This window comes from Sapajus apella, unplaced genomic scaffold (assembly GCF_009761245.1).
Source record: "Sapajus apella isolate SASKATOON/1434 unplaced genomic scaffold, GSC_monkey_1.0 scaffold31, whole genome shotgun sequence".
NCBI classification, from domain to species: Eukaryota; Metazoa; Chordata; class Mammalia; order Primates; family Cebidae; genus Sapajus; species Sapajus apella.
Genome location: NW_022436971.1, coordinates 6,964,675 through 7,036,763, shown reverse-complemented (window position 1 = coordinate 7,036,763; position 72,089 = coordinate 6,964,675).

Genomic DNA, 72,089 nt, shown 5'->3' with positions numbered 1-72,089 from the left:
TGAAATCCCCAAGCTGGAATATCTTCACCATAGCAGGCATTGGCATGGAGCTTATGTATTCCAGCAGTAGAATACAAGCTTAATGCATTCAGTCCCAAAACCCTGATTACTCAAGCACAGAGTTTGACTCCTGTGTACCCATTTGTTAAGTTAACCTGTCTGATTTCATGCAACTTACTTTTATCACAGCCATATTTGTCTTAACCCAATATTTCTTTTGAGATATTCATCTTTTCCTAAGCACAACTTGGTAAACTTCTAATCATATTTGTTTGTTTTAATTGAACAAATATGTTCTGTGCCTTGGGTCCAAGTGATGGCTCCTAATTGGTTGCATGCTAGCTCAGCTTGTAGGTTCAGAGGATGGAGTTTCTCTGGTTCTGGTTGGGCATGTGGAAGGAGAGATAACTTTAAAGCTTGATTAAAGCAAGTTTCTCTAATGTCAGAGTTCCTTCTAAAGAAACAAGCATAATCCTGGAGGAACAATGGAGGTTCACTTGAGTTAAGAAAGTTAGAACAGAAGTTTAAAAAAACAACCCTTGGTCCAATTTTCAAGAGGATTGTATAATGTTTAAAAAATGAAAAAAATCCCCCCCCACTTGTAACCACAGGAAGCCAAGCATTTATGTCAGAAAAAAGAAACCCCCAATCCCACCCTCAGAATGAACTGCACCATATTGTTTTCCTTTCGTGCTTGCCGGTTTTAGATGTTCATTTTCTGTACGCTAAAAAGCAAAAGAGACTTTAAAAAAATTCGTTAGTGGTTTCTGTCTAAATCTCATCATCTAATTATTTTCATAGTGAACATTTGAAATGGAAGAAGTAATTCTGCCAAGAACTTTCTCTCCCTGGATTCCAGGAGATGTTTCACAATAATTAGAAACCCCAATGGGTCTTTTAAGAACCCTTAAAGTATTCCATATGCAGACTTCCATATGAAGTGGTACAATGTGCAGTTCTTCATTTTCTACAATGGGACCTGACAGGTCTTAATGTATATTGTTACATTAAATAAGATGCACATTAGTTGTTCAGACCACTGGGTAGCTGGCCTCTATTCACAGAGAAATACAAACCAACCTGTTAACCCCAGTATTTGCCCCCCACGTCACTTCATGCACATACACACAGAGTACTGTTAATCATTGTGCAGTACTCAAGTACTAATTGGCTTCTTGGACCCTATCCTTGAGTGTGGAGTGCTGGTCTCACTGATTTTATTCCAATTATAATGTGAATTAACACATCTCAGTCATGAAATATCTGGGCTAAGCCAGGGGTCAGCCAAGTACCAGCTATCTTTTTTTTTTTTTTTTTTTTAAACCAGACTAGTACAAAACTTTCATTTGTTTTTAGGCAGAGGAAAATGCAGTAGCTACAAAAAAAAAAAACAATATTCAGAGTGTCCCCTATTTAAAATATATGGGTTTGCTAGATCTTAGCTGTCTTTTATCCATTGCTGCTGTAGCACTCTGTGCAAAAGTTGTAGGAAACAATTATACAGAAGCAGTATTTGATACTGTGTCAGGTCTGTTTATTTACCATGCCTTGCTGAGTAAAAGGCACTGATTATCAACTTTATTGTGACAGAGAGAAGTCCAACTGGTATGCTTTTGTTGATGGTAAAATGCTATTGTTTTTCTTAAAGGAAGTTGTGCATGGTTTATTAGGTAGGTAATAAGTCTACAGTCTTTCATCCCCTGGTTGATGACATTTTAGGAGATTTTGATTTTGAATGTTGTTATGGTTTGGTTGTGAACCCACCCAAATCTCATTTTGAATTGTAACTCCCACAATTCCCATGTGTTGTGGGAGGAATCTGGTGTCAGGTGATTGAATTATGGGGGCAGGTCTTTCCCGCACTGTTCTCCTGACAGTCTCATGAGATCTGATGGTTTTAAAAATGTGAGTCTCCCTGCATAAGCTCTATTCTCTTGTCTTCTGCCATGTGAGATGTGCCTTTCACTTTCCACCATGAATATGAGGCTTCCCCAACCATGTAGAACTATAAGTCCAATAAACCTCTTTCTTTGTTAAATTGTCCAGTATCAGGTATGTCTTTATCAGTAGCATGAAAATGGACTAACACAGTAAATTTGTACCAGCAGAGTGCGGCATTGCTGAAAAGATACCCAAAAATGTGAAAGTGACTTTAGAGCTGGGTAACAGGCAGAGGTTGGAACAATTGGAGGGCTCAGAAGACAGGAAAATATGGGAAAGTTTAAAACTTCCTAGAGACTTGTTGAATGGCTTTGACAAAAATACTGATGGTGATATGAAAAATAAGGTCCAGGTTGAGGTGGTCTCAGATGGAGTTGAGAAACTTGTTGAGAACCAGAACAAAGGTGACTCTTACTATATTTTAGCAGAGACTAGCCATATTTTGCCCCTGCCATAGAGATTTGTGGAACTTTGAACTTGAGAAAGATGATTTAGGGTATCTGGCAGAAGAAATTTCTAAGCAGCAAAGCATTCAAGATGTGACTTGGGTGCTGTTAAAGGCATTCAATTTTATTTTATTTTATTTTATTTTTTCTAGGAATAGCCATGGGATTTCTTTTTTTTTTTTCTTAAAAAAAAAAGAAAGAAAGAAAAAAAAAAGAATGAAGGAGAGGAAGGCATTCAATTTTAAAAGAGAAACAGAACATAAAGGATTGGAAAATTTGCAGCCTGACAATGCTCTAGAAAGGAAAATCCCATTTTCTGAGGAGAAATTCAAGTTGGCTGCAAAAATTTGCATAAGTAACCATAAGCCAAATGTTAATTATTAAGACAATGGGGAAAATGTCTCCAGGACATGTCAGAGGTCTTCATGGCAGCCCCTTCCATCACAGGCCTGGAGGCCTAAGAGGAAAAAGTGTTTTTTTGGCCAGGCCTAGGGTTCCTGCATTTGTGCAGCCTAGGGACTTGGTGCCCTGCATCCCTGCCATGCCAGCCATGGCTGAAAGGGGCCAAGGTATAGCTCAGGCCATGGCTTCATAGGGTGCAAGCCCCAACCCTTGGCACCTTGCCTGTGGTGTTGAGCCTGTGAGTACACAGAAGTCAAGAATTGAGGTTTGGGAACCTCTGCCTAGATTTCAGAGGATGTATGAAAATGCCTGGATGCCCAAGCAGAAGTTTGCTGCAGGGGCAAGGCTCTCATGGAGAACCTTTCCTAGGGCAGTGCAGAAGGGAAATGTGGGATCAGAGCCCCCACACAGAGTCCCTGCTAGGGCATTGCCTAGTGGAGCTGTGAGAAGAGGACCACTGTCCTCCACACCCCACAGAATAGTAGGCCTACCAATAGCTTGCACCATGTGCCTGGAAAAGCTACAGATGTGTAACACCAGTTCATGAAAGCAACCAGGAGGGAACCCTACAGAGCCACAGGGACAGAGCTGCCCAAGGCCATGGGAACCCATCTCTTATATCAGCATGACCCAGCTGCAAAACAAGGAGTCAATGGAGATCATTTTGGAGTCTTAAGATTTTACTGTTCTACTAGATTTCAGACTTGTATGGGGCCTATAGCCCCTTTGTTTTGCCCAGTTTCTCCCATTTGGAATGGTATTTACACAATGCCTGTACCCCCATTTTATCTACGAAGTAATTAACTTGCTTTTAATTTGACAAACTCATAGGTGAAAGGGACTTGCCTTGTCTCAGATGAGACTTTGGACTGTGAACTTTTGAGTTAATGATGAAATGAGTTAAGACTTTGGGGGACTGTTGGAAAGGCATGGTTGGTTTTGAAATGCAAAGACATGAGATTTGGGAGAGTCCAGGGGCAGAATGATATGGTTTGGCTCTGTCCCCACCCAAATCTCATCTTGAATTATGTCTCCCACAATCCCCAAATGTCATGGGAAGAACCTTGTGGGAGGTGATTCAGCTGTGGAGGTGGGTCTTTCCTGCACTGTTCTCATGATAGTAAATGAGTCTCATGAGATCTGATAGTTTTAAAAAGGGGAATTTCCCTGCACAAGCTCTTCTCTTGTCTGCTGCCATGTGAGACATGACTTTCACCTTCCACCATGATTGTGAGGCCTCCGCATCAGTGTGGAACTGTAAGTCCAATAAACCTCTTTCTTTTGTGAATTTTCCAGTCTTGGGTACATCTTTATCGGCAGTGTGAAAACGGACTAATACAGATGCCCTGTGCATCCTAATAAAGATGTTCTTTGTAACTTAACTGGACCCCCAAAGATCAAAGCAGAGCATTAAAAAATAGCTGTTTTCCTGGAGGGACTTATACTGTTCTCATTAGCCGTTTGTATTTTCCAAAAAAAAGAAAAAAAAAAAAAATCTGTGGGGAGATTTTCTAAAAATAAAAATTCCTATTAGTATTTTAATATTGACAAAATATCTCCCACCTTTTACTTAGGATATGCCGCCTCTTTACCATTATTTTAGTGAAATGATCAGTGTATGCCATTTAAAGTTACCACATCAAGGAGTAAAATATGAACAAAGAATAACAACTTCTCATCATTATTTGTTGCTTTAAAATTTTCTTAGTACATTTAAGATTTTCAGAAAAGAAGAAATGTGACCGAGCTCAGCATTTGATATATAATTATTTGTTCCTTCTCCTTCCTAAAAATAATGGTCAAAATAGGAGTGCTCATTTGTTAGAGGTAATATGAATTAATATTATTTTGCAAATGTTAATACAACACCCTCCTATGATATAAAGAAAGCGGTGAGTAGAGTATTTCTTGAGGCTATTTAATTTCCCTTAGAAGTCTGACAGTAACTGGGTAGAGAATGAGGAATGCAAATAAAAATATGAATGGACAATTTGATATTACTTTTAGGAACAGGAGAAAAACCAATAGTATATGAACTTGCCTCTTCATAGTTCTTGAGGCCCCTTGGTTCTTTAAATTATGATTTACTAACATATAAAGGCTAAAATGTTTCCATCAAAAGCTATTAATTGAACAGCGCTGGACGGATATGTTGCCTTATCTTGCCCCTATAGGACAGAAGTTAAGATCTGCAACTAATGATAATTTAAATTTAAAGTATTAGAAACAGGAGATGGAGTTTGAAATAGGTACAGCAGGAGGAAAAGTCTAGGATTATACTCTGTCACTGGTCACCCAAACAAGAAAACATAATAAATTATTGGAACTCTTCTGAGAGATTTAGCAGCACATCAGTCCTAGCATTTGGAGAGAAAGAGAACTGGGTGGTTTTTTCCAGTTCTGTGAAGAGGGTCATTGGTAGCTTGATAGGGATAGTGTTGAATATGTAAATTACTTTGGGCAGTATGGCCATTTTCACAATATTGATTCTTCCTATCCATGAGCATGGAATGTTTTTCCATCTGTTTGTGTCCTCTCTTATTTTGTTGAGCAGTGGTTTGTAGTTCTCCTTGAAGAGGTCTTTTACATCCTTTGTTAGTTGTATTCCTAGGTATTTTATTCTCTTTGTAGCATTTGTGAGTGGCAACACATTCTTGATTTGGCTGCCTGTTAGTTAGTTATTAGTGTATAGGAATGCTTGTGATTTCTGCACATTGATTTTATATTCTGAGACTTTGCTGAAGTTGCCTATCAGTTTAAGGAGATTTTGGGCTAAGACGATGGGGTCTTCTAAATATACAATCATGTCATCCAAAAATAGAGACAATTTGACTTCTTTCCTAATGGAATACCTTTTTTTTTTTTTTTTTGAAGCAAAACGTGTCACCTCTCAGTGTCTTACCCTGTAATTATCACCCCATCTTATTTCTGTCCTAGCAATAATCAGTTTGAAATCATAATGCCTATAGAAATGTTCATTTGTATAATTTATTTAAATATCCTCCACACTAGCGTGTAAGCTCTTAGAAAGAGGTAGGATCCAATCTGTATGGAGGAATACAGGGGAGAAAGCCCATTCAGAATTAGCAGGTACAAACAGGGGCCTAAAACAGAGGAAAAGATGACCTTTAGACCAGCAGTCCTGTTGTTTCTTATACTCTCCACCACTTTCCCTGAGAGCAACTAGCTGCCTGGCAAACAAAACAGTAAATACAAAACGAAGTGTAGGCTTCTTCAACACGACACAACTTGTCTCTTGAGAAAGGATAAAGTTCTAAAGGCCTTTGTCACCTGACACTTGGGGAACTAGTAGTCTAACAGCCAGGTTAGTGCTACTTTTAGACTTTACAGTAAAGCATTCTAGTTGACAGTCAGTACACTAGACAGAGCTCCCAATTAGGTCATTAACTGGAAGGCATGAAAGAGGAACAGTATTCCAACTACATATCAAAAATTACAATCTCCTTTATTGCTAACTATAGCAGACAACTAACATCATACCAGAAATACGAGTAAAATAAATAGCTGTCATGGATTTTAAAAAGTTTTAAGGTCAAGATCAATTAACTCCACCAAAAATGGATAATTTAGGGAGCATAATGGACTTTTGAAATCTCACAACTATTAGAAAGATTCAGGAATCTTGTTGCCTTTACAAAACAACGCTAGACTGTGATAACAAAAGGAAAAACTGAAATGTTATAAAGGGCCTATTGGAAATTAAAAATAGTCTGCCTAAGCTTAAAGTTCAATAGAAGGGCAAAAGCAAAAATTGATAAAATTTCACAGACAGGAGTAAAAATTGATAAGTAAGATAGAGTAAGAGATCCAGAATACTAATAAAATTAATATTTAATACAATTTTAGAAAGAGAGAACAAAAATGGAATGGGATTTAAATAAATAAATAATGGAAACCTATTTATCAGAGGTAGAGTAAAATGTGATTTTTCAATTCCAAGGGAACAATTCAAAAGGCTCACAAGGTAATATAGGAACACACACATGCACATACACAATTGAATTTCTTTCATTCTGCTTTTCATTTTTCACAGCACTAAAGAAAGAGAAAATCCTTAGAAGGCAAAAGCACATTTACTTCATAGAATGAAAATTAAACTAGCAGTAGAATTCTCATTACCAATAATGGTTGCTTGAAGACAATCCAAGAATTCCTTCCAAACTCTAAGAATAAATTGGTTTAAATCTAGAGTTTTATATACAAGTAAGCTATCAGAATATATGAGAACAACAAAAAAGGAATTTTATAGCAATTGTATCATACACTAATTGTCAGAAAATTTCTAGATGACATCCTCAAGAAAATAAGATTTAAAAAGTGAGCAACAAATATAAAATATGAGGTAAAAGAGATGTTAGAATTAGCTGAGAAAAATAATGAAAATAAATCTCATGATAAACTACTAGCTCAGTATAGGAAGTTAGTGTGCCGCTGAAAAAAATAATGTTTTCAAAAATGTTATTTTCAATTGATAGAATAAGCAAAAAGATTTTAGTTATGTGACAAAAATATATATTTGTTTTCCTAGCAAGACTAAAAGAAAAGCAATTAGATATAGTTGATGGGGGGATGGAGGCAGCATACCACATTGCCATGTATGTACCTATGCAACAATCCTGCATGTTCTGCACATGTACCCCAGAACCTAAAGTGCAATATATATGTGTGTGTATATATATATATATAAAATATATATAGTTATATATATTATATTATTTTATGTTTTATATATATATATATATAAAACAATGAGAGTGTTAGAAAACTGAGGAAAAATTATTGATTCTAAATTTGAAAACTGCTAAATGAATGTTAATAGATGTTTGATTAAATGCCTGCAAAATATATTTTAAAAATGTAAATAATGAACACGGTAAAAATATAAAGCAAATAAATTGTGCCATGTTTTTAAATAGTGGATTGTAAGAAATATTTCATGATTTCACTTATGATTTCAGATTTCCTGTTAAGCTAAAATATATCCCCTACTTTGAAGTAATATCAATATTCTCCTTAATAATTTTAATTTATAAATTGTATTTTGATGTCCTTTACATTTAGATTTCTAACTCATATAAAATTTATTTTTATGTGAAGTATAATATAAATTTAACTTTGTTTTTTTCCCTGATGGATAGATAATTACACTAATGCTACTTATTAAACACGTCATTCTTTCTTTACTTATTTGAAATGCCAATTATATTACTTTATTCTAGATATTGAAGGAAAAGATTTATACTATAGGCAAAGAAAATTGAAAGAAGATAAAGTACTTGTATTTTTCATTGAGAGGAAATAAATATTTGGTAAGTTGAAACAATGCAAAGGCAAAACATATACATTTGTCATAAGTTCAGTCCAATAACCATGAATATAAAAATATATATTTATATATGGCTTTTAAAATTATGATAAGACAATTTTAGTTATCTATGGGAATGCAGGAAAGATGGAAAAAGGAGATAAAAGGAAATAGAGAAATTTAGAAATATAAAATAATGTGCAAAAATAACTACCAAGAAACAGACATTAAGATTGTATTGAAAATGCATGTACATATATACACTACCTTACACATACAATGTTTTGTAAAAAAGGTTATGGACTTAATTTTAAATATGGATTTTTTTTTAATTTGCCAAAGGAAGATCTTTATTTCTGAACAATGCAAAAAAAGCTTTTTAAAAAACCAAACATCCATTCCTGATTAAAACCAATCAAACAAGCAAGCAAACAAATTCTCAAAAGACAAGCAATAAAGTAAAACTTTTTCAACTTAATAAAGGTCTCTGAGGAAAATCTACAACTACCATCATTCTTAATGATGAAAAGCTCAATGCTCTTCTGCTAATATCAGGACCAAGATAAAGATATCATTTACATTCTTGCTATTCAACTGGAGGTTTAACAAGTGCAATAAAAATAGAATGAATCCAGATTAGGAAGAAAGAAATAAATTTATCTTTATTGGTAAACAACGTGATAATCTTCATAGAAAATCCTATAGTATTTTCAAAAAAGCTACTAGCACTAATAAATGAATCTAAAAAGCCTGCAAGATATAAGATCAATATACAAATACCCATTGTATTTCTATATAGTAACATGGAACAATCAAAACTTGAAAATAAAATAATACCATTTACCATAGCATAAAAAGAATAAAATACATAGAGATAAATCTTATAAAAGTATACAAGTCATGTTCACTGAAAACTGCAGAAAATTGCTAGTTGAAATTAAGACCTAAATGGTGCACTTTCTGTGTGATGGATCGGAAGACACAAGTTGTTAAAGATGTCAGTCTTCCTCAAAGTGATCTGCAATTTTAAGGCAAACTCAGTCAAAATCTCAGCAGACACTTTGTAAGACATCACATGCAAATTCAAACCACCTAGAATAGTGAAACTTTAAAAAAATAACCTAGTTGAAGTATTAATACTACTTTAAGATTTATTTTAAAGATATATTAATCAAAATGTCCTGGTATTTTCATAAAGATAGACAAATAGATCAACTGAAGAGAATATAGAGTCTAGAAACAGAATCACACTTATATTAGCAACTTATTTTTCACAAAAGTGCAAACAGAATTCAGTGTGGAAAGGATAGTCACATTTTTTCCCTCTAACAAACAGTACTGGATTAATTGAATGTTCATATGCAACAAACAAAATGAATTTCAATTTATAGCTTACACAACATGCAAATTAACTCTAAATGAATTGCAAGTTTCTATGTAAACCCTAAAACTATAAAACTTATAGATGAGAACAGGAAAGTCTTCATTACCTTAGATTAAACAAATAATTCTTTGACACAGAACTAAAAGCACAGTCTATAAATATAAATAATGGTATATTAAACTTTATCAAGATTAAAACCTTATGCTCTTTGAAAAACAGTGTTTAAAGAATGATAAGGCAGGCCACAGACTGGAGAAGATATTTGCCAATCATATATCTGATAAAAATTTGTATCCAGAATATATGTTTAAATATGCGAAGTTCAAATATGTGAAATCCTTTATATATCAATTATACTTCAATATAGCTATTAAAATATTAACTAATCATTAAATGATAGATTTAAAAGAACATATCAAGGTCAACTATTTATTTTAAGAATGCAAGAGGGTGGGGTTTTTTAAGTTTCAGAATTAAAATTAAAATTGACACATAATAATTTTACATATTTACAAGGTAGAATGTGATGTTTCTATACATGTATACTACATTGTGTAATGATCAAATCAGGGTAATTCATATATCCATCACCTAAAGCACTTGCCATTTCTTTGTGGTGAGAATATTTGATGTTTCTATACGTGTATACTACATTGTATAATGATCAAATCAGGGTAATTCATATATCCATCACCTAAAGCACTTGCCATTTCTTTGTGGTGAGAATATTCAAAATCCTTCTTATTGGCTGTTTTATTACCAAACACAATATATTATTGTTAACTGTATTCACCCTGCTCTGCAGTAGGATATCAGAATTTATGCCCCCCTTTCAAACTGTAACTTTGTATCTATTTACCAACCCCTCTCCTATTTCCTCCTTCCTGCCCCTCTGTGATAACTACTCTACTCTTTACTTCCATGAGATCATCTCTTTTAGATTCCACATATGCGTGAAAGCAGCATTTGTCTTTCTGTACCTGGCTTATTTTCCTTAACATAATGTCCTCTGTGTTCATCTATTTTCACAAGTGACCAGGATTTTATTCTTTTTATGGCCAGATAGTATTCCATTATGTATATATACCACAATTAAAAAAAAATTATCTGTTATTAGACAAAGGTTGATTCCATACCTTGGCTATTGTGAATATTGCTGCAATAAACATGAGAGTGCAGATACTTCTTTGACGCACTGATTTTACTTCATTTTTTATATATCCAGTAGTAGGATCTATACTGAATCATGTGGTAGTTCTATTTTTAATTTTTGAGAAAACTCCAGACTGTTTTATATAATGGCCATACTAATTTACATTCTCATCAACGAATAAAAGTTTCCCTTTATCCACATCCTTAGCAGCATTTTTACATTTTTTTTGTATTTCTGATAATAGCCATTGTAAATAGAGTGAGATGATATAGTGGATTTGATTTTCATCTCCCTGATGACTGTGATATTGAACATTTTTCTTTTTTTTTTTCCATTTATTTATTTCATTGCATTTTAGGTTTTGGGGTACATGTGAAGAACATGCAAAATTGTTGCATAGGAACACACTTGGCAGTGTGATTTGCTGCCTTCCTCCCCATCACCTACATCTGGCATTTCTCCCCTTGCTATCTCTCCCCAGCTCCCCTCCCCCCACCGTCCCTCCCCTATTTCCCCCCAACTGACCCCAGTGTGTAGTGCTCCCCTCCCTGTGTCCATGTGTTCTCATTGTTCAACACCCGCCTATGAGTGAGAACATGCGGTGTTTGATCTTCTGCTCTTCTGTCAGTTTGCTGAGAATGATGGTTTCCAGGTTCATCCATGTCCCTACAAAGGACCCAAACTCATCGTTTTTGATGGCTGCATAATATTCCATGGTGTATATGTGCCACATTTTCCCTATCCAGTCTATCATCGATGGGCATTTGGGTTGGTTCCAGGTCTTTGCTATTGTAAACAGTGCTGCAATGAACATTCATGTACACGTGTCCTTATAGTAGAACGATTTGTAATCTTTTGGATATATACCCAGTAATGGGATTGCTGGGTCAAATGGAATTTCTATTTCTAGGTCCTTGAGGAATTGCCACACTGTCTTCCACAATGGTTGAACTAATTTACACTCCCACCAACAGTGCAAAAGTGTTCCTATTTCTCCACATCCTCTCCAGCATCTGTTGTCTCCAGATTTTTTAATGATCGCCATTCTAACCGGCGTGAGATGGTATCTCAATGTAGTTTTGATTTGCATTTCTCTGATGACCAGTGATGATGAGCATTTTTTCATATGTTTGTTGGCCTCACGTATGTCTTCTTTTGTAAAGTGTCTGTTCATATCCTTTGCCCACTTTTGAATGGGCTTGTTAGTTTTTTTCTTGTAAATCTGCTTTAGTTCTTTGTAAATTTTGGATATCAGCCCTTTGTCAGATGGGTAAACTGCAAAAATTTTTTCCCAATCTGTTGTTGCCGATTCACTCTAATGATTGTTTCTTTTGCTGTGCAGAAGCTGTGGAGTTTGATTAGGTCCCATTTGTCTATTTTGGCTTTTGTTGTCAATGCTTTTGGTGTTTTGGTCATGAAGTCCTTGCCTACACCTACGTCCTGAATGGTTTTGCCTAGATTTTCTTCTAGGGTTTTTATGGTGTTAGGTCTTATGGTTAAGTCTTTAATCCATCTGGAGTTAATTTTAGTGTAAGGTGTCAGGAAGGGGTCCAGTTTCTGCTTTCTGCACATGGCTAGCCAGCTTTCCCAACACCATTTATTGAACAGGGAATCCTGTCCCCATTGCTTGTTTTTGCCTGGTTTGTCAAAGATCAGATGGTTGTAGATATGTTGTGTTGCCTCCGAGACCTCTGTTCTGTTTCTTTGGTCTATATCTCTGTTTTGGTACCAGTACCATGCTGTTTTGATTACTGTAGCCTTGTAGTATAGTTTGAAGTCTGGTAGTGTGATGCCCCCCGCTTTGTTCTTTTCGCTTAGAATTGACTTGGCTATGCGGGCTCTCTTTTGGTTCCATATGAAGTTTAAGGTGGTTTTTTCCAGTTCTGCAAAGAAGGTCATTGGTAGCTTGATGGGGATAGCATTGAATCTGTAAATTACTTTGGGCAGTATGGCCATTTTCACGATATTGATTCTTCCTAACCATGAACATGGAATGTTTCTCCATCTGTTTGTGTCCTCTCTTATTTCGTTGAGCAGTGGCTTGTAGTTCTCCTTGAAGAGGTCCTTTACATTCCTTGTTAGTTGTATTGAACATTTTTCATATACCTGTTGGACATTGTATGTCTTCTTTTGAGAAATGTCTGTGCAGATCTCTTGCTTATTTTAAAATTAATTAATTATAATTATTTTGTCCTTGAGTTGTTAGATTTCTTTTCTTTTTTTGACTTTAAAGTTCAGGGATACATGTGCACGTTTGTTACATATTTAAACTTGTGTTGTGTGGGTTTGTAGTAAGATTATTTCATCAGCCAGGTATTCTACTTTGTACCCCTTAGTTATTTTTTTCTGATCCTTTCCCTCCATCTACCCTCTACCCTCTGATAGACGTGTATTGTTCCACTCTATATGTCTATGTGTTCGCTTCATTTAGCTCCTACGTTTATGTATTCTGGATATTAATCCTTTGTCAGGTGCAGAGTTTGTGAATATTTTCTACCACTCTGTAGGTTGCCTCTTCATTATTGTTGATGTTAATGGAAGTCTGTTGATTATTTGCTTTGCTGTGCAGAATCTTTTTTGTTTGATGTAATTCCATCTTCTATTTTTGCTTTTGTTGCCTGTGCTTTTGGGGTCTTATCCAAAAAAATTTGGCCCAGACCAGTCATAAAGACTTTCCCCTGTTGGGCTGTATGCGGTGGCTCACGCCTGTAATCCCAGCACTTTGGGAGCCAAGGTGGGTGGATCATGAGGTCCAGAGATCAAGACCATCCTGGCCAAAATGGTGAAACCCTATCTCTACTAATAATACAAAAATTAGCTGGGTGTGGTGATATGCACCTGTAGTCCCAGCCACGAGAGGCTGAGGCAAGAGAATCACTCGTACTCAGGAGGTGGAGGTTGCAGTGAGCTGAGATTGCACCACTGTACTCTAGACTGGTGACACAGCAAGACTTTGTCTAAAAAAAAAAAAAAAAAAATTTCCTGTGTTTTCTTCTATTATTCTTATAGTTTGGTGTCACGTGTTTAAATTTTTAATTCATTTTCAGTTGGTTTCTGTATAGGGTAAGCAATAGAGATCTACTTTAATTCTTTGCATATGTATATTCAGTTTTTACATCAATATTTATTGAAGAGATTGCCTTCTCCCCTTTCTTTTCTTTTTTTTTTTTTTTTTTTTTGAGACGGAGTTTCGCTCTTGTTACCCAGGCTGGAGTGCAATGGCGTGATCTTGGCTCACCGCAACCTCCGCCTCCTGGGTTCAGGCAATTCTCCTGCCTCAGCCTCCTGAGTAGCTGGGATTACAGGCACGCGTCACCATGCCCAGCTAATTTTTTGTAGTTTTTTTTTAGTAGAGACGGGGTTTCACCGTGTTGACCAGGATGGTCTCGATCTCTTGACCTCGTGATCCACCTGCCTCAGCCTCCCAAAGTGCTGGGATTACAGGCGTGAGCCACCGCACCCGGCACCCCCTTTCTTTTAAACATAGCATTTATATTTCAGTTTAAATGAATATAGCCAGAGCAGTTAGGCAAGATAAAGATATAAATGTCATGCAAGTTGGAAATAGGAAAGTCAAATTTCTCTGTTAGTAAAAGATGAAATCTTGAATGTAGAAAGTCCTACAGACTCCACCAAAAAGTGTAACTGTCAAGTAGTAAATGAATTCAGTAAAGTTGCAGGATAGAAAATCAACATATAATAACCAGTGGCAATTCTATATGTCAACTATCTAAAAAAGAAATAAAGGAAGTAATTCTATTTACAATAGTTATAAAAATTTAAATGCCTAGGAATAAACTTAACCAATAAGTTAAATTTATCTTCTGTAGAGAAAAGCTGAAATTGTGGAAAAACAGACACAAACTCTTATCATGCGAGTGGCTGACCTGCAACAAAAGGTGCATGTGCAGTCTCTCCAGGTATCTACTGTTGAAGTGAGGGCATTGATTGGAAGAGAATGGGACCTTGCAACTTGGCATGGGGTTGTGTGAGAGGATGCTGGTGAGTCTGGGGACAGAGTTTGTAAACTCTGATGAACCTTTTTTGCCAGAAGGAACAGCTTCCCCATCCCCAGTAGTGGCAACATCCCCTCCGTGACCCAAGCTGCCATCAACCTTTCCACCTTTGTCTGGAGAAATAAACCCTGTGCTGCCTGAGGCAACAGTGTTGGCCTCCCTTGGGGCAGTTGCCAGACAAAATAATGTTGATTCTCCTCAGGAGCCACCACCAATATCCCTGTTTGCTTCTAGACCTGTAACTAGACTAAAGTTCTGGCGGGCCCCTAGAGGTGAGGTTGAGTGTGACTCATGAGGAAGTGCACCACTTGAAAAGAGCTATTTGAGTTTTCTAATTTATATGATCAGAAATCTGGAGAACAGGCATGGGAATGGATGTTAACGGTGTAGGATAATGGTGGAAAGAACATACAGTTGGATGAGGCTCAATTTATTGATTTGGGCCCACTAAGTAGGCAATTTGCATTTAATGTTGTAGCTCCGGGAGTTGAAAAAGATTCTAATAGTTTACTTGCTTGATTAACTGAAATACGTATTAAAAGATGGCCCACTGTGAGAGAGCTGAAAATGCCTGATCTCCCTTAGTTTAATGTAGAGGAAGGGATCCAAAGGCTTAGAGAGTTTGGAATGCTGGAGTAGATTAGTCACTTTAGACCTACTCTTCCCAGCTGGGAGGATCCAGAAGATATATCATTGACCAATGCCTTGTAAAACAGATTTGTGAGGGTGTCACTTGGATCTTTGAAGAGCCCTGTGATTGTTATTCTCTGTATGTCAGATCTAGCAGTGGAACTGCAGTCATTCAACTACAAAATTTAAATACAGTGAAAATAATCGGACCCCAAGGTGGCAGGGGCCAAGTAGCAGCACTCAACTGCCGAAGGCAAGGTGAGCGTAACTACTGTAATGAACAGCAGGGACACAGCAGCAATCAGAATAGTCTGACTCGTGTAGAGCTCTGGCATTGGCTAGTTAATCGTGGTGTTCTTATAAGTGAAATTGATACGACGCCTACTGCATTCCTACATAATTTATATAAAAGAAAACTTCTAGGTCGAATGGACAAAAGACTAAATAGAATTTTAAAAACGGGGAATCACGGCTCCTCAATCGATTTCCAGACTTGAGCCAGTTTACAGACCCAAAACCCCTTGAATGAAGGGGAGGTCGGGTCCCCCACTCCATTATCAACAATTTATGCAGTGAACCTTTCTCCCATCCTTCCCCAAGGAGACCTCTGGCCTTTTACCAGAGTAACTGTGCACTGGGGAAAGAGAAATGATCAGACATTTCAGGGACTACTGGACGCTGGCTCTGAGCTGACGTTGATTACAGGGGATCCAAAATGCATCTGTGGTCCTCCAGTTGAAGTAGGGGATTATGGACGTCAGGTAATTAATGGAGTTTTAGCTCAGGTCTGACTTAGAGTGGGTCCAGTGGGTCTCTGGACTTATCCTGTTGTTGTTTCCCCAGTGCCAGAATGCATGATTGGCATCGATATACTTAGCAGCTGGCATAACCGCCACATTGGCTCCCTGATTTGTAGGGTGATGGCTATTATGGTGGGAAAGGCCAAATAGAAGCCATTAGAGCTGCCTCTACCTAGAGAAATAGTAACTTAAAAACAGTATCACATCCCTGGAGGGGTTGTGGAGATCAGTACCACTGTCAAGGACTTGAAAGATGCATGGGTGGTGATTCCCACCACATTCCTGTTCAACTCTCCCATTTGGCCTGTGCAGAAGACAGATGGATCTTGGAGAATGTTAGCAGATTATCTTAAGCTTAACCAAGTGGTGAGTCTAATTGCAGATGCTATACCAGATGTGATTTTATTGCTTGAGCAAATTAATATATCTCCTGGTCCCTGGTATGCAGCCATTGACTTGGCAAATGCCTTTTTTCCATTCCTGTCCATAAGGCCCACCAGGAGCAATTCACTTTCAGTTGGCAAGGCCAGCAATATAGCTTTACTGTCCTACCTCAGGGGTATATCAGCTCCTCGGCTTTATTTGGAGAGACTTTGATCACTTTTCCCTTCCGAAAGGTATCACACTGGTCCATTACATTGATGACATTATGCTGATTAGATCCCGTGAGTGAGAAGTAGCAAACACACTGGACTTATTGGTGAGACATTTGTGTGCCAGAGGATGGGAAATAAATCTGACTATAATTCAGGGAACTTCTACCTCAGTAAAATTTCTAGGGATCCAGTGGAGTGGGGCCTGTTGAGATATTCCTTCTAAGATGAAGGGTAAGTTGCTGCATTTGGCCCCTCCTACAACAAAGAAAGAGGTGCAATGCCTAGTGGGCCTATTTGGATTTTGGAGATAACACATTCCTCATTTGGGCATGTTATTCCATACTATTTATCGAGTTACCTGAAAGGCTGCCAGTTTTTAGTGGGGTCCAGGACAGGAGAAGGCTTAGCAACAGGCCAGGCTGATATGCAAGCTGTTCCGACTCTTGGGCCATATGACCCAGCGGCTCCAATGGTGCTTGAGCTGTTAGTAGCAGACACATACGGCTGCTGTTTGGAGCCTTTGTCAGGCCCCCATAGGTGAATCACAGTGGAGGCCTTTAGGATTTTGGAACAAGGCCCTGTCATCTTCTGCAGATAACTACTCTCCTTTCAACAGACAGCTCTGGGTCTGTAACTGGGCTTTGGTGGAAACTGAATGTTTGACTCTGGGTCATCAAGTTACCAGGCCACCTGAGTTGCCTAGCATGAACTGGGTGCTTTCTGACCCATCTAGCAATAAAGTGGGTCATGCACAGCAGCATCCTATCATCAAATGGAAGTGTTATATACATCACTGGGCTCAAGGAGGTCCTGAAGTCACAAGTATGTTACATGAGGAAATGGTTCAAATGCCCATGGTCTCCACTCCTGCCACCCTGCCTTTTCTCCTCCAGCCTGGCCTCATGGGGATTTCCCTGTGATCAGTTGACAGAGGAGGAGAAGACTAGGGCCTGGTTCACAGATGGTTCTGCAGGCACCACCCAAAGACAGCTGCAGCACTACAGCCCCTTTCTAGGACATCCCTGAAGAACAACAGTGAAGGAAAATCTTCCCAGTGGGCAGAGCTTTGAGCAGTGCACCTGGTTGTGCACTTTGCCTGGAAGGAGAAATGCCCAGATGTGTAATTATATTCTGATTCATGGGCTTTAGCCACTGGTTTGACTGAACGGTCAAGGATTTGGAAGAAGCATGATTGGAAAATTGGTGACAAAGAACTTTGGGGAAGAGGTATGTGGATGGACCTCTCTGAGCGGTCAAAAACTATGAAGATACTTTTATCCCATATGAGTGCTCACCAATGGGTGACCTCAGCAGAGAAGGATTTTAATAATCAAGTGGATAGGAGGACCCATTCTGTGGACACCACTCGGCCTCCTTCCCCAGCCACCCCTGTCATCACTGAATGGGCCCATGAACAATGTGGTCATAGTGGCAGTGATGGAGGTTACACATGGGCTCAGCAACATGGACTTCCACTCACCAAGGCTGACCTGGCTATGGCCACTGCTGAGTGTCCAATTTGCCAGTAGCTAAGACCAACACTGAGCCCTCGATATGGCACCTTTCTTTGGGGTAATCAGCCAGCTACTTGGTAGCAGGTTGATTATATTGGACCTCTTCCATCATGGAAAGGGCAGAGGTTTGTCCTCACTGGAACAGACAATTACTCAGGACACAGATTTGCCTATCCTACAGACAATGCTTCTGCCAAGATTACTACCTGTGGACTCCTGGAATGCCTTATCCACCACCATGGTATTCCACACAGCATTGCCTCTGACAAAGGCACTCACTTTACAGATAAAGAAGTGCAGCAGTGGGCTCATGTTCATAGAATTCACTGATCTTACCATGTTCCCCATCTTTCTAGAGCAGCTGGATTCATAGAATGGTGGATGGCCTTTTGAAGTCACAATTACAACGCCAGTTAGGTGACAATACCTTGCGGGGGTGGAGCAAAGTTCTCCAGAAGGCTGTGTATGCTCTGAATCAGCATCCAATATATGGTACTGTTTCTTCCATAGCCAGGATTCATGGGTCCAGGAATCAAGGGTGGAAGTGGAAGTAGCACTACTCACCATCACCTCTAGTGATCCACTAGCAAAACTTTTTCTTCCTGTTCCCACTACATTATGTTCTGTTGGCCTAGAGGTCTTAGTTCCAGAGGGAGGAATGCTACTACTAGAAGACACAACAGCAATTCCATTATACTAGGAGTTAAGATTACCACCTGGATACTTTGTGCTCCTCCTACCTTTAAGTCAACAGGCTAAGCGGGAAGTTACAGTGTTGACTGGGGTGATTGACCCAGATTATCAAGATGAAATAACGGAGGTAAGGAAGAGTATGCATGGAATACAGGAGACCCATTAGGTCATCTCTTAATATTACGATGCCTTGTGATTAAGGTGAAAGGGAAACTACACCTGCCCAATCCAGGCAGTACTACAAATGGTCTAGAATCCTCAGGAATGAAGTTTGGGTCACTCCACCAGGAAAAAAATAAAGCCATGACCTGCTGACGTGCTTGCTGAAGGCAAAGGGAATACAGAATGGGTAGGAGAAGGTAGTCATAAATACCAGCTACAACCACATGACCAGCTGCAACAATGAGGACTGTAACTGTTATTATTATCTTTATTTGGATTATGTATGATCTCAGGAGATGTATATGGGCTCAAATTGACAAGGGGTGGACTTGTGATGGCTTATATTGAGTGTTGACTTGATTAAAAAATACAAATTACTGATCCTCGGTGTGTCTGTGCAGGTGTTGCCAAAGGATATTAACATTTGAGTAAGAGGGCTGGGGAAGGCAGACCCACCATTAATCTGGTGGGCACAATCTAATCCACTGCCAGTGAGTATTAAGTAAGCAGAAAAACATGGCAAGGTGAGACTTGCCTAGCCTCCCAGCCTACATTTTTCTCACATGCTGGATGGTTCCTGTCCTCAATCATTGGACTCCAAGTTCTTCAAAAAGACAGATAATAACAAATGCTAGAGAGGACACCAGGAGAGGGAACCCTCCTACAGTGCTGTTGGGAATGTAAATTAGTACAGCCACTGTGGAAAATGGTATGGAATTTCTTCAAGAAAACTGAAAATAGAAATACCGTATTATTCAGCAATCTCACTGCTGGGTATATAGCCAAAAGGAAGGAAATTGATATGTTGATATCTGCAGCACTCCCATGTTCATTGCAGCCTATTTACAAAAGCCAAGATATGGAATCGGTGAATGAATGGATAAAAATTGTAGTACATGTGCATATATATATATATATGTGTGTGTGTGTGAGTGTGTGTATATGCACAATAGAATATTATTCTGCCACAAAAATAATGAAACCCTGTCATCTGCAGCAACATAGTTGAAACTGGAGGTCATTATGTCAAGTGAAATAAGGCAGGAACATAAAGACAAATATTGCCTATTCTAACTCATATAGGGAACTAAAATATTGATCTCATGGAGGTAATGAATAGATGGTCAGCTGAAGCTGGAAAAAGTAGCAGGGGGTAGGGGATAAAGAGGTGATGGTTAATGGGTGCAAAAATTGAGTTAGATTGAGGAATAAGATCTAATGCTCAATAGCACAGTTGAGCTACTATAGTTAACAGTAATTTTTTATATGTTTCAAAATAGCTGGAAGAGTAGATTAGGAATGTTCCCAACTCAAATAAATAATAAATTCTTAAGGTGTTGGATATCCTAATTACCTTGATTTGATCATTACGTATTATATGCATGTAACAAAATATGACATGTACCTTATAAATATATATAACTTATATATTAATAAAAATTAAAAAGAAAAAACTATAGAATGATGTATGTAACTTGAAACCATTTTGTTAATTAAAATGACATACATCCAAAACAAAATTTACGTGAATATATCTCTCTCTGTCTCTATATATCTAATCTATATTATAGAGATATGTATTTATATATCTCCATAATATGGATATAATAGATATATCTATATATACAGGTATTGATCGACTTACGACCTATGCAACTTACGACCATTCGACTTTACGATCACAATCGCTAGCCACGACTGCTCCGCGTCTGGCAGCACAAACGTTGCCCAGCTGGGCGCACGACAGTGTGGACCAGCTTCCGGCAGCACTACCATTTCCGTGTGCACCATTTCAACTGTTATCCCAGACTCGGTACAGCAATTTGTGTTTTGTGTCTTGGATATTTTTCATCAAACTCCTCCCAATAAATTTCTTGTACATTTCGAAGCAATGGACCCAAACATCGAACGATTTGCAAGGATTGAATGGATGGCATATGATGTGTTTCGTCCGTATTGTGAAATTTATGAAGAAAAAAAGAAACATGCAATTCAGACAAAGCTCACCATGTTTATGAAAAAACCAACTCCGGTAACCCCAACTGCTGCCTCAGATGATGACATCAATGATCCGCAGCCAAGCACCAGCGGCCAATAAAATGTTTCGTACGTGTTTATATATTTTGATATGTTTTGCAATTGGGAAAATGTTTCCTGTGGTATTTTTTACACCTGTATTTTGTATTTTTGTATGCACCTGTATTTTGTAATTTTGTATGTTTTGCAAATATTAAACCAGTTGTACTGGTAATGCAGTGTTTTACTTAAACCTGACAAATGTAAAAATAAGAAAATGGTGTAGAGATGATACAAATGGCATAAAATGAACAAAGAAAATTATGATATATAACAATAATGAAAGAAAATTATGATAAAATATGACTTAAAGATTTTTATAACATCATTTCACAGTACTGTGCATATAACCTAGTCAACTTACGACCAAATCATGTTACAACCGGTCTGTCAGAACCAATGGTGGTCTTAAGTCAAGCACTAGCTGTATATATCTTACAGAATGTTACATATAGAGTATAAGTGAAATTATTTGGGAGGCAAAAGGAAATGAATGCATATTTTAAATAAGGGAGTTAACATATATGAACCGATCATAGGGTAAATAAACTGAGGAGAATAATTGGCTCAACCCTCTACAACTGAAGATCAAAAATAACAACATATTATGACAAACACAAAAAGAAACTGTTAGGGCTGCTACCAAGTGCTAGACACTACAGTTTTCACCAGTGCTACTTCTAGACTCGACTGAGGTATCAGTGCCAGAAACTTGACCTTCCAGCCACTGCTTGTTGCTGCTGCTGCCAAAGACAGAGTTCCCTCACCCCACACTCTCACATTACCAGCTCCTGGGTTAAAATATGACATGGGTGTGACTGACTGGTGAATTCCACATCACAACACTGCCCTAAATACAAGGAAAACTGGGAAAGAGAGTATCTACCATTTTCACTCCTCATGATCAAATTAGGATGGTTCATTGCTCTTCACAACAAGACTGATAATGTGAAGAAGAGTTCCCTAGGTGTAGTAAGGTATTCAGAAACTGGGTGGCCAAAGTTAATGCCAAATATTTGCTTTTGCCAGTTTGTAGATTATTTGATTTATTTTGTTGGACATGCTTCCAGGATTAATTTCTACATAGTCTGAATCCGTGAACATACTATGTTATATCTCAACATTGATTGATCTTTATTGTTTTCATCTTCAAACATGATGTGCTTTTTAAATGTGAAGATTAAAGTATTTCTAAATTTTAGAAAAAATTGCTTGAGGTATGTTTTCAAATATTTTATTCTTGTTCCATTTGCTCCATATATTTCTTCAGGGACACCAATTACGCATATATTATCACCCTTTTGTTTTCCACACCTATCATCCTCCTATTAATCCTTCAAAATCTTAAAAAAAATGATTTTGTTCAGGTTTTTTGAGACTGCCATCAATACTGCTATTGCTTTTTTTTTTTTTTTTAGCAGTCTGTGTGTTTCTTTTCTACTTCCTTTTGATGTTTTGTTTACCCCTTACATATTTTCCCTTACCTCTGAAAGTTTAGTGTTAAATCTTTTTTTTTTTTTTTTTTTTTGAGACAGAGTTCCACCTGTGTTGCCCAGGCTGGAGTGCAATGGCAGGATCTCAGCTCACCACAACCTCCTTCTCCTGGGTTTAAGCAATTCTCCTGCCTCAGTCTCCCAAGTAGCTGGGATTATAATGATGCACCACCACACGCAGCTAATTTTGTATTTTTAGCAGAGATGGGGTTTCTCCATGTTGGCAGGTTGGTCTCAAACTTCCGACGTCGACCTCAAGTGATCCAAACACCTCGGCCTCCCAAAGTGCTGGGATTACAGGCATGAGCCAATGTGCCTGGCTGGTGTTCTAATCTGTTATTCATTGTTCCTCTCTAGTTCCACATTGGACTTTTCCCCCATAAAGGCCCTATTTCCTTTAAATTCTCAAATTTTGTTGGAAAGACATGACAGAATTTTCCTCTTCTTTATAGTGTGGTTCTTAATCTTTTTTTTTTTTTTTTTTTTTTTTTTTGAGATGGAGTCTTGCTCTGTCACCCAGGCTGGAGTGCAGTGGCACAGTCTCTTCTTACTGCAACCTACACCTCCCTGAGTAGCTGGGATTACAGGTGCTCACCAGCATGCTTGGCTAATTTTTGTATTTTTAGTAGAGTTGGGGTTTCACAATGTTGGCCAGGCTGGTTCTTAACTCCTGACCTCAGGTGATCTACCCACCTCAGCCTCCCAAAGTATAAGGATTATAGGTGTGAGCCACCATGCTTGACGCTTCTTCTTTTTATTATTCAGTTCAGTTTCTCGTTTTCTTTATAATTAAAAATGTATATTTCATAGATTTGACAAGTTTAATTATTTTTTTCTTGTTACTAAACCATGAATGGTAGTAGTAATATTTTATTGTTTTTTAAATTATCTTTGAACTGAGGGAATTCTTTCTGAACAAGATATATGTGGATGAATTTTGTGGAGAAGGAACGAGTGGGTGGAAACGACAAATGGAAGCCACTCTGAGTATCAGACAGTGAGTGTAAGAGTCTGTTTACCAACACTAACTCATCTAGTCAGTCCCATGGGCAAAAATAAAAGCCAGGAGAAAATAAAACATCTTCGGCTTACAGTAAAACTACATGATGCTACAAGATTCAGATGCATATGTGAGTGAGTGTATGTGTGTGTGTGAGTGTGCATGTGTGTGTTTGTGTGTATGTTATGTAAGAAAGAGAGAGGGACTGAGGCATAGAGAGAGACACAGAGAGAGAAAGAAGTAATTTTAAGTTTCAGGCTGTTTGATTGCCATTCTTTCTTTAGCACCTTGCCCACAATAGGCCTCTGCTTCTTCAAACATGGTGCTCCTTTGTTATCCAACTGTAGTTTGCTTAATATGCCATAGAATCTAACTTGGTTCCAAGAGGCTTGTATAATGAATCTATGCATACTTCTTATATCTTTCCAAAGAAGTAATCATTGTGCACATCTGACTCTGGCCCAATATCTTTGAAGCTAGGTGTCTTTTTGGCATCATCTCTTCTTGGTATTACCATTTTATTTCTCCTAACAGCCCTTATTTATACATTGCAGTTTGGAGTTGTAGGTGTTCCATAGAATCATCAAAATAGCAAACCCCTTTCTGTTTTATGTTCTCTTCATTTCAATCAGTTCATTTTAGAGAGAGAACAGAAAAAGAGTATGTTAACATTTTCTTCTAAAACTGGAAGAGCAGTGGCTCATTCCCGTAATCCCTGCACTTCAAGAGGCTGAGGCAGATGCTCTTGAGACCATGGAGTTCAGGACCAGCCTGGGCAACCTGGTGAAACCCTATCTCTACAAAATAATAATAATAACACAAAAATTAGCTAGGCATGGTGGCATGTGCCTGTAGTCCCAGCTACTTGGGAGGCTGAGGTGGGAGGACTGTTTGAGCCCGGCAGGCTGAGGCTGCAGTAAGCCATGATCACGCCACTACACTACAGCTTGGGTGACAGAGTAAGATCTGCCTCAATAAAAATATATAAAAATAGATAAAATAAAAAATAATTAAAATGAAAGTATCCTAGAAGCCTTCTGGATAGTGATGCTGTGGCCATGAGGAGCTGAGTACCATCATGTGTGGTAGCCCATTTACTAAGAGTGATGGCACTTCAGGGCCTTGACTCAAGGTCATGTCCTCCAACTCCTAAAAAATATTAGATGGAGATAAACATTACAGTGACGAGCTCTTCAAACTGTGTCTCTCATTCAAGGCAATTATTATCCATGTATTCTTTATTCAGAAACAACATGTATAAGTTGAGTACAAGTTATCAAGCTATTGTCACTTGAAAATGTTAGTCTACTTGTGTGTCCCTTGAAGATGATCGACCAAGTCACAAAGTCAACTTGAGCAACACTCATAGTCTGGCCTTTTTTGTTTGTTTTTTTAGGCATGTTTATTGTTTTGGTGTAATCTTTGTTGGTTATTTAGAGCAGATATGATCATGTACCCCATTATTCTGGAATATGTGAGTCTCTTCCATGGATAGTAGTTCCATTTCCTTGCATTGACTAGGGACTAACTAGGGGATGGGGTTGAAGGTTGTGATTATAGACACTCAGATCCTTGGATCATGTAAGTTCCATTTGAAGACAGCAATTAGACATATAAGTAAAATAGAGAGAAAGTACCTAATTACTAACTGGTAGAGTTATGTGGTTTAAATAAGAAAATTGCCTGGTAGGTAGAAAACTGCTAGTATTAGGTATTTTATTGATATTATTTTTTATCATCATCATCAGTGCAAGGAGATAATATATAATTCTATGAATTGACAGAGGTGGAAGAATTTGATTTGTTGCTAGATTGATTCCACGGATACTGACAATGACTGGAAATATGATCCTTGGATAAAGGAGAGATGAAAGATAGGTCCTTGAATAAGGGAAAATCATTAGTGGACACGAAGGGAGAACTCAAAGGGGAGAAGCAGGGCCGTTTACTGTACTGCTCTGTCAGGGTGCATTGTGGCAAAAAAAAAAAAAAAAAAAAACCTGTTTCAGTATTGGGGGCCCATGCATTGACCTTTTGGTTCTGTCTCTTTCTCTCTAATTAGCTCACTTCAACTTGGTGTGTTTTCTTTAGCATAGCATTTGGCATCAGCCTGGTCCCAGTATAACAATTTTGAGAGGATGAGAGACGTGGATGGAAATAGCCCCTCTAAAGTTACTATGACCTTCTCCCATAATGTATTGTAATATGGTGGTAATGATAGGTACACCAGCTTCTGTACTTGAAGTTAAAAGAAAATTCAGTTCTGTTTTCTTTTCACCATCCACAAACTGTTATTTGTAATAACAGAGGGAAGAGTTTTCTATAGCTAGCCTGTCAGTGGTTCCAACCTGGAAATAACATCCAACCACTAACTGCTGTTTAATTTTTTTTCTTTTTACTTTATTTCATGGGTTACTGTGTTTGCACAGCAGGGCGGCAAACATCTGAGGAAATGTCACTTGGAATAGCAAATAAGCTAGCAATGCCATTGTCTCTGCCTAAGGTTTTACCTTTGGTGTGTGTAGCTCCTATTCACTTTGGTGGGTGAGTAGCCTCAGTTCACCAGAAAGAGTTAATTTAAGTAAAATTAAATCTGTGGAAAGATAAAAGGTAGCAAATGACACAACTTGCCAAAATATCAATTTCATACTTGTGGTACATTGTTTCTCTAGAATGGAAAGCAATTCTAAGAGAAACCCCATCACCAAGAGCATTGTTGACTGCTGAATGACTGAGGACAGAAGGAGGGAGGCCTGGTGAGAATTCAGCACAGGGCGGGGGCAGCAGAAGCCTAGATGCTCAGTGTATAATCTTTATATGTAACTAAACCCCAGGCAGACTTCTTGTGTTTCTGAGGGATGCTCCTGTTTTCTCAAGGATTTCTATTCTGGGAGGTTGGCACAAAGAGACATCAGCGGATGTTGGCAGAGACCATGTTTCTCTCCAGCTGCTCCGATGGAAATCATCACGTTACAGTGAGTCATATTTTTTCCTTTGCCAGTAGGGTTTTATACACTATCATCCCTACTCCAAGACATGCCTAGTGACCAGGAGCAAAAGGAGTTCTTGGACCTCTGGGAGTTCATGGCCCTCTCCTTAAAGGAAGGATCCAAACTCAAAGAAAAAGCTAGAGTTTAAAACAGAATCGTACTACTTCCATCCATGAAGTTGATAGTTTTCTTGTATCAGGGGCAGGATAGGGGTGCAGACAATGGTATAGAAGTCCTTTTCTGGCACCTTCTATCATATTATTTGCCCTTTTCCTCTCTAGCTAACTCCTTGTACCAGAGAGAAAAGCAGAGCATTTAAATTTATGAGTACTGATATAGTTCCAAGTCAGCATTTTAACTACTTTGCGTTTCAGTTTACACATCTGTAATACGTGAATAGTAACAATTTCCTCAGGATTGTTGAAAAGATGAAATTAGATAATTGAGTTTAGTGCATGTAAAATGTTCCCAGCAAAGTTCTGCTGGAGGTAAGCCTTTTTAAATCCAAGATTTTCAACCTAAGAGTTACCTCCTGAAGTACTTTGCTGGTAAAATTTTACATGCAACAAATTCAACTGCTGTATTCATGATAGTTAATAGTTTTTCTTTTGTATAATATCTTTCTCCAAAGATACAGCTGAGTATCTAATGAAAATTCAACTCAGATATATTTCTTTACCCATCCTTATTTATGCAAGCATGTCATTTATTTCTTTGATTTACTAGGCATACATAATGACATTTTGGATTTATGCTCCAGTTACCATGATGGCTACAAGGCTGGATGATGTAGCGCTTAATCAGGCATAGTTCTGGCCTTTTAAGCAGCTCAAAGTCTGATAATATAATTTAATAAAACTATGTGTAACTCAAAATAAACTAGTTGGGGTAGGGAGGAGGGAAGTGGTGACGTATGATAGAATAGGGTTTTTGAAGGAGCTAGTCTTTTGGATGGACCTTGAATTACTTTGGGTACAGTATACGTAAATATGTAGATATAGGAAAGAGCATGGAGATTTTGGGGAGTGGGTAAGTGGCTGGATACTCTGGCCTCTCTTGAATTTTAACGAGCATTCTCAATGAATGAGATCCATGAGTAGAGACTCAATCAGAATTTTGAAATAGAAGGAAACAGTGAAAATGCCAAATCTAGTAGTCATTCTGATTTACTTTACGAATAACCAGTGCTTGACTGAGAGCAGAGGACACAGGTTAGCCTATGTCCAAGATAAGAAGGTTTTGCTAACCTTATGCAAGTTTATTAGATGCAATTTAAGTGAGTAGAGCTGGAGATCCACAGCACACATTTTAACCAATTTCACTGATATTCAAAGGTGATTTAGACAGCTTTGAAAGAGTCATCAAAAGAAATCAGAGCAATCCTGTCTATCCTAGAAGTATTTAGAAACCTGAGGAAAGGAGCTAAGATGACAGTTCTTTTCTGAAAAATGCAGAGAGGGGCCATGCATTCTTTGGTGATGTGCACCAGAAAAATGTTAACAAAAGGATGTTTTTTACTCTTAAACCATCAACTGATTTTGGCTGCAAAGCACCAGCTGGCTTGCATTACTTGTAATGTGCTTTGGTGTGTCTCTGATGATAAACATGAAGGGTCCTTTAAGATATACAGAAATATTAAGCAACTAAACATGCTTTTTCCCCTCCCTTTGAAAATTTAAGGAGTTGAAAGAAACATAGACGCCTTTTAAACATAAGAAAAGTTATGTATGGTTAGATCAATTTTGCTCCCACTATGACAAGCCAATGAGGACTTCTTCTTAAGGAAAAGAATAATTAAGTTTGAGCTCCAAAGGTTAGAACTCTAGCCTGGCATAAAAAAGAATGCAACCAAAATCAGCTTTCACAATTCAGCCTCAGTTCTCAGTCTGTGACTCAATGGTATCTCACAGTTTTGTTTTGTTTTGTTTTTCACTAAAGTGATTATGTAGCAAGACAGATTTTTTTGTTTATTTTGGTTTTGTATCCTGGTATAAGCCAAAAATATTCTTATCACCAATTCTTCCCTTACTTTGTCTGAGTGCAAAGCCTCTCATAGCACTCTAGTTAATATTGATGTCTCCTCCATCTGACCCCCCAATTCCAAGTCTCCCTCTCTCCAGCCGTTTTACTTGTGAGCTGAAACCCAATGCACACAGCTTCTGTGGTGGGTGGTCTTTAAGTACAATCTAGTCTCATAACCAATGATGTATGTTCCCTGCAAATACGTTACTTAATTGATGCTGTCAATTGATGCTCCCTTAACATGGAGCAAGAACCTGGTAAAAAGTGAGAGCCCTGCAATATTTTCTGTTTGGTCGCTATGGCCAATGGACTGCCCTTAGAAAGCACCGCTTTTTTCAACGCAAGCAGATAGCATATGACAGAGTTTTCCAGCATACTCTCCAAACTTGACTTGCCTTATAATTGTATTATTGGTACAAAAAATTTAAAGAATCCCTTTGTTTATTGACTGAACAAGTATTTTATCCGAGGCTGCGTCCTAGGCTTTGGGGATAAACTAATAGGAAAATACAAGTGATAGGCATAACCAAAAATTCACTCAGTAACTATAAACATTAATATAAAAGAAAAGAAAATGTTTCCTGTTACTCTTAACCTTTGTCTTCAGATTCCTGGGCCCGAGAACACTCTACTTTTAGAAGAGCAGCAAAAGGTTGACTTAGAAAAAAAGTAGGTAGAGCACAGACAAATTATTTTAGGAGAATTCTGTGGTCTGTGAAATTGGTGGTAAACAGAAAAATGGGTCTTCCATTCAGAAGCAAAGACCACATAGACTAGGGGAGAGGGAATTTATCTGAGCAAACAAAAGTACTCCTCAAAATAAGGATGGTCCTCAAAGGCAGAGTGTAATCAATGTGCTTATGAAGAAGATCAATAAGTCTAGCAAAGTAAAATAAGACGTAAGTCTTTATCTTATCCTTTCTTCTCCGAAGTTTCCATTTTTCAGGGAGTGTTGGGAGCTGGAATCGTTTAGTAGAACAATCTCAGAATTCAAGGCCACACTGAACTGGGGTTTTCACCAGCTACAAATCCCAGTTCTGCCACCTAGTAATTGCAGAACTTGGAAAGGTTATTTATTATCACTGAGGCTCATTTTTCTCATTTGTTTTAAAATAGCAGATACTAATATTTAACTTGCAGAGTGATTGTAGTCTGCCTATTTCAAGAAACCAGAATACTAAAACTTATGTTTATAATGGAATTCCAGGAACCAGATGTCCACTAGAAAGAGGGAGGGGCTAATTTATTTTTGCAGGATGCAGAGTGAAGAGAAGGCATGAGGGTGTACCCAGGTAACCAGGGGAAGTACCATGCACTAGGAGGCGAACAGAGCATAAGCATTAAACATAAAGTCAGAAATCAAGGAAAGGTAAACCAGAGATTATGGGTTTGGGACAAGGCACCTGGAAGCCTTGCATATGCAACAGAGAGAAAGTTCTGTACCTTCCAGTTCAAGCAGCCATGAGCACTGATACTTGAGAAGGTACTCAGGACAGTACGTGGTATGACACTCAGAACCATTTCCTTACCTACAGAGTTGCTGGCACAGCCACTAACATTACAGACATTGCAAACAACTTTAGAATTTAAAAATACTTTTACACACACAATCTCTTGTGAAGTGGCCTTGGTTGGTGGCCCAGATATCACTAAGGTTCAATTTCCCTCCATCTATAGTATGGAGTATAAAGCTCAGAAATTTGACTTGATTTTCCCAAGCTTCCATAATTAATATGATAAAAAACCTCAGAGCTGAACAGAGTATCTCATGCAAGTAGAATATTCTTCACATGATCAATCGTTTTGTAAAGCTGAATAGCAGATTTTCAGAAGGAACTATAAATAAAATAAAAATTTTTGAGCCATTCCAAAATTGCTGAAATCTGTGAGGTCAGAAATAGGAATCTCTATTTAAATGATCACCTTCAGTAATTTTGAGACAGCTGCCTTGGAGTAGAGGAAAATCATCTGGGTACAACTGTTTTACTCCACACATGCATCTGCACAGTGAAACCATGTTATCTAGCCTAATTACTCACCCAGTTAGAGCTAAGCTGGGGCTATAAAAGCTTTGAGTTTCCTCTTTAATAGGCTATAAAAGTGGCCTTGTTTTCACTCCTGTTTTTCCTGACATTTTCTTTTGCAGTTATCATCCAATATTTACTTTTAAGAATAAAAAAAAAATCTTTAAAAAGAATTAGCAAAAAAAAAAGAATTAGCAAATACTATACAATAAATCTAGCCAATGAATTGGTATAGAACTTGGGAACCTGGGAAATAAATACAATCTGATATTTTAATTTCTCACTTAAAACATCATATAAATAGCAAAATCTCCTAAATTATATTTTTAGCATAAAAGGGTAAATGCCAAAATAGTTTCATAAAAGATCTTTTATTAAATATACAAGTAACTCAAAGAATTTGGGTAGGAGAATAATCTTACTAACTACAACAATAGATAGTGAAACTTCTCACTTGAATTCTGGAGATTAACCGTGTGTGACCCAGGGTGAGGTACTTATCTTCTCTGAGCTTCTGTTTTCTCACCTGTTAAATGGAAAACATTGTATCTGCCTCCCAGTATCCTTGGTAGGATTAAAGAGATTATATTATAAATGTGCCTGTGACTAAATTAGGAACATAACAGGTATTTGACAAAATTTAGCTGTGTTTGATCTAACTTTTAAAAATACTTGCAATAAAATCATTCCTTAGTGACTCTTTCAGTTACTGAATTTGTCTCATCCATAAATGAAGGTGGTGTTCAGAAAAAATTATCTCAGCAATCTCTTACAAAGCTAATGTTCTGTATATTTATTATTCTAGAAAAATTTTTGCATGATCTCTAACCAGAATTACTTTTGAGAAGGTATACCTTGTCACCAAAAAGTCAATGGAGAATTCCTAGATAATCAATAACATTATCTTAACAGGTTATTAGATATACTTCATAGGATTTTCTTGCATTCAGTGAATTTCAATGTTAATAGGAAAACACTAAACTCAACTATGGTAAAAGTCATTATTTGATTTAAAAGGAACTTCAAGACCTTGTATGGCCTTTTGTTTACTCTCAGAGGACAGGAATTATTGTGCTATTGTCATATTGACACACCAATTAATGAAAATCTTCAGAAAAAATATGGGAACTAGAGTTGTGTATTTATGTTATCTATGTGTATTATCAATGTTAGGTGGATTCTGGATTTGTTATCATAAAAGTTTAATTTTACCCCACTACCTATCACGGTGTCTGATATAAAGTAGACAGTTAACAAAAACGTATAAATGGAGTTAATAAGCGTATTTTATGAAACTCAATTAATCAATGTGATGGAACAGAACAAACATGGACTTAAAGTACCCCTACTTCAATTCTTTCATTCTTTCTTTCATTTTTGTTCTATTATTTTTTTTTCTATTTATCTCCCATTTTACTTTTCTTCCTTTGACCAGGGCCACCAGCTGTCCAATACTGGTCTAGTCTCTGCCATGATGGCAAAAGTGACCTTCGAAGGTGGTAGAACGCCAACAAGCAGAAGAGGAACAGGGAAGTAACAGGGCCTCAGAATCATATTTTCATCATTATCAATAGAACATGACAGATTCTGAGGCAGTCTCTGATTTGGGCTTTCAGTAGAAGGACATTCTTCACGAAGAGTTATCTGCAAAAAAACACCCCTACAGGGAGTTAAATCAGCAAGCAAACATGGTTGATAAATATTCCCATCCCATTGTTTTTGCAAGAATGTAAACCACACCTAAAAGCACATTCTTTATTTTGTAGAGAAATATATGATGATGCACACTTCATCCCACTATGCCAAGACTTATGCTTAAATTTAATTTCAGCCTTCTTGTTTTCTCCCCGTGCTACAGTATGATTTCACAGTACATCCTCCCATCTGCTGAAACAGAGAAGTGCTTGCATTTTGGGCTGAGATGACTAATATTCATGAGGAATGAATCCAAATCCAAACTAAATGCACACTTTTGCATTTGTCCAAACCTAGCCATGAATTATCGCAGGCTATCAATAGAAGAAGAAGAAAGTTGCTATCTGTAAATCCCTATTTGTTTTCCCAAATTGCAACCTTGGCAATGGGTGTGACAGAAAAATGTTCAGCATTCCTGGTAGCCTGACCTGCCAAGAGAGATAAAGCCACTTTGAAGTCCAGCGACAAGAAACTACACAGATTTTTACCCCAAACGGGCCTCAAGCCCTTCTCAGAGAGAAGTGGGCTAAAGCAGCCTGCCTGTTTCACAGACTTCAGAACCAAGGAAATGGAGCCTGCTGACTCCAGGAGGTAGCAGATTTGAAGTCAGTAAAGGTAATACACTTTAAACTGCTCTGGCCAATAATGATGGTGGTGCTAATATCAATAAAACAATAACAGTAAAAGTTAATGTAGGAATAGTAGCCATCATTAATGCTTACATTCATTAGGTGATTGCTGGACTGCAGCATTGTACTTTGTCCTGAGGCATTATTCCATTTCCTGACAACATCCCTGGGATGAAGACAGTAAAGCTCAGGTGGTTGAGTGATGAGGCCCACACAGCCAGGAGCAGGGCTGAAGTTCTGACCTCAGTTCTGCTTCCCTCTGAAGCCTCTGCCATTTACCTTTCTATGTTACCTGTGCTGCCTCTCTGTTTGCATTGCTACCTGTCTCAGGTGAAACCCACCTTGGACCTCCTTTGGGGACAGCTCCTCCTAAACCACTGTCCACAGCCACTGCCCTCACTAGCAAACAACCTACACATACAAATAGTGTCTTCAGGAGGCCAGGGAGAAAGAATGCCTTGAAAGAGATCTGGTTATATTGCAAAATAAACTGCATGTGTAAAACCCTTTGGTTTTAGCAAAATGTGTTCACACACCTTCCCTTATAGGAGCTTCTGTCATTGCAGATGGGACTTGGGGGGCAGAAGATTTCCAGTATGAAGTCAAAGGAGCCAACTCTGCATTTATTCTTGTCTTAAAGTCTCAGAGAAATTCTTTTTTTTTCTGCCCAGATAAAGAATTAGTTTATTCAGCTAGGTTTTCTGAGCACTCACTTTGCACTAGCCCTAGGCTAGACACCACACATATATTTTCATTAATTCTAACAAATATATTAATTTCATTGTTTTCTATTGTTTTTCCTGTTAAGGTAAATTAGATAAGACGCAGTAAGTAACTTGTCCAAGGTATGAAGTCCTATTAAAGCAGTGCTTCTCAACCAGAGGATATTATCATTCCCCTTCTACCAAGAAAATTTGGCAATGTTTGGAGGCATTTATATTGTCACATATGGAGGGGCAGGGGGCAGGCATCTAGTGGATAGAGGCCAAGGATGCTGTTAAACATCCTACAGTGCACAGAATAGCCCCCCTGCAGGAAATAATTATCCAGTATAACATATCAATAGCACGGAAGTTGAGATACCCTGGATTAAACTGAGTGATTTGCAACTGGATTCTGCTATCTGGCCCCTTTGGCTGATGACATAGATTCTCTTAGATGGACAGATGCACTCAGCTTTGAATCAGAGCCTCTGGCTGCTCTGCCATGGCAGTGCCTGCTTCTCGGTGTCCTGCTGCATACAACAGCCTGGGAGCTGGGGTCCTCCCTGCTCAGTCAGCTGGGCATTCAGAATGTCCATGACTTAGAGCCCTGATGCTGCTGCAACTCATAAATCTCCTTATAATCCCACATTTTGTAAAAGGTGCATCAGCAAACATTAATGGCCCAGGAACCTTGGGATTTTAAATATTCTAAGAACCTTTTGCTGAATGAAATTTTGGTTTGAGGAATGGCCACAGTGAGATCAGTGCAGCACCGCCCAAGGACTCTACATTCAATTTGAATTTCAGAAAGCAGGAAAAAGTACGGAGAGACCGATTAGGACATTGCTGAAAAAGGGTCAGATGGGCTTTTGACTAGTTCTGTGGCAGGGAATATGCAGACAAGTAGATGGATTGATACATACCTTAGTGGAGGGAGGGCAAGGAGTCAGTGATGGACCAGCTGTGACAAGTGAGGGAGATGAGGTGAAAGGATGCTTGCCAGTCCAAGTAACTAGGTGGATATAATTTCTCAAGACTTGCAATTCTCATTTTCCTCATCTGTAAAGTGGGAACAAAATTCTTATCCTTTCTCCCTCACAGGGTTATTTGAAGGACCAAGTGATATAACAAATATACAAGGGTTTCCCGGACTGTGACTGATGATAAATATCTGACCTACAAGGTGACTGTTTATAATCATTATCACAGCATGTTCATCTCTGTGTCTTTGTTATCAGTCTCCGTGTACTGTGAAACACCAATGCTAGCTCAGTGATATAATTTGGGTGCCTTACAGCTTCCTGATTCCACAGTTACAGGGAGTTTATAAAGCACATAAAATGGCAAAAGTGAGGCCACACATGGGGGCTCACACATGTAATCCAAGCACTTTGGGAGGTGGAGGCAGGTGGATCACCTGAGGCCAGAAGTTGTAGACCAACATGGTCAAAGCCTGTCTCTACTAAAAATACAAAAATTAACTGGGTGTGGTGGTACATGCCTGTAGTCCCAGCTACTCAGGAGGCTGAGGCAGGAGAATCACTTGAACCCGGGAGGCAGAGTTTGCAATGAGCTGAGATTGCGCCACTGCATTCCAGCCTGGGTGACAGAGCAAGAGTCCGTCTCAAAAAAAAGAAGAAAGAAAAAAGGGGGAAAAGTTGTGGCTTCCTGTTTCTCCAGCATGAACTTGGCTTTTAAATATTGAAATCTTCTCTGATTGCCATGAGAACCCTGAACCATCCCAGTTTCATTGCTGACATGCTTGGGGAATTGGGAATAGACAATAGAAACTGTTTCTCTTGCATTGTTTTACCAAGTGGCCAAAGAATTGCTGCGCCTCACCAATCTCAGCCTGATAATTATCTAAATAACTCTGGGTCACCAAAACCACAGGAAAAAGCGTACTGGCTTGCTGCTACTCCAGGGCTCCAGGGCTCCAGAGCTATGGCCTTTTATATCCCTTTGCAGCCTCAGAGAATGTAATCATGATTGGATGAGCCCAGCCCTAGTTGTAAGGAGAATGTTTTAGGACCAGTATCAGGAGACCTAAGCTCAGTCCCAGCTCTGCCACTTATCAGCTATGTCATCTTAGGGAATTCACCTTGAGAAGTACCAGCTTGCTTGAGCATTATTTGAGGACAGAGTTAGTTGATCCATTTTAGAGTTGTGAGAAGAAAAGCTAACTAACACACTTTGTAAATTGCAAGATGAGAAAATTCAATAGATGGGTAAATGAGATGAGTGATATTAATAATAGTTCCATGGAGAAGAAAGACATAAATAGATAGATCGATGATAGATACACACATATGTTTCTCACTTGGGCGAGGGGGGATAATATTTGTTTGGAAAGTTATATTAAACTAGGAAATTAGTGACTCATTTGTCCATCAGTATAAGTTTTTAAAGTATACTCTCCATCTGTGAAAGTACAACTAACATAACCTGACTGTATCTTAGAATGCTCCAGAACTGGAGATTACTTATCTTGGGATTCCCAATCCTATGCACTTTTTAGGAGGGGTCACTGAGGGCAGCAACCTTCTGGGTGAAACCTGACTTGTTCCTGGTGATCCAGCCAGGCAGTGGTGGTTTGGAGCTGAAGCCCAGACCTCTGAGTCTATGCTCTGAACTCTTTGTACTCAACCACGTGCCTTCTCAGGAGTCTTTCTATTTCCTTCCAAACAGCACAACCCTCCTTGGGCAGGAGAGTGAGGGTCAGGGGACCAGACTGCTGGTGGTGATGTTGGGGGCGGTAGGCTGAAGGCAGGAGGGAGTATTTCACATTTATTGCCTTCACTGTTCAGGCCAGGCAACATTACAGATTCAATTCATGTAATTGGAATTATTTTTTTTTTCTTTTAAAAATAATGACCTCAGCGTTCTAGGGTCATCACTTTGTACTATTCATAGTTACTCAGTTTTATTTTGCTTCAATTGTGAAATCAGGCAAATCAACTCTGTCGCTTTTCAACAAAACAAGGAAGCCAGTGAGTATTAAAAGGAGAACTGTGGATTATTCCATTTGATAGGAGAAAGTCTTTTCTGGGACGCCAGCTAGTACCCCAATTCTGTTTTCATTTTGATGGATGAAAACAGATGTCAGGGAAAAAAGATGAACATAGTAGCATTCACTGTCAAAACATCTTGAATAATTTTTCAAACATTTTGGGTTTGTTAAAATCTAGACTGCATAGTGCCAAGCAGTTTTGCTTAATTTCTAAACCCCTGAGTATTTAAAGGGAAATTTAATCGGTGTTTTTCTGAATCATTTCATTTAATTCATCAGTGTGCTGTTTCATAAGAACCATTTGATGCCAAAAAGGTTCATCTGTGCCAATTTAGGAATTTTACTCTGGAAGTCTCCAAAGTTGTAAGAGCAGAAAACACAGCAGGGACCAGGGGGTTCTAGGCTCTCACAAATCAAGATGTAGAAAAGGCAGCATATCCCACTGTTCTAACTCCCTGCATTCCCTAGATGGGAAGAGTCTTGCTCAAGTTAATTCCAACAGCCAGCAAACAAAGTGGACTCTCAATTCCTAAATCTGCCAAAGCATTGCTCTCTTTGTGTTCAGAACAACTTAAAGGCCTATAATTGAGAAAAATGAACTTATATATTTAGCAGAGACTTGTTTGTAAGTATGAATGTGATTTTTTAAATAAATATACATAGCAACTAATATTTATAAAGTATTTTGCTATAATCAATATAACTGTGCAGCATTGCTGTGAAAAAGCTTTTGCTTCTTTAGAGTTAGAGCCCAGGTTTCTCAGGCAAGAGCAGCATCCTAAAGATGAAAATTACTGATGCTATTCCTCCTCACCTGCTCACCTCCCAAGAACTCAGTGGGAACCCTCAAAGTCAGCTTGTTTCTTTGCATTAAAGGCCACAGTTCAATAATTACACACACACACACACACACACACACACACACACACACACACACACAGAGACACACAGTTTGTAATGCTACCTGTATATTATAAGAACATTTAGAACTAAATATTGAGAATAGGCCGGTTCCCAATAATGAGAATCACAAGCCAACAGCAGTGTGCCAACATAAATGTGTGGGCTATTGATTCAAAAACTTGCTTAGTACCCATTCTTTCCCAGACTTTATGCCTGGTGGTTTACATATATTCAGTCATTTAGTCTTCGTTATGATTCTGTGAGTCTGACAGCTTTGAGTTGATTGTACAGTAAAGATATTGGGATTTAGTGAGGTCAAGTAACTCAACTAAGACCACCCAGCTAATAAGTGGCAGAATTGGATTTGAGCAGGGACCCGTAAAAAAGTACCTGTTATTTCCATTTGCCATTCTGCTGGTTGCAAACAGTCTTTCGTATTTGATTAAGTAAATAAAAGTAATGCAATCACATGAATAATGTTCAAACCTGGTTAAAGGGAGCTTAGTTAGGTATAGTTTTCAGGTGAAGAATTTTAGGCTTCTTTAATATATAGATAGAATATGTCTTTCATTTTTAGGTAGAATATACACCATACTACAATTGTGAATCATGAAATTCCAGGATACTAGATGATTACGTATCTCATAGGACACATTAAGAGACTGAGTAGGACTAAATTCTGGTGAATTCGGTATGCTGAGTAGGTGTACCTAATTCTCCTTGCAAACACTTGCTCAGGAACAATATACTTTTGGCTAAATTCTCAATCCCAATAGAAGTTGCATGCTTATTTTGGTCACTTTTTCATTCCCACACTTATTTATAGATTCAGTTACTTGTACTTTCATTTCACACACTCCTCATTTATTAATTCACTCATTCAAAATGGTCAACAGCAACTTCCCAGTGTGAATAACGCTGAGCTATGCTAGGTCTTGAGAAACAACCAATATTTGTAAAATGTGGCTTTGTCTTCAAATGGATTATTGCTTTATACATTAAGCACTAAATGCCTACAATGTTCTGGTACTTGGGGAGGTCCTAAGGATATAGCAAGGCAAATGTGGCCACCATCTTCATGAAAATAATTTTATTGGAAAAGCAAGTCTCTTGCCCACAATTGTGTAAGCAATGGCAGCAACAAAGAGACCAAGGCTTTGACGTGAATGAATGTGTGTGATGGTGAGGGCCTAGAGAGGACTTCGCCAAGCAGATGGAAACAAAGTTGGGCTTCAAAAAGCTGCAGTTCCCTCTTCTGCCATTGCCTCTTCTGCTAGCCCTCTCGCCTCCAACACCTCACTTGGCTCACTCTCCAGGTCTGAGTTAACTGTCACTGCCTCAGGAGAGTTCTCCCTGGCCCCCCACGCTGGGTGCCACAGTAACGCATTGGTAACAAACCTCTGCTTTTTCTTCAAATTTCTTGTCAAAAGTCTAGTTAGACATTAAATAAAAACTAATTCAAATATGTTTTCTTAACATAAATGTGAATTCCATGATGCCAGACCATGTCTCGTTCCTAAGAGCGCCTCCAGCACTGGGCTCAGTGGTGTCCGACAAGCATTTTTTCTGAGTGAATGAATGAATGTTTTTTTCTTTGTCCTTCTCTAGTAAAAAAAAAAAAAAGCTGCAATTTTAGAATGACACTGACATCTCAGGGAATGAGTTGCCCCACTGCCACCCCTCTGATGGTGACCGCAAATGCTGAAAAGAGCTCCTTTGTGCTGAGGAGGAAAGTATCTGTATGCTCCCTCACAGCAGAGAGGTAAAAGCAAGGTTTTGGGGTAAAGTGCCTGAATCTCAACAGTATCATCTGGGCCTAGTCACTTCATCTCTCTGTCCCGAAATATTCTCTCCTTTCAAAAGGAAATAAAAATAAGACCCACCTTCCATGATGGCTGTAAGCATCAAATGATGTGAAAAATCCAAATATTCATCTTAAACAGTAAAGCTTTTATTAAATTTAAAAGATTGTTATTCATATTATTCTCATTATAACTCCTCTGTGGAACTTTCTTTTTCTATAGAAAATGTACTTGAAGTCCCTACAGGCCTTCTCTAACCTGTGGATGGTTAGGTTGTAGAATTATCATAATTCAGTTAGAAGTCTTATGTAGAGGCTTTTCCAATAGAAATAGCATGCAAATGATGTCCAGCCTTCTGTGACAACCCATGAGATCCTGTAAAACTCCATAATCCTGGAACAGAAAATAGTTCCTGAATTAGAAGCAGGGCCAGTAGCTGGCCACTTTCGGGGGTGGTGCCATGGGAGGACCTGGGGTCATGCACAGGGTGAAACAGTGGTTTCTGTGGTTGGCAGCAGCTCTGTCATGGGCGTGGGAGCTGTTCAGCCAGAACTACACCCAAGTCAGCGAGCTGCGAACTTTCCCTCGCTTTGGTTTGTGATGACAGACTTCAGGGGTAGCATCTGTTGTTCATCAGGAATTCGGGGAGATGGAAGATTTGTTCTCTTCCTGTAAGACTTGGGATCTGAAAAGCATCACCTCTCTGGACAGATTCACAAGCCTAGTTCCTAAGTAGTTTGTCATGTGAATGCTTCCATGCGTCCTCTGTAGGCCCATAAGCACCAGAAACGCAGGGACCTTGTATGTTTTGTCCTGTTACAGCTTTGATAGCCAGCGTATGTTCTCACATATTATAGGTCCTCAGTATATATTTGGCAAGTAAATAGATATATGTTAAATAAGTTCTCACTTAGCTACCATCAACCTTGTAATTATAAGGCAACTTTGTCAGCCAAGTTATAGAAGAATGACATTTGGCATGTTTGGGGCACATTAGAGAAGTGTGTGACTTGCAGGCCCTATTGTTCATCCAGTGGATACTTACTAATCCTAAGAATTAATCTCAGATATCTCCTCTTCCAGAAAACCTTCTACTATACCATCCACCTCCAACAGAAGCTGGGCTGGATAGTTTGATACTATTCTATGACTATTTCTGTCATTGCCCTGCATTATTTTATGCTTTGCTTATATCATAAAATGGGAATCCCCTGAGATTTATTCCTCTTTGTAAACCTAACATCTAATCCAATGGCTGGTACAAAGTGCTTATCTGGTATAGAAAATAACATCTGTCTCTGCCGATCTCTACATCCTAATCTCTGGAACCTGTGAATATGTTAGGTAAAATAGCAAATGAAATTAAAATAAGAAGAATATCCTGGATTATCTGGGTGGGCCAAATATAATCACAAGGGATGTAAAAGCGGAAGAGGAGACAGCAGTGAGTTGATATGAGAGGAGCTTGTGTCTCTGTTGCTGGCTCTGAAGATGGAGGGAAGGGGCCATGAGCCAAAGGATGTAGTCGGCCTCTAGAAGCTGAAAAATGTGGAGAAATTGGCTCTCTCCTAGATCCTCCAGAGAATAATGCAACATTACCTTTATCTTTATTGTAGTCTCAGAGACTCATGTCAGACTTCTGACCTACAGCACTATGAGATAACACATATGTATTATTTGAAGGTACTAACCTGTGGTGCTTTGTTATAGTAAACTAATACAACTGGGACCTTCAAATTTACCATTTGAGATGTTAGGTAATAATGTGTAATAATTAATATTAATATGTAAAAATTAACATTGCATGTTAACATGTAATAATATACCTATTAATAGGTTATAATATCTAAAAATACTTAATGGTTAATAACATAAAAATACCTACTGTAGCTTTATAACATATTTTAAAAGCAGGAAGTGTGATGCCTCCTGCTTTGTTCTTCTTTCTCAAAATTCTTTTGGCTATTTGGCGTCTTTCTTTGTTCCATATGAATTTTGGGAATTTTTTGTATATCTGTAAAAAATTGCTTTGTTCCACAGGAATTTTAGGAATTTTTTGTATATTTGTAAAACATGACATTGAGATTTTTATGGAAATAAAGTTAAATCTGTAGATAGCTTTGAGCAGTATGGAAATTTTAACAATATCAAGTCTTCCAATCTATGAACATAGGATGTATTTTAATTTATTTGTATCTTCTTTAATTTCTTTCATATATTTTAGTTTTTAGTGTACAAATATTTCACCTCCTTTGTTAAACTTATTACTATTTTATTCCTTTTCAGTGTTCTTATAAATAGGATTGCCTTTTTAATTTTCTTTTCAGATAGTTTGCTAGTGTGTAGAAATACAAACCCTTATAATACTAGCAACAAACTCTCTCAGCTTTTGTCCACCTAGGAATGTTTAGTTTCTCCTTCATTTTCAGGATAGTTTTACTGGATGTAGAATTCTTGGTCAACAGTTTTATTTTTCTTTTGACACTTTAAATGTATTACCCTACTGTCTTCTAACCTCCATGGTTTCTGATGAAAAATCAGCTATTCATTTGATTTATTAATAATGGGTCCACATAATAATACCCCAGGGAGCAATCCTGAGGTTCCCACATGCCCATATAAGAATGAATTCCAGACTCTCAGGTCCCTTTCACTTGGTTTTCCAGAAATTCACAAGTACTTATGCCAGTGTTTGACAGGTGAGTCCTGCTTGATTTTCTCTCTCATTTTGTTGAGGGCATAATTTAAAAGCATACATTTTTGGACTGTAAGGTGATACAAATACCTTCAGAAAGGGTGTTAATACCATCAGGGTAAGTGCCACAAGATGTTGGCCTCTCCAAAGACTACACCTTTTCCTTAATGAGTGATCCTAATAAAGAAATGTTCTGTGGGCCAACGAGTCAAGGACAGGACCATCTATGCCTGCAGTGACACGGCCAAGCTGACATTTTTCTCATGCCATTGCCATACATGTCAGAGTGGGCATTTTCCCAGGCCACTGTGATTCTTTAAAATGAATTGGCCTCTGCTTGCTAGGATCATTTTTAATCAATGTATTGAACTCCCAGATAAACATGACCTCACCTCACCACATAGATGCTGTCAGGTCTCTGTGCTGAAGCAGCACTATCAGCAAGGCTCACATTTAAAGCCCTGAGAATGGGGATGCTGGTATTGGTAAAACTCCTGCGGATCCTTGCCGCCACTGTGGTGCTTCTCCAAGATGTATGTATGTGAGGGTTGAGATAACTATCCAACAATTCTAGGGCTGAGTAAGTCAGGTTGGATCACTGAACCTCATTCTGACCAGGCTCCTGAGGTGCCATTCACATTGCCATCCCTCCTGGACACCAGCCAGCACAGAAGAGCTACAGCAGGACAGTTTCCAGTATCTCAGATAGGCAGATCACCTCAGGTCAGGAGTTCGAGACCAGCCTGACCAACATGGAGAAACCCCGTCTCCACTAAAAATACAACAAATTAGCCAGGTGTGGTGGCACATGCCTGTAATCCCAGCTACTCAGGAGGCTGAGGCAGGAGAATCACTTGAATCTGGAAGGCAGAGTTTGCAGTGAGTTGAGATCACACCATTGCACTCCAGTGTGGACAACAAGAGTGAGACCCTGTCTCAAAAAAAAAAAAAAAAGAACATTTTTCAATATGTAAAAATAAGTGCAATTTTTTTAATGGCAAATTCTTTTTTTGAGAAAGTCATCCTCATCCAATACTCCTCTACATACATGTTGCTAGACTGATTGTTGAATGTGTAGATGAACAGGGAAAATCCCTAAGGATATTAGGAGAATTGGAACAAAATGGAGCTCATATAATGAAACTCATTTGAGGAAGACAATTTGGGTTGTAGAGGGGTGAATTGAAGTTAGTTTCTTTAAGTCTTAATCTGTTTTCTTTTGCTATAACAGAATACCGAAGAGTGGGTAAATTGTTAAGGAAAGAAATTTATTTGGCTCGTAATTCTGGAAGTTGGGAGTCCCAAGATCAGGCAGCTACAGCTGTCAGCTTTTGGTGAGGGCTTCATGCTGTTATAACCTGGGGGACAAGTAAGAGGAAGTGGGCACGTGCAATAATCGAACATGAGAGGCAACCTTGCTTTATAACAACCTGTTCTCTTTCTCTCAAGAACTAATTAATTCTTACAGAGTAGGAACTGACTCACTACCATGAGATTGCCTTTATCCCTCCATGAGGGCCAATCCCATGTGACACAAACGCCAAGTAAAGGTCCCACCACCTCTCAACACGGTTACGCTAGGGACCAAGCCTCAACAAGAGTTTCAGTGAGGACAAACCATCCTCAAACCATAGCACCATCTACATTGATACTCAAAGTATCAGTAATTCAACAAAATCAGTTAAATGTGTTACCCAGGAGAGGGGACAGTTCAGTGGGATATGGGAACTATCAGGAGCAGTGACCTAACTGACTCCAGAGAAGGGCGGAAAACACCTTCTCTAGAAGGGCTATAACATGCCAAATGGCTCCCTTTCTTTTGCATTCTACCCTCCCCCAAGTTAGGGGATATAAATAATGGACTACCAGGATAATGAGAAGCAGACTTGCCCCTGCTAATTCCTAGGATATGGAATGTCTTTCGAAAAAGCCTCATAAGACATTACTGAATGTTAATGAGCCCCAGCTCCTTGATAGAGGGCATATATGGGAGGCAGAAAGGCAAATCTGTGCTCCAGTGTGGTAGATGCTGCAAGAAAGGACAGAGCTTCACAGATGATACCTGTACATTTACCGCGTGGTCTGGTGGATGAGGGACCTTCTACTTTTATTTTATATGTCAGAGACAGGGACCAGGAAAATATAGCCTACCCTCCTCCAATCTGTAAATCTATACATCCTTCCTTTAGATTAGGACAGGGGACTGTGTAGAATATCTGTCTCCCTTTGTTCTGAATAGAGTCATGTGGTGTCTGTTAGAACCCAAAGACTTCTCTGAATGAACAACTGAGTTAAAATTGCTGAGAGTACATAGAAACAGTAATTGAATGCAAAAATCAGCTTCATGAGATTAAATAAGTATAATCCAGAAGAAAAAAAGCAAAAGACAAAGAAGGTTTTCCCTAAAAAGAGACCTGCCTGTAGGTCACGAAGATGGGCATGTAGGAAAACTTGACTAAGCAGGACTGTGAACAGTGGAAAAAAAAAAGAAGTCTGAAATTAGACTTCCTCTTACTCAACCTCAGGAGCTGCTTGTCTGAAGGTGGCATCTGCCTGCTTGCCTGGCAGAGATGCACTACAGGGGCTGGCCTCCCTCAGAAACAGCTGACTAATTTCTTTGGCCAGGATGGTGTGGAAATAACTTCTCCAGGTAGTTGTGGTGGAGACTGAATAAGGCCATAGCACCCCACAATTATAATGATTGTCTTGTGATGCCAAGTGGATACAGGGACCTATGTCATTTATCAGGAACCTCTGACACAGGGGTGAGGCTTAAGAGAAAATGAACGTTGCCTAATGGCTATCTCATAGCATACAAAGAATGCACAGAGAGTGTCACTGAATATAAGGGTTGGAAGTGGTCTTAAAGAATCACATCCTCTGACTGGGCGCAGTGGATCACAGCAGCGTAATCCCAGCACTTTGGGAGGCCAAGTTGGGAGGATCATGAGGTTGAGAGATCAAGACCATCCTGGCCAACATGGTAAAACCCTGTCTCTACTAAAAATACAAAAATTAGCTGGGCGTGGTGGCACATGCCTGTAGTCCCAGCTACTCAGGAGGCTGAAGCAGGAGAATGGCTTGAACCCGGGAGGCGGAGGTTGTAGTGAGCTGAGATCACGCCACTATACTCCAGCCTGGGCAACAAAGGGAGACTCCACCTCAAAAAAAAAAAAAAAAAGAAATGCCCTGGGGCTGGGTAATTTATAAAGAAAATAGTTTCAATTGGCTCACAGTTTTCCTCACTGTAAGGAAGCCTAGCAGCTTCTGCTTTGGGGGAGGCCTCAGGAAGCTTCCAATCATGGAAGGCAAAAAGGGATCAGGTGCCCTACATAGCAAGAGCAAGAGTAAGAGAGAGAGAGGGGAGAGGTACTACCTACTTTTAAATGACCAGCTCTCATTAGAACTCATTGTTGCAAGGACAGTACCAAGTGGAATGGTGTTAAACCATTCATCACAAAGCTGGTCCCACGATCCAGTCACCTCCCACCAGACCCCACCTCCAATATTGGGGATTGGAATTTGACCTGATACTTGGTGAGGACACAGATCCAAATCATATCACTTTAGAAATGCATTTTATCCCTCAGAAACTGATTTGTCATTGCAATGCAATAGGCAAGCAAAAGGCCAAGGGATTCAAAATAAACTAAGATGTATTCTACACCATCAAGTTTCTTGCAGTATAAAGGAGTGATAAACTCTGGCATGAAATAATAAATGCCATAGAAGAACATGTGCATATGTAATTTATTATTTTTTTAATCGTGCTTAGGTTCTGGAGTACATGCGCAGATCATGCAGGATTGTTGCATAGGAACATACAAGGCAAGGTGGTTTGCTACCTCCATCCCCCCGTCATCTATATTTGGCATTTCTCCCCATGCTATTTTTTACAAGACATTTATGAGACATCTATATTTATCAAAGTAGGATCATGGTAATATTCCATACAGTTGGAGTTTTCAGCTAAGGTATTTTCAGATGAGTAAGGTATTACCATAAATAATGTAGATACTATAATAAGAAAAGTAGTACATGGGATAAAAGAGAGAAAATAACTGAGTAAATTTAACTTTTACTACTTCAATGAAATAAACTACATTGTGAAAACTTTAAATATATTATGAATGTTATCAGTTTTCTATATAGCTTACTTTTCTTTGAATAGGCAAACTTATAGTGCCTACATTAGTCATGTTGAAAATTAGTGTTACCCTCTGTCTTAGTCTGTTTCTACTGCTGTAACAAAATGTCATATCCTGAATAGCTTATAAGCAACAGAAATTTATTTTTAACCATTCTAGAGGCTGGAAATCTTAAGATCAAGGCACCTGCAGATGTGTTGGTAGAAGGGGTAAATGGGTTTTCTGTGCTCTCTTTTGTATAGAAATAAATCCCATTCATGGAGGGAGGACTCTACCCCCATGACCTAATCACCTCCCAAAGGCCCCATCTCCTATTACCATCACCTGAGAGATTAGGATTTCAACATATAAACTTTGCAGGTGACACAAACATTCAGACCATAGCACCGTCTATGAATTTTTGCCCACAGAAAACATCCTGGAAGTGATTATGTGGTATAATTTAAGTTTGTCTTCCCTAAAACTCATGCAGAAATGTGATCACCAATATGGTGGTGTTGGCATGTAGGGACTAATGGGAGATGTTTGGGTCATGGGGACAGGTCTCTTGTGAATAACTCACTGACATTCCCTTGATGATGAGTGAGTTCTCACTCTTGGGAAAATAAATTCATTTTCACAGTGATGTTCACTTGAGAGTAGGGTATTAGAAAGCCAGGACACCCCTTGGGCTTTGCCTGTTTGCATATGTCTGCTTCCTCTTTGACCTTCTCCAGCCATTTTGAGACACAGCATGGAAAGTCCTCACCAGAAGCCAAGCAGATGCTGCTAACATACTTCTTTTAGTTCCCAGCCTGGAGAATGTGAGCTAAATAAGTCTCTTTTCCTTATAAATTATCCAGGTTCAGGTATTCTGTTATAGCAACACCAAATAGACATGACATCAAGTTAATATCATGGGAATAATCTGCAGTTGGTTACTTATTCAGTAAAACAAATCAACTGACATTTTTTGTAGCCCACTGTGGTGTGTGTGTGTGTGTGTGTGTGTGTGTGTGTGTGTGTTGGTGAGGGAGTGGGTACTGAGTGAGGGGAAGAGTGAGCTGAGTGTGAGTATGTGTATGAGAGTGTGTGTGAGTGTGTGTATGAGAGTATGTGTGTTGGTGACGGAGTGGGTGCTGAGTGAGGGGAAGAATGAGCTGAGTGTGCATATGAGTGTGTGTGTTGGTGAGGGGGTGGATGCTGAGGGAGGGGAAGGGTGAGGTGAGTGTATGAGTGTGTGTATGAGACAGTGTGTGTGTCGGTGAGGGGGTGGGTGCTGAGTGAAGGGAAAGGTGAAGTGAGTGTGTGAGTGTGAGTGTGTGTGTTGGTGTGGGAGGTGGGTGCTGAGTGAGAAGGCTGAGGTGAGTGTGACTGTGTGTGTGAGAGTATGTGTGCATTGGTGTGAGGGGTGAGTGCTGAGTGAGGGGAAGGGTGAATGTGTGTGTGTGTGTGTGTGTGTGTGTGTTGGTGAGGGGGTGGGTGCTGAGTGAAGGGAAAGGTGAAGTGAGTGAGTGAGTGTGAGTGTGTGTGTTGGTGTGAGGGGTAGGTGCTGAGTGAGGAGAAGGGTGAGGTGAGCACAGATCAGAATAAAACCCAGGGTGTTGGTGAATACAATATTATGAGGTAACTTCAGTGGTCTACACTGTCATGTGTGACTGCTATCAAAGAGATCTCATGGCCAAGGTCACCTTACATTCTCCAGATGAAAGGGGCTGATGTGTTTACACAGGTCCTCACACCTTTGACCCCCTTCTCTTACTCTACCAAAGCAATATATAGTAAAGTAATCCCTGTACCTTGGGGAAAGCCTCAGCCCTCATTTTCAAAAGCCATGCCCTTCATCCTGCATATAGCACACATTCTGACCCCACCTTGTCAGCTGGTAAGACCCTCAAGGAGAGAAAATAATAGGCTGAGGAAACAGGTTATAACTGTCCAACATTGGCTCTGTTGGAGCTGAGATAATACTCTGCCCTCACGTGGTTAAGGAAGCATTATTAATGTCAGCAGAAGAACAGGACATGGAAATTACATCTCTACCTGTGCTGGGAAGCGAGGACTAGGAGGGCCCCTCATAAGCTCTTAAAAACTTATTTTCACAGAAGCAAGGAGAGGATGAAGATTGTTGTATTTTTAAGTTTCTTCAAAGTTTCTTTCTCAAGCAAAACCAGAGAGTAAGTGTTATTTTATATGCAACTGTCTCCTAAATTTTATTGTTCGACTTAATTGTTGACTCTTAAATCACTAACATATATACATATATGTATATATGTATATATAAATGTAAATATCTTCCTTTACATTTCAGAAAACTAAATTGACCTTCATCTTGCTACCCCTAAGTGGGTGCCACTCATAACAGTCATAGTTTTAAGTTTATTTGTAAAGACAAATTTTTTCTTACACTTTTGGAAACAGCCACCACTTTTTAATATAGCACAATCCTATATAAAGTGATATATGTTACACAATATATATAGCATTAACTTTCTTTAGCATTTCACAAAAGATACTATAGAATTGCCTGGTAATCTTCAAGCTCAATAAATTTGAGAACCACCAGACAAATTGAATGTTGGTTCAAAGAGTCGTTTCTTCAAATCTCTCCACTTGGACCGACCCAGCTTACCCAACAAGGGTGAAATGGGCAGGTTTGCTGCCTATGCTGGTGATATGTATTCACTGACTGCGGTGATTATCAACAAATTTCTGTCTGCAGGTACATGCCTTATCTTCCTTATAGGCTAGACAAGGGGAGAAAGTGACTCTGCTTTAAATTTGTTCCACACACACAGACTGTGTGTGTTTGGTAGTTGGCTGACATATTGATTCTTGAGCTCAGAATTGCTGTGGGTTGATATGTAACTTAAAGCTCTTAGAGAAAGTAAAGCCATAGACCTAGAATGGACTTTCAGAGATCCTTTGACTTAGAAGAGAGCTGAAGGTCTCTAGGAGCCAGAAAGTCCACAGCACTGCGTGAGGGAATCGGCAGGACATAAAACTGTGAGTCCTGCACCCCTGTAGGTCATCTCTGCCCTGGCTGTTTCTCCAGCTCTTTGGTAGTTCTACTAAGTCTCTTGGCATTTTTTTCCTCGTTTAGTCTTTAATTCTGACTTGTGCCATTGCCTTGATATTGACTTTGACCACTAGATTTTTGCAAAGGAATCTTTAGAGCAGTGTCAAAAAGGGCCAGAGACCCCATGGCACTACTCTCATCATTTTCTTTTGTTTTCTCCAGAGCAGGTGCAGCCATGATTGCTGCTCTTAGATAAGATATGAATTGCACTTAGTGGGAGTAACCAGTATGTGCACATTCCTCTTTCTGATTCCTCCAGTAGATCAGAGAAACTAATGCCTTTGCAACTCTGAGAAAGCAAAACTGTACTATGAGAAGTTGCATAATAAATGGAGGTCATCAATGGAATTCTTCAAGAGAAGGGGTCATAATTAAATAGCAGCTCTCAGCATTGTCATAGAAAAGGAAATTGAGGTGTCCTTGATGCAATGGCAGCCTTGACATTCTCCACCAAAATTTGGCTACTGGCCATGACCGTCCCTTCGTTTTTGCCCCCAGGCACAAACAACAGCTGTCAACTTGAAGACCTAGAACTGTTAGAACTCCTTTAAGCTGAGGGTGAAAGAAGTGCAGAAAGCACCTGTAAATTGTTAGGAAAGTACATTTCTAAAAAATAAAGGACACATATAGCTGATTGGAGAGTGTGTCCCTTCATGTCTTGAAGTTTTCTCTTTTCTGTCAATTAATCAAGGTATAGAGTAGCCTAAAAGGAGGAAGCACCTATAATTTTGACAGACCATAAAACAAGCCGTTCACCAAATTGACTGAGGAATGTTCTCAGTTTTCTAGTATAATTTTTTTTTAATTCTCAAAAATAGTCAAGGTAAAATATCTTAAAATGAATTTGAAATTTTAAAAATTAATGCCTTGGCTTTTTTTTAACTTTCTCCTTTACAGAAGTAAAAAGCTGGTTTTGGAATGAAAAAAAGCTCGGGATCCTTGGAGCATGGAAGGCTTTGCATATTGAGAAGCTCAGGCTTGATTAGGATGCCCTGAAACCCTATGAGCAAGACAAAGCTGTGTATTGCAAGGATCCCTGGGGTGTTTCATTCCAGGGCTGAAAAGAGTCTGAAACATCACTCTTAACTAGTTTCTACTTGGAGAGTTTACGCTTTGTTTTAGAACGTTTTTCATATTGACCTAAACCCTGTCTACCTATTACTCTGTTCCTCACTCCTCATCTAAAAGCCCTGGTGTCCCTTTTAACTGACAGTCTCATGCAGACATGCAGAGGCTGCCTTTTCTTCTCTCCACCTCAACTTTCCTCTCTTTCTAGGCACACCAGTCTTCACAACTCTTTCATGAAAGCTGTGTGTTAACTTTTCTTCCCTCTCCTGGTCTCTCTGCTTTAGACCCACTACAGTTTGCCTAGAGAAATGTTTTTCCTAGAATAGAATATGATATTCCAAGTGAGATGAACCCATCTCATATTCTGAAAACAAGATACTCAACAACTAGACAGTCTAAATAGGGTTGTTTAAAAATGGTAAAATCAGTAGGATCTCACTAATCGTTAGACAACTTTAGAGTTTTCTTTAAGTTCGTAGGATACAACACCAAATAAGTAAAAGTGATAAGTTGCAAATGCACATAGACACATACAGATATATATGTGCATGCAGGGTGGTCCACTTGACAGAGGGTCCTTATAAACGGCATTAGGTCCAGAAGCTTCCAAAATGCCTTGAGTTCAATTTATGAGGTAGACTTTCTTTGGAGGTCTACAAGGCGTAAATAACTATTGATTAGCTTTTCAGAGACAGGTTTTTAGTAAAACCATGAGCAAGGGCATTAGAGAAATGCCCCCAATGGGGTCATTTTGAGCTGACCTGGGACTACATAAAAATGGGAGTATTGAATGCTTAATGTCACATTTTATTGCTTGGTTCAGCTAATTTGTCTTGTGGGAAGCAAATGTTTTTGAAAGCATTCCAGAGTCTTTGTAGTGTTAAAGCTCATTACCTTGAATTTCATATGATCCAAAAAATATACAACCAGCTAAGTGCTCTGAACCTCAGCAAACTTTCATGACTAGACATGGACGCAAAGCTCTGTATACCATGTCATCCAAAAATAAAATGAATTTAGTAATTTGTATTTTTAATGCTAAAGGAAGTATAATCCATTTCAGAAAGATTCCTTTGTTATTATTTTTAATGCTGAAGAATAAGTTAATGAATAGATTTAACACCAATAGAGTATGTCTTCTTTAGAGAAATTACATCATCTTTCTGTTAATACTGAACTCTCAATCATGATGTTTTCAGTGAGCTTGAAAAAAGACTGTGCACATTTTAGCTAGGTAAAGTACTTTTATATGCCACAATACATTTTTCAATCATCTACAATAGACCCAGCCTTCTGTCAGGTTCTTTCCTATACATAATTAAATTATTACTCTTAAAGAATTGTTTATTCCATTTTACAGATAAAAAGTGTCACTATTCTCCTAAAGAAAAAATTATCAGGGATAAACAAAAGCCAGAAGAATGTTGTGCCTCCATACAACCCTAAAGACACTAACAGTCTGGTCTAATTCTACCTTGATAGACTATGTTTTTCACTCATATCCTTAAGGTCTTCTAATACTAACTCACTGCATTTGATAGTGGTCATCAGTTGGTGTATTTAAAATTTCACGATTTTGTTCTATCAAATATTCTCTTTTATTGATCCTGTATTGAAATGATCCATCTGTCAACCCTCTGAATCATTCTTTTTATATAAAATACTCTTGGCCTTTCCCTGACTTGAGAATGATCTCTATGTCCTTTTAACTCTTTGTCCACCAATACTGAGAATAGTAAAACATTTTACTACTAATGGGGTGAAAGAAATCAAAATATGAAATAAAAATTTTAAAATGTTCTTTTTGTTCTGTAAATCAACTATGTATTATAACTTTTTACCAAGTGATATAAACTAGCATGCAAATTTTACATAGAATCATCCTTGTAATTTCTAATTCATTATTGACATTTTGACACTGTATTTGTGACCATCATTTTGATACAGTATCACTAGCTAAATAATGACCCTGTTTGTAATTATAATTTGATCGAAGATGAGCACATATTTCAAAAATTTTTCATTAGAGGATATGCTATTCTTTAGGTGATTCAGCTCAATAAATAAGAGTTTTTCTTACCAACCGTTCTATTGTTTATGGTACCAAATCCTTTATCATCTTCAGCTGAACATATGTACTACATACATTACCTTTAAGCCCATATTTTTATCTGAGATATTAATATAATAAATATCTCTATTATGATCTATGTCATAAAAAGCTTTTTTGGAATCTTTATAAATTTGATTTATAAACTTGATATTTTGCTCACCTTTGTAGAGATTTGCAAACTTTCTTGATTACGTTGCAGTATACACATAAATTATTTATATTTTTACCTTTTGTCATCAAACTATGGTCACATATTCATATATTAAGCATTTTAATAGCTATTTCCCTTGGAATATGATATAGTTTTTCAAATATTTTATCATCTTTGTTTCTATAATATCTTGCTTTTCTTTCATGGTTATTTTGTCAGTTTCTCTAAATGGTAGCTAAAAGATGATATCCTGTAAAGTTAAGGCAAATATTGAATTTAGAATTCCATTTTTTAAATTGTCATTTTCAAATTGCGCAATTTATCTAATTTCAGAAATTTTGAATTGCTATTTAAGATGCTATTTAATTTCCAAAGGCTTTTGTAGCTCTAGCACTGCAGGCTATTTTTGAGATACAAATATTCTTTTAATAGTCATGATTTTGATTCTATCTGTGTCTATACATCTCTCCTCTCTGATATTTATTTGATGCATAGACAATACAACTTACTAATTTGTATTTTATTGTATTATATCTTCCTCCAGGGCAATAACTTGGATATATCAAATCAAGACATCCAGAAATATTTCTCAAACTATGGGCGACTCTTCAGCCTTTCTCCTTAGCCTTAGGAATTCCTATACAGCCTAACTTATTTTGTGTGTGTGACAAGGTTTGGCTCTGTCACCCATGCTGCAGAGCCATGGCACCATTGTAGCTCACTGCAACCTCAAGCTCCTGGGTTCAAATGATCCTCCTACTTCAGCCTCTCAAATAACAAGGACTAAAGACACCTGTTGCCATGCTTGGCTAATTTTTTTAGTTTACTTTTTTGCAGAGGCAGGAGTTTCTCTACATTTCTCAAGCTGATCTCAAACTCCTGTGCTCAAATGATCCTCCTATCTCAGCCTTCTGAACTGCTGGGATTACAGACATGAGCCACCACACCCTGCCAAGCAAAACCTTTTAATCTTTAATATCTTCATCAATGAATGAAGGGAAATATCTTTTCATATGTTTGTTATAGGAAGTGAAATTTTATGTAAATGCAATTATATGTAAAATCCTGACATGCATTAAGCTTCCCATAAATTACGCTGTAATTATTGTCATGTGTAATGTGCAACTATTGTTTCTATATGTCCAGCATTTTGGCTTCCTTGTTTTGATAGTAGAAAACTTTTCTTTGGGATATGCTCCTGCTACACTGAAACCTCAAGTTTCTACATGCTTCCAATTCCATTACCCCATTTTCAAGAGACCCTGTGAGCACGGGATTCAGATCCAGATAATAATAACGTCCTACAACTCTGGTGACAGTGATTGCTGTGGGAATAGGAATATGATCCAAGCTATAGCAATCAGTCCTAGTTTCCTCTAGGACTCTCTTAAATAGATCAAGTAGAAAAAATTCTTTTTCTTTCTCAGAGGATCATCATGGATATGATGATTACAGACCTAGGGTAACCATGTCCTCTGCATTATAGGGACACAGGAGAGAATACAGCTGACACCAGGAGACACAGCTGACACTGGGGAGAAGTAGAGAAGAGGCATCCTGGAAGAGGTGGGATTACTGTCCCTGAAGTTTCCAGTTAGTACACCTCTTCCATTAATTTTATGAGGGTCCATCTATTCTTACATGAATATTTATTGAAGTAAGCTGAGTCCAGTCTTTGTCATTCCTATCCAAGTGCTTTTCTGATAAGTATGTCAGCTTGTGTAATGATGAGCAACACTATAAGAATAAACAGCAGGACAGACCCATTTCAAGTAACCATGGCGGTGTTAGCAAGCTTTTAGACGTGAGAATCTCTCTATAACATGAGGAAAAGCTACAGAGCCAAGGCTTCCAAGAGAAAAGCAGCGTCACCAACAGTGTCTTTAATCCTTTAAAATCTTCATGAATTTTTGCAATATTCTTGTGCTCTCCCACATTGTTTCCCAGTGGTCTTCAAAAATGTTTCTCCATAATTTTAAATCATTCTAAAGAATGTAACTGCCAGCATATGATAGTATAATTTGAATATTAGAAGAATCCAATTATTCAGTGATTTTTATCCATTGGAACCTTAAAACTCACAATTTGACATCTACTAAAACCCTTAAAAATTTACTTGGTTTACGTTTATTAAATAGTTAAGGCTGGGCACAGTGGCTCAAGCCTGTAATCCCAGAACTTTGGGAGGTTGAGGTGGGTAAATCGTGAGGTCAGAAGTTTGAGACCAGCCTGGCCAATATGGTGAAACCCCATCTCTACTAAAAATACAAAAATTACCTGGGTGTGGTGGCATACACCTGCAGTCCCAGCTACTCAGAAGGCTGAGGCAAGAGAATCTCCTTGAACCCACGAGGCGGAGGTTGCAGTGAGTTGAGATCATGCCACTGCACTCCAGCCTGGGTGACAGAGTGAGACTCCATCTCGAAAAACAAAACATTAAAAAAAAAAAAAAAAAGCAGCTGAAGCATGTTTATCACTCCTTTCTCTCTTTCAAAAGTGTTTCTTTTCTTTCTTTTTTTCCTTTTTTCTCTTTTTTTAATAAATTATATAAGTACTTATCACAAGTATTTATTTTATTGATTGCATACTACTATTAACTTAAAAAATAAACTAGAAGAAAAACACTTAAAATATAGAAAAATACTAGAAATAACTAAAAATCATATCTCGTGTATGTGTATGTGTGTGTGTATATATATTTTTTTCCTAATACATGGTTATTAACACATGGTTAGTGACAGAGCTGAGCGGATTACCTAACTATGTTGCTCCCAGCTGCTCTCCCCACACACCACACTGCCCAAAAATGCTTGCTTTAAGATGGAGCTTTGCTCTGCAGTAAAGCTCATTCTGTGCCTGTGCTTAGTTTCTGGCCATATAGGGGCTTGTCTGTCTCTCAAAGTGGAAAGAGGATAGATTTAGTGAAATCATTATGTTTGAGACCCCAGAGTCCAGTAGTGGTTAAAACTTTAGCTGCACAGGCTTGTGGAAGCATCATGCATGGAAGCCCATGCTGCATGCAGTACAGTAGTTGCTATTCCAGACCCAGGGAGTGATGTCGAGAGTCAAGACTTTTTTTCCATATTGAGTTCCTAACTGTGGCCTTTGTTCATTCAACATTTACTTTGAACCTTCTCCATGTGCCAGGCCCAATGCTAACAGCTGTTATACAATGCATAGAAATGATTACTGCCCTCAAGAAGCTCATAGTCTACTGACAAAAGGGTAAGTGCCATGTCAAATTGGAAGTCCCTTCGTGCTATGGAAACAGAGTCGAGTGCACTTCTCAATTCTGGGGCTATAGACACTTTCATGGTCATCTTTGCTAGAGAAATAAGCATAGAGCATCAATTTCTACAAGTGCTGAAAATGGCCACAGCAATTTTACTGCATTTCTATCTAAGTAAAAGACTGAGGTACAGGAGACCTGGGTAGCAGGCTTCTACTGTGTGCCAGTGCCCCCTCTTCCTCTCTTAGCACATGATGTTTATTCTAGGAGAAGCACTTATCACACTGAGTTGCAATTGCCGGGTCACCTATCTACCTCTTCTTGACTACAAACCCATGAGAGTATGGATCTCATATTTGTTCTGCTTATCTCCTGAACAAAACATGGCTCTGCATAAAAAATAAAGATTCTGGGAATGTCTGTAGAATAGTGTCCTCTTGATACTTAGACCAGACCCTGAACTTCAGTGTACTTATCAATAAAATGAGAGGGTTGAATCCTGCAGTGTCTAAGTCTTCCCTGATGTTCAGTACTGATATGCGGTAGTTTAATGAGATATCAGAGGTTAGCATAGACACCTGCACATGTGTGCATGTGTACCCATGTGTGTTTCAGGGCGGGTTCAACTAACTGGCAGGTGCTTATGAAGGTAAAAGTGTGGGGAGAGGAGCACTTCTAATGTTTGCACAGGAAAGTGCCATGGAGCAGAAAGACATGGGAAAAGGGACAATCTTGAACTCCCATAGGAGGGCAATATACCAAGAAAAAAATCAAATCATCGTGCATGAGGTCATTTGTCCAATCCCAGGCATTTTTATCCTTGGAATGACAGATAAGTGACTGTTGCAGTTCTTTTAAGGAGAAAGATCTTAATTTGAGTCTTGTATTTGCCATATATTTGGGAAACGTTATTAATTCAGTTTTCTTACATACAAAATGGAGATAGTAGTACCTGTTTCATAGAATGGTGAAGAATCAGTGAGAAAATTTAGTAAACCACTCATTACACTGCCTGTCACACAGTCTATTTTTTTAACTGTAGAATTTCTTCTAGAGAGTAGCGCTCTAGGCCAAGGTTTCCCTTTGGGAGAAGGACTGCAATATTGTGAGCTTGCCTGAATTTGTCACCTGAGCTGGACTCTGAGATACAGAGACCAGGTCTGTTGTATAGCCCACCTCAATGTGGAGAAAGAGCTGGTGTTCTTAGCCCAAACTCAGAAGGAAGTCCAGGTCACTCTGTGCTACTGCCTTGCTGGGCATTTGTATTTGACTTATGTGTTCATGAGAGGGAACTCATCCTCAATACTGTGCGGACTTCTTCCTCCTTCTGAAAGCCACACTTCAATCTCATCTGCCTCCTATATAGCAACCCAGTTGTGTGTTTCTTTTACTTTATGTCCTCTAAATGTTTACTCGATTATAAAACACCCTTCTGAGATTTATGACCTGACAACTTAAGCCAAGACTGACAGAGTCTTACAAGACTGTCTGTGTGTGTATGTGAGTGTTTTATGCAAGTGTAAATGTATGTAAAACTCTCTGATCTGCCTGGGATGGTGCCAGAGCTTTTGCCAGGGGCAGGCCAGAGGCTGATTCTGAAAACGTCTATGAGTGCTGGGTTGGTGGGACGGCTGGGAGGTCCTTGCACACAACTCCCATCTCTATGCTGAGTATCAGTTATGTTTCCCTCTTAAGAAGCAAATTGGGTGGAAAGTTCAATCACTTTCACACTCACAGAAGCACCAGTTCACCAAACACTCATTTAAATAAAATAAATGCGTAAAGACTTGAAGCATATTATCATGTTTAGACTAAACTGTAGCTATTAGAAGCCTATAGGCCAGAAATTTTAAAAAGTTGTTGTTTCTGAAAAATAAGATTGATTTCTGTTTTTTAAAACTTAATGTCACGAACCAGACATCCATAATTATGTTATTTGTCTTATACAAATGAAAAAGAATAAATTAAAACTGGACATGTTGCAACGGGACTGTTGACATTATATACAAAGCCTGCTTATTGTCATAAGATACTCTTAACCTTCAAGCCAAAATCTTTCAAAACTATTAGTGTTAAATCTAGCAGCTGTTGTCAGAGTTCTCCTGTTCTCTGTTTTATGCATTGTGCTTTATTTGAAATGTTTGTTATATTTGTGTATATAACTTTCTGTGAGCTGTTCCTTGAAAGCTCCAAGGATTAAACATGAAGGTTGAGCCAGTTCAAAAGGAACAGAGTTAAGAAAATTAAAGAAAACTTGCTAAAATGAATGTTTAAACCATTAAAATATTTAGAAAGCTTTGCCTGGAGCTATTTCCTTCATGTAAAAGCATGAAGCATTTCTTTTCTCATTCTCTCTTTTCAAAAACAAATGATGTTAAGAAAAATATACTTCTGCTCTGAAGGATTTTTTTAGCATTAGAAATTTAATATCTAAATATTTTATGCAAATAGATATGCTTGACTGAGGCAGAAATATCTCAAACATGCCAAGCATTTGGACCAGCGGTTTGTAACTGTATTAGTCAGATGAAGGAGACACAGAGCTGAAGGAATTGTCTTCTTTGAACTTAGACCAGCCTATGACTTTACTAAGACCTTAGGACTCAACTGTGTGGTAACAGAGAATATAGTTCTTGTGTATTTTCCAAATGCAAAAGAGAGGGTAAGCTTTGCAGAACTTGATCTAGATATATCAGGCATTCTGGTTTTATTTATTCAGTATGCTAAAGAAGAGTATTTGGTTGATTTTTTTTCACATAAGAAAATACACAATCTAGCTCTCTCTACCATTCCATGGCATTTAAAGTATTCCTCCTTTTCAGAAAGGCCAGACCTTTGACTTGTACCAGCAACCATCCACCTACCCATTTGGGGAAATAGTGGTGTGGTGGAAAAAGCACTAGCTTCAGGTCAAACCATTCTGTGTTCAAATGACATCTACGAGCTGTGTGATTTAGGAAATTCACTTAACCCCATGAGCCTTGGTTTGCCTGAACTGGAATAGAAATCTTGAGAGTTGGCCTTTTGTAAGATCACCAACCACCTTTGCCTGGTTCAGAAGGTACCAGACTTTCTTGAAGGACAGTATCCTTAAGTGTCTTAGTAAATTTTTCATGGTACTCATAGACCAAAAATATACTAATACATATTTCCCCTTCGTAAGTAGTTAGTTCTAAAGAGCTTGATAAACACTTATGCCTAAAGAGTTTAGTAGTCATTTGAAAAAGTAATAATATACTGATCATCACAAGGGAAAAAAACATTTTTATTCCATTCTTTAAAAACTAAAATTACGTCTGGGAGCAGCGGCTTATGCCTGTAATCATAAGTTGAAGGAGAAGCTAACATCCCCAGATGTTAGCACGGTGGGAGGCCAAGGTGAGTGGATCACCTGAGGTCAGGAGTTCGAGAACAGCTTGGCCAACATGGAAAAACCCTGTCTCTACTAAAAATACAAAAATTAGCTGGGCGTGGTTGTTCATGCCTGCAATCCAGCTACTCGGGAGGTTAAGTCAGGAGAACCACTTGAACCTGCAGGGCAGAGGTTGCAGTGAGCCGATGTCACACTACTCCAGCCTGTGTGAAAGAGCAAAACTTTGTCTCAAAAAGAAAAAAAAATTATACAATTTTAAAAAATATATACAATTACTCACTAATGAGATGTGTACTTGGTGAACCCTGTGAAACTGCAAAATTTAGAGTCAGATTGAATGCTGCCACTCGTTTCCTGTTTCATATTAATTTTTATGCAGTGTGTGCTTTTTATCCACAACCACCAAAACCATTTTTGGTGATTTGCAAAAATATAGCATCACTGAAAGGAATGTGATACAATCTAATGTTAAAACTGTGCCCTACCTTGAGTCAGTAGTTCACATGATGCAAGGCAGATGGCAGTGTCCCTTGCTGCGTCACCCTTGAAATTAATTTTTTCAATTAAGAAAATTTAAAAGCCTGTGGCTTCCTTATAAATATGCTGTGGCATCCTAGGGAACCTGGGCACACAGTTTGGAAACCTGCTGTATTAATCCATTTTCACGCTGCTGATAAAGACATACCTGAGACTTGGCAATTTACAAAGGAAAGAGGTTTAATTGGACTTACAGTTCCACGTGGCTGGGGAAGCCTCACAATCATGGCAGAAGGCAAAGAGGAGCAAGTCACGTCTTACATGGCTGGCAGCAGGCAAAAAGAGAGTCTGTGCAGGGAAATTCCTGTTTTTCAAAACCATCAGATCTCATAAGACTTATTCACGATCATGACAACAGCACGGGAAAGACCTGCCCCATGATTCAGTTACCTTCCACTGGGTCCCTCTCACAACATGTAGGAATTCAAGATGAGACTTGGGTGGGGACACAGCTAAACCATATCACCTATAATCCTAGAGTACCCTTGGAACATTTTTGTGTTGCTTCTGCAAATAAATTGCCTTACTTCTAACCCCAAATTTGTATTCTCAAAGAGGGAGGACTGAGATACCTGTAGAAATATTGAAATAGCAAAGACTAGATCCACTGTGCACTCACATCTGTCTAGCCACTTCAGGTACGTTGTATGTGTCACAGATCCTCTGACCAGGCTCCAAAGACAGAGGTCAAAGGGAGCAGGAGTTAAATACAGCCACCCACCAGCCTGGCTGACTGTTTGCTTAAGTAATAGCCAACTGGTTTTTTTTTAATAGAAGGACCAGCCATTCTACCTCCGTCTTCAGAATTTGAATAATATCTACTGCCCAATAGTTTGTAGAGACATAGAGTGCCACTCACAAAGTCACAATCAAATTTCTCCTGCTCAGAACCTTGCATTATATTTAACTGGCTGTGTCTAAGTTTCCTGTTTCTAAACTTTCCTGGGCACATAGTCAAGACTGTACTTTCCCATGCAGCAGTCTACCCTGCCCTTCACAGACCCACCCCTTACATTGTGGCTCCAGTAATATTTCAATTAGCAACTTTCAGAGGTGCCAAAGACGAAAGCTCTAGGCTTTAGTCTGTTTATTCTTACATAAATGAATATACGTTTTTGTGCTTCAATTTAGAAACTACCAGAAGCCTGGAACTGTGCTATATCCTGTGGGTGTTAAAGGGAAACACTCTGAAATACTCTTGTTTTCTTAGAGGAAAAATATTTTACAGTTTCTGTTTTGCTGCTTATTGGGCTACAGCCTTACTTTCCTTGACAAATGCCAATCTCATTCTTTATCTTAAGGATCTCATAAAGTGAGAGAGAGAGAGAAGAGGTAAAGAGGAGGCTTTCTGGGGATGTTAGCTTCTCCTTCAACTCTGACCTGGGAACCACACCAATGAATGATGGAAGATGGAGGACAAGACCCACACTCATCTCTGTCTGTTTATGTAGATCCCCTGAGGATTTGCCAAGAAGTAAAAAGGCTCCTGGCTTCTCACAGCTTTGACTTGGCCTCTTATTAGGAACACCAGTCCATAACTCCTTCTCTTGCTGGCGAATATCTGGAAAGACCTTCCTCCACTCCAAATATGCCAGAATAATTCTCCCCCAGCCTTCAAGTTAAACGTGTCTGTTTCATACTTATTTAAAGAATGCATCTTAAATTTATGTTACTTACTAAAAGTATCATAAATTATGAAATTTTCAAGAAGAAAACATTACCCATAACCTTGACTAGATAGAATATTTCCTTTCATACTTTCTTTTAAAGTAAATTAGAAAAAAAAAACGTTGAACTCTCTGTATATGACTGTCTCCCCTGCCATTTACATCCTGGCGCTTCTAGGGATTACAGGTTCAATGGTGACAAGATCCAACTCTAACTTTACTCACTCCCCCCTTCTGTCCGCTGAGCCATCTCCACTCATATATATACGAAGTTCCTGCCTGACTGTGTGGGGAGAGTTGCACTCTCCAAATCGTTTCAGAAAGGGAAAGCCTAAATAAGGTGTAGAGAAGAGTAGAAAAAGTCTGGTGTTGTCAAAAAGCAGGAGGCATCACAGTAGAGGGGAAGCATTTCTGCTTCGTGGATCTTTTATTTCCGAACCAACTTGGAAATGCAGGTGAAGGAACAAAAGATCATTTGCACTGTTCATGGCAGTATACTCCCTATGGTTTCAGAAGCCTAGCAAGAATAGATCCCAGATTCTCTTTCTCAATACATTTTTGTAGCCTTGCAATAAACAAAAATTCTTTCTAGATTTTGGCAGTAGGAAGAGCATCACACAGATCTAGCTTTTGAAGCTGAAGTGGGAGTGAAAGTGATTGGGGACAGAACATCAGATTCATAGCTGCAGGTCAATACCAATTAAATGAGATTCAAAGACCATTAATTTTATATAATTCTTTAGTAAGAGTTAAGCTATTTAAAACTAGATGACAGGATATATTGTAAGCAATTTAATTCATAGAAGTATAAGGATCTGAACATTGTTACAGATGGCACCTAAAGTCTATGGATGGGAGAAGATAAGAGTATGCGGCCTACTGGAAGGATTCAGGCCACCTTCAACCCTTCATCACTCATTTGGCAGCATTCCTACACAGCTATTGATAATAATGAAACAAATGTGAATTCCTTGTGATTTGTATATGCGATGTGATTTATGTATGTCTTTTTTTTTTTCGTTTTCTTTTTAGACAGAGTCTCAGTCTGTCACCAAGCTGGAGTGCAGTGGTACGATCTCTGCTCACTGCAACCTCTGCCTCCCAGGTTCAAGAGATTCCCTTGCCTCAGCCTCCCAAGTAGTTGGGACTACAGGTGCGCACTACCATGGCCAGCTAATTTTTGTATTTTAGTAGAGATGGGGTTTCACCATGTTGGCCAGGATGGTCTTGATCTCCTGACCCCATGGTCTGCCCATCTCAGCCTCCCAAAGTGCTGGAATTACAAGTGTGAGCCACTGCACCCAGCCTATTTATGTACTTCAACATTTCTCCATCCATCTCACCTTGCTATTCTCTGTACAAGTAGTTAGGATGTCCTCCTTTTACAGATGAAATTTTATTATGAAAGCACTGATGAGACTAAGTAGATACTAATGTAATCATTTATTGATTCATTGACTCTAGATCATTAATCCATATACTTATTCCTTTAGTTTTTGGTAAACACTATTTCAGAACCTGTGCTAGGTTTTGAAGATGAATGTAAAAAGTGAAGATGAATGTAAGAATGCCAGTATATATTTCACAATTGTTTCTTGGGAGGTAAGGGGTGAGGCTGATTTGCAGTACTTACCAATTTCTGTACTATAAATAATTTCACTATGGATGATTTTGGACTACTTATATGCCATCAATGAACTTAGCGGTGGGATAGATGCATGCAATTGGCTCTTGCGTGTAGTATAACTGGCCCTAGTACACCACTGGACAACAAAGGATAGAAAAGAGCCCCTGTGTTTGAGTTGTGCATGGTGTTAAGCCAAGGACAGAATTGTAAATAAGTATTTACAATGTATAATTAGATAAATGCTGTAATAAATGTGGAAGAGACCACATTTATCCAGAGACCTGTGGAAGTAAAAATTTTTCTGTAACAGTTATCAGATAGGCTTCACAGAGTAGGTGATGTCTGAACTGAACTTTGAAAAATAAGTATTATTGAGTCAATCAATGTGAGGCAACGGCTTCTTAAGCTGGAGAAAGGCATGGGAAAGGACACAAACGAGTCCATGAGCATGGTATGTCAAGAGAGCTGTAAGCGTGTTATGTCAAGGGAACTGTGAATAGTTTGTTAAGACATAACATGAGTGTGTCCCGAGGATGTGTCAGCAAAAAAGACATAAGATCATAAAGAAATTTTAAATTATGTAAAAAAAGTCTAGACTTGCTTTACTATAAAGGGAACATAAAAAGTTCATTTTTTAAAAACAATCATATTACTTGTAATAATTAGTCAGAAAGATGGCACAGGAACCCAACTGAGAACAAGAAAGGCTACGACTAAAGAGGAAAGAAGGATTTGGCAATCAAAGTGTAGAGTCAACTAGATGGACTGATCTAATAGAGACTTGAACCTAGTCCTCTACCTTCTCCATATCCCACTGATTTCTTATCTATCTCACTGTACTGTACTCCACATAAGGTGGCAATTTCTGGGGTGACTCTGGCTAGCAAGTCAACCCTTCCGGTCCCCAGTTTCCCCCAGGTTGTGGACTGCGGAGGCAGTCTCCCCTTTCAGCAGGCCCTATCTCTATTACTGACTGCTGCAAAATTGGTTTACTCTCTGCTTTGAAAGGCCATGCAGGCCCAGGGCCACAATGCAGAGAACATGTGGTTGCTATTTCATTTATGCTTTATCATTTTTCATTCTGACATTAAAGCTCCTCTGCAGCAGGGTGAGAGCGCTGTGCATTGTAAGGCGTAATGTGAAACGAGGGCTCCTGCTTCGTGCCAGAGGAAACGTGATTCAGAAACAATTTGAGGGCAACTGCAAGGTGATGTGGCCCAGAGAACCAGAAGCTATTGAAACTTTAAACATCATTTCTGGACAGTATAATACGTTCTGCAGGGCAGCTTGGAAAAACAGGAAAACCTTCCTTGGCCAATCCTTGGAGAATTAGAAATCTTTAAATATCATATGGAGCAAATATTTCTTAAAGAGCCCCTGGCCCTTATAGTCAAACACCCAAATGTTGAGCTGGAGGAACCTTCATTCTATGGCCCCATGAGAAAGCTGGGGCCATGGAAGGGGATGAGCCTCACATCAAGTGTTTCATACCCTCATAACCAACATGGATCATCTGACTTTTCCCACCCTACATCAGATCTTCTATTCAGTAATTAGTTTATGCCAATCTGTCCTTCTAACCTAGAGCCATTGAAAGATCTTTTGAAAACAGAAAGGCAGCTGCCTTATTTATCCTTGCACAGCGAATTCAGTTTTGTGTTTGCCTGTATCTGTCACACTCACACTAGGTGATGTATTAGTTGATGGTGTCTAAGCATGGTGACAAGAGTTAATATTCAATAAATGTTGCTGGAAGAGTTGAACAAAAGGGACAAAAAGAACAGCAGAGGAGGAAGAGAGTTTGAGAAAACCATGAGGGAATGATGATTCTCAGCTTGGGGTCGTTACATAAGGAAAAGAGGAGCTATTATGCATTCTATAAACAGATGTGGTTAGAAATAAACATAAGAGCAATTTGTATTATTCAATGGTACTTTGAAAATCTCAGATCCCGTCATCAGTTTATCACTGAAAAATTACATTTTAGCTGTGTACCATTAATAATTCATAGCAAATACAGATGGTGTTGAAAATTCAGTCTTCAAATACTAATATCTGTAACAAAATGTAATTGTTCCTGTTTCGTGGGGCTCAGAACACCGCTCCCTTCTTTTCTCTGCTTTTCAACCATAATAACCAATCCCTCTGACCTTGGTGAGGAGGTGGGAGTACAACATGACTCACTTGTGATATGTGCAATAAATTTTTATAAAGAATGTCTCATCTCAGATTGCTTAAAAATAACAGTTTCAGATTTACACAGAATTTGTACAGATACAAGTACAAATTGTATCCCACAGAGACATACCCATTTCCCCAATTATTAACATTTTGCATTAGTATGGTACATTGATTAAAATGGATGAACAATATTGAAACATTATTATTAGCTAATGTCCATACTATATTCAGATTTTCTTAGCTTTTGCCTAATATGAAATCCCATCCAGGATATCACATTCCATTCGTTGGTCCAGTCTCCTTAGGCTCCTCTTGGCTGTGACAGTTCTCTCTCATCATTCCAACAGAAGTAAATAAAAAACATGTTTGCTGTGCTTAAAAATAGTAAGCAAGCTTTCCTGCCCAACATGGACCTCTGCATATAAACACATTTTTTACAAGTATAAAGTTGTAAATATGTTTACCCTGTTACAGGCAAGCATATGGTTCCTTCACTCAGAGATAAGCACCTGGTGAACCCCAAAATGATAAACATTTTAGAAAGTACAAAAAATTATGAATGTGCTGCTAAGGAGTAGTAAACAATGCATGTAGGCAATGCTGTACTAGTTAATGTACCTTTGGCTGTGGCCAGTCTAAAGATGAGGTTTGTGACTGCCAATCAGTGGAATGTAAGGCACTCCAAGAGCTCCCAGGATCCTAATTAGTATATATGCCCCATCTCTGCCAGGCTAAGGAGAGCAGTGACCCCCTGTATTGCTCCAGAGCTGCTTGTGGCTTTGCATACACTGAATGTGATGGGAAACACTGCTGCAGCACAGAAGGAGGCCAGCCCAATGAGGGTCCAGCCAATTCCTGAGGAAATGGCGTATGGCTTCCTCCCTCATCCTTTCTTGCTTGCTCACAGTGGCTGCCTAGCTTGTTGAAGGAAATACTTAAGTGAAAGTTGTTTAAGCTAACTGGAGTTTTTGTGCAGTTTCTTTTAGTGTTGTCTACTCTTCAGTATCCTATATTTAATTTCTGGTTTTACCATTAAAAGGTAGCTCCTTGGAATAAAACACTCATTCTAATCCCATTGGAATATTTCTTAGGGACTTTTTCTACCAAGGAACCAGAACTAGCAAGGAAGTCCCTTGTCATGAACTGCCTTCAAACTATGAAGATATAAGCCTAGAAACACCAGAATGGGCAAATGAGATTTGAAACAGAAGTGAATGGAGTTGACACACAGAGAAAAACAGATAAGAGAAGTAGAAATAAATAGTACTGGTATCAGCATCCAATATTCAGCGTACCTGGATCCCATTGCTCCTGAGGCAAGCCCAGGCATTGCTCTTTCTGAAATTGTGTCCTGTTCCCCAGTGTTGTTGCTTTTTTAAAACTTTCTGTTAGATTTCTTTTACCTGACTGATATGTGTAGTAAAAATACAAAGTACTTAGGTGTTTAGTTTTACATTATTCTTTCTAATTACACTCATGGTATTATTTTCCGTTTTAATGTTTACCACAATTTATAATGGTGTATTTATTAAATAGCATTTTCCTGTTAGCCAGTGTATAACATGAAAGTGGGGACCACGGCTGTATGGCTCGCTGCTAAATACACAACACTTGGCATGATGCTTTGAACAGAGTAGATTTAGTAAATGCTGCTGGATGAGTAAATGAGTGAATGTATGGACTATACTAATACCTCAGTTAAGTATCAAAAGCAATAATGGACTCTCAAGAACCTCTATCAGAAACTAAATCAAAGAAGTATGTGGAAGTTGTTCTTAATACCCAAAAATTTAGGTGGCTGGTGATTACAAATAAGTAATTCAATTCCAACATTTCCACCTTATTTCATTTGGTCATTGTGTCAAATACTCTGTATGGTTATTAAGTTGTTGATGTCTCCATTGTATCTTAGGCCTTGTGTTTGAAAATCAAATCTCTTTGACTTGGATCTGGCCATTATAACCTTAATATGAGAATGCCTATGATAAATTAAAGAAGCAGGAATTAAATAATTGGCCTGAGATGTTTTCCTATTTTAAGTTCTTAGATAAGAAACTGCAACCAGCCTGGCCAATATGGTAAAACCCGTCTGTACTAAAAACACAAAAATTTGCCACGTGTGGTGGTGGGAGCCTGTAATCACAGGTACTTGGGAGGTTGGGGCAGGAGAAACACTTGCACCCGGGAGGTGGAGATTGCAGCGAGCAACAACTCACTGAGATCGTGCCACTGTACTCCAATCTGGGCAACAGAGTGAAACTTGGTCTCAAAAAAGGAAAAAAAAGGATGGCATGGTGGCTCACATCTGTAATCCCAGAACTTTGGGAGGCCTAGGTGGGTGGATCACAAGGTCAGGAGTTCAAGACCGGCCTGACCAACATGGTGAAACCCCGTCTCTACTAAAAATACGAAAATTAGCAGGGCATGGTGGCACATGCCTATAATCCCAGGAGACTGAGGCAGGAGAATTGCTTGAACCCGGGCAGCAGAAGTTGTAGTGAGCCAAGATCGCACTATTACACTCCAGCCTGGGTGACAGAGTGAGAGCGAGATTCCATCTAAAAAAAAAAATGAAAAAGAAACTGCAGCCTAAGAGTCTGTGTTTTGTAACAGCTAGATCTCAACCAATCATAGGAACTTCAGCCAATCACATGATACCAACTCTTCAGATCATGTCCAAATGAGGCAAATGCCTAGCTGTAATCAATCAAGCTATTTCTGTACTTTACTTCCATTGTTGTGTGTAAATACTCAGGGCCCATATTGTAGAGCAGAGCTCTCTGAACATCTGGTTCTGAGTGCTGCCTAATTCATGAATCATTCTTTGCTCAAAGTTAACACCTCAATTTGGATATAAGGTGTGAATGATAGGATTCTTTTTATCTCACAGGGTACTTGGGTAGCCAAATGAAAAATCAGATTATCCCCACAATAGTGCTTTATACCAATGCATTATAAAAAGTGTGAGAGAATGTGACTTTTATGTGAAAACTACCACTACCTCTAAGAGCTAAACCAGTAAAATTAAATCAGAGTGGATGGGATATTTCTGCAGAAGTCCCTTTAGGAGACTTTTTAGGAGACAGAGTATCTTCTGAACCATAGCAGTAGGTGTAGAAATATCCTAAATCAAAGGATATAGTCTAGGGCATAGAAAGAAAAACTAGGCATAAATATTGCACCAACATCATGGAAGAAAATTTGTCTATTAGTTTTCATTAAACAAAATACTAAAAACAACAATATAAATGTATTTTCTCACAGTTCTGCAGCTGGAAGTCTAAGATCATGTTATCGGCAATGTTGATTCACTCCAAGAGCTGTGAAAGAGACTATGTTTTATGACTCTTTCCTGGCTTCTGGTGATTTTCTGCCAATTTTTGACATCTTTACTTATAGATGCATCACCTCAATCTCTGCCTTCTTCAAATGCCATTTTCCCTGTATATGTACCATACTAAATTAGGGCTCGCCCCAATGATCACATCTTAATTTGATTGTCAGCAAAATCCCTATTTCTCAATAGGGTCACCTTTTGAGGTACTAGATCTAGGACTTCAATACAGGGATTTGGGGGACACAGTTTCACCCATAAAATATGCACCACAGAAGAAAGATGCTTCACTTCCAGATTTTTAAAGGAAAAACAAAAAATTGACATACTTGTGACTCCCTCATGGTCCAGGAGAAAGCGGTACTCAAATGGACTGGGCTTAGCATTGATAAGTCTAATTCTGTAGTAGAGATAGAGTCTTCTTTTCCTGTACTCAGCTCTGGCTATGTGATTACAAAGCAAAATTCTAGAAATAATTTTAGTCTCTCCAACCTGGCAGAAGATGTGCTCACCTGATAGCATAAGCATTCTTACACACATTAAGACATTTTAATTATTAGTGTAAGTCAGTGAGTTTAGTATATCTAGGTGCTCTTGTTGAATACATTTTCTGCACATGTTACATGCTACATGCAACCCTGATGAAATCTTGCCTTACTTAACACTAATTATAATGTGGTGCAACTTTGTATACTAGTTAAATATTATTCACTGATGTTTGATTATCATTGTTCATATTATCATTCCTAGTGCTCTCTCTCTCTCTCTCTCTCTCTCTCTCTATATATATATATATATATATATATATATAAGCATATTTCGTATCTATATATCCAGAGACTATGCAAATACTCAGTACATAATAAGGGCTGGGGATTTTTTTCTAATAATAATAAATGTGATATAAAACATGATTCATTTAAGTTACTGTTAACATAACTTTTATTAAATCTGAAAATATATCTAAATGTACTACTTTGCTTATATCTGATGCTTTTAAGTTACCTCCAGTCATTGACTTGGCTTTTAGTTTCCTTGATATAAATTCCTTCTTAGATTTTCAAAAAGCTCCCAAGGGTGCTCCCAATGTAGCCTGTTATTACTTTAGGTAGATGCCCTGAGAAGGAGCCTAGAGAAAGTAGCCACATTTTATGTTCCCATAGCGCTCTGACCTTCCCCTTTATGATGACTCATCACATTTCTAAATTATTTTAACAGATTCATTGAGGTGTAATTGACATAAACAACCTAGAAGTAAGTAGTATGATTTTATACATTATAACCTAGACATAAATAATCGAATACATTGTAACATATGTATATACTTATCACCACTATCAAGATAATGAGAATATTCACCCACAAACGTGTCTCTGTACTCCTTTTTCATCCTTCTCTACATCCCCTCCCCACTCTTGCTCATGTCTCCAAGCAAACCCCAATATACTTTCTGATATTGTTAGCTTGCATTTTTCCAAAGTGTTATATATATGAAATAATACACTATGTAGTCTTTTTGGCCTGGCCTGTCATTTTTCATTCCACATAATTATTTTGAGGTTTATCCATGCTGTTGAGCGTATCAATAGTTCATTCCTTTATATGTGAGGAGTATTTCATGGTATGGATATACCACAATTTGTTTATTCATTTATTTGTTGATGGATATTTAGGTTGTTGTCTACTTTTGATTATTATAAAGTTTCTGTGAACATTTGTGTTTAAGTATTCTATAGATACGTACTTTTCTCTTCGGTAAATACATAAGACTATAATAATCATATAGCAGCTGCATCTTTAAGAAACTGCCAAACTATTTGGCAACATGGCTGTTCTGTTACATTTTTACCAGAATGTTTCTCCACACCCTTTTCAACATTTCAGCATCTGAGATTATCAGTCTTTTTGATGTTAGCCATTGTAGTAGGTATGTCATTATCATTTTAACTTGCCTTTCTTTAATGATTAATAATGTTGAACATCTTTTCATGGGCTTATTTTTATTTGTACATCTTCATCAATAATACCTGTTCAGTTTTTTTTATTGAGTTGCTTGTTTCCTTATAATTGAATTTTGAATAGTTTTATGAACTTGGAATCAAGTTCTTTATCAGATATTTGTTCTTTATCAAATATTTTCTCCCAATTTATGGTTTTCTTTACTTTTAAACTGTGTCTCAAAAGAGAAGTTTTTAATTTTGATGACACCCAAGTTATCAACGTTTGAAATAACTTAATTGTACTTGAAACCGCAAAAGTTTTGTCCTGTGTTTTAATCTGAAAGTTATGATTTTGGTTTATCAATTAAGGTATGATATCAGTTTTGAGTTAATTTTTATAATTGACAAAATGTATGAATTGAAACTTTTTTGTTTAGTTTTCTGAGTTGTTAAAAAATATATATATAGTCTTTTCCCACTGAATTACCTTTGAACCTTTATGGAAAAATAAGTTACACATATATGTTTGAACCTATTTCTGGACCTCCCTTTAATTCTGTGATTCCATTTGTCTGTATTTAGATAAATATTACACTGTCCCAATTGATGTGGCTTTATAATAAGGTTTGGAATCAGATAATGTAAATCCTCCAACATTTTTACCTTTTAAAAAGTTGTTTTGGCTCTTCTACATAGGGCCTTTGCATTTCTATTTGAATTTTAGAATCAGCCTGTCCAATTATATTAAAACAAACAAAAACCATATGTTTAATTGAAATTTAGGTCAATTTGAGAAAAATTAACATTTTAACAGTATTCAGTTTTCAGATTATGAACACAGTGTATCTCTGCATTTATTAGGATCTTTTAAAATTTCTCTCGGCAATGTTTGGACGTTTTCAGCATATAGATTTTGCATGCTGTCAGATTTATCCCTTAGTATTTCATATTTTGGTAATGTTGTTAAATTTTTAATTTTTAATTGTTCAGTGCCTGTATATAGAAATACAATGAGTTTTTGTGTATTGATCTCATAGCTCAATTTAGTATATTTAATTGAATCCCCTACATAGACTGTCAGTGTCACCTAGGACTAGACAGATTTACTTCTTTTTCAACCTAGATGCTTTTATTTTCTTGCCTAACTTCACTGGGGAGAATCTTTAGCACAGTGTAAAAGAAAAGTGATGTCCATTCTAAGTAACACTGAGGGTTAGTTCAGAGATCTCATCAACTTAGCTTCCGCAAAGCCTCTTGGTTCCTGTTTTCTTGGTGTCTCTCATCATCTCTGTAAGGCAAAACACTTTGCTGAGAAAACACTGTTCCTGCCTTCCCCTCAAGGCAATGTCCAACTTAAACAAATTGCCCCATGCTTGATACACACTTGCCATTCACGTCCTCAAGCTTCTGAAGGCTTGTCAGCAAATGCATGAATGGAGGTCATGTTTACACTTACACTGTCAACAGTCAGCAATTGTTGGGACTGAATTATTCTCATGGCTAGTTATTAAATCATTAAATGTTAAACATTTATTCATCCTAACAGTGCTCAGGACA